Source organism: Lycorma delicatula, chromosome 12, assembly GCF_047948215.1.
Source record: "Lycorma delicatula isolate Av1 chromosome 12, ASM4794821v1, whole genome shotgun sequence".
NCBI lineage: Eukaryota > Metazoa > Arthropoda > Insecta > Hemiptera > Fulgoridae > Lycorma > Lycorma delicatula.
Window position 1 is genome coordinate 32,224,880 of NC_134466.1, and position 72,089 is coordinate 32,296,968.

Consider the following 72,089-nt stretch of genomic DNA (forward strand, 5'->3'; position numbering starts at 1 on the left):
TGCCGATTTTGGCGGGCAGTTATGTTAAGTTTTAATATCATGTTTTCTTCTTATTTAAAATATTGTAATGGCAGCCTTGATTGTTGTAATTCTTTTTCTCAACGCTAAAGTTCAGCTGATTCGATTCTAGACTCAGTACACAAGATGATATGTAGTCGGACGGTAACATACAATGCATTAAGCAATTCAATAAATTAATGCATTAAGCATTAATTTACATTAATTCTATTTAATATACTTCAAATACTCAAAATATTATATGTATTATTAATATTCAATGTGTTATTACTAAACTGAAATCAAATTACAACAAACAAGACTATCAGATATATCTAATCAAAAATGTATTCTACAAATGAATAAATACTACGTAAACTCAATATGGATTCGTCTACTTATTCAAACTTCAACTAATTCAAAAGATATTATTAAATACATAATCGTTGATTGATTGAAGAATTTCCTACCAATTTTTATAGAATCGATTAAACGTTCTGAGGAAACTCCATTTACCGTTTCACCTACCAGCTGTTTGAAAATTTATTAATAGTATCCATAATTTAATGATATAATTCATCCAAAATCAGGCCCGATTATTCTTTTAAAATGAACAAACTTGCTAATGAATCTAAAAATGTTAGGATTGAAGATATTTATTATAAAGAAATCCATATACAAAAGGTTTTGTTTAGTTTCTTTTTATTTTCTTACTACTTTCCCGCTGAATATAACTATAGTAGCTACGAGGATATTAAAACGGAAAGTAGCAATTTTCTAGTGAAGGGATTTATAGAGGGTAAAACTTTTAAGAGGCACTTAAAGGTTTGAATTAAGGAAGGATGAACATTTGGAGAAAACAGGAAAAAGAGAGGATATGAATGTCTGGTAAGAAATTTATGAAAATCAATAACGGTCTTCACAGTAACAATATCCCAGCCAATACCGGTGTACGAGAGGTAACCTGATTGAGGGTGTCGCTATTCAACATAGGACAAGTTAAATATGGATTACAACATCAAATATGAAAATGAGTATGTATATAAAACAAGTAAAACCATTACAGAACATTTTTTTTTTCATTTTTAAAAAAATATATTTTAATTTTTTTCAATTTAATTTAGGTTATGTAAATTCGGCGTTCAAAAATATGAATCATTTAAACTGATTGTTTTTTAAATTAAAATTTTTTTAATTATACGTGTTTACGAATGTGCAACACATTACTACAAAGAATAGTTATTTATTTGTAAAAGAAATAATAATTAAAATATTCACCTATATCAAACCACGCAACAAAATTCTTATCTGACTCAGCATAATATTTCAAGTTACGAGAAAGAAATTTATTTTGTTTCTCTCATTCTTCGTAATAACTTACTGTTAAAAGATCTTTTATTTTTTTTCATTTTTGGTTTGGAGGAGGGAAACTGTGCTGCCAGGCGCCCAGCGGCCCGTACCGCTGGGTGTATGGGGTTTCCCGCGTAAGGCGAGGACCCTCAAAAACGTTACCACTCACACCGGGTGGTAGCGGAACCACCTAGTGAAGTATTCCGGTTCGGGTATTCCGGATGTGATCCTTCCGCAAGTACTTCCGGCATCCCCCCGGGGGGACCCCACTTCGGAAATATACACTACCCTATTCTCTTCCTTCTTCTTGTAATTTCATGGAAAGAACTCTTTTGAGTTTTAAACATCTGAGAAAAGTATGTTCCACGTTGTCCTCGTCGTCACAGTAGTGACATAGTTTTGAGCCACGCCTGCCATTGGCATGGAGATAGAACTCTAACAATCCATGACCCGTAAGCCATTAGACCGCCCAAAAGTCCACCTTTCCATGTTTCATCTCCATCCAGGTCTTGATCCGCGGAATCAACCTGAACGTTCGGACAATCTCTTTTCCCATTTCTAGATCAATTCTCTCCTGGAAACCGCCGCGTTTCTACCCTCATATCTTTCTAGACTTTCAGCCACCAGCAGTTCTACAGGAGATATTCCGGTTATCACCAGCACCGGCTCCAGCAACACTATTTTGTACGCCTGTGCCACACTGAGATTTTATACATACGAAAGTCCGGCCCTGGAATGGAAATTAAGGTGGAGGAGGATCAGGTCAAGGCCGGTGAGTTTAAGCAGATCCTGACATTAACGCTGAAGAAGGGCACAGTGCAGACTAGATCTAGAATGGTGGTCCTCCAGGTGCGTGACCTGGAGTCTGACATCAATAAGCAGGATGTTCTACGAGGACTTAATGAGGCAGCTGGACAGGATCTACCTGACAGCGTACAAATTTGTTTGAGGGGGTTGTGGAGAGACTAAGGTGCTACATGCAGACTGCTGGCCTCAGTGGCTACACCAGTTATTTCTGGAGGGAGAGTGAGATTTGGCCTCGTGTCGTACAGAGTTGATCTCATCAACCTCCACCAGAGAAGCTTCAAATGTTTCGAGTCTGGACATATGGCTAGAGCATGCAAAGGTGTAGACAGAACAACAGCCTGTTTTAATTGTGGGAACAAGGGCCACCGTGCTGCAGACTGCAAGCATGTGTCCAAATGTATGAAGCGTCTGAGATCCTGACCCGGGACATGTTATGGAGAATATAAATCTGTAGCTTGTAAATGAAGTGATTACTGCTGAGGATAAAGCTAAATGTCTGGTTGTCAAGTTATAACGGGTATGCAATAAGACGCTTCCCTGTAAGTACAGCAGAAGGGGCTATCCACCAGTTTACTGTTGGACAGCGGATAGTTCATGAAAAAGGAAGGTGTGTATAACTGCTAGACAAGTGGCGATGCGCACATATTTGGACTTTGCTAGGCCAGTATATATGGACTTTTATAAGGTCAAGAAAAGGGAGTTAGCATGCATGATTAGTGATTCCAAAAGACGCTGTTGGAGGAAATTAATTGACGAGATTGAAATAGATCCCTGGGGAAGACTGTACAGCCTGCTAGTCAGGAACCATCTCAAATCCAGGGCCTTGGTTACTTGGGACCCTGGTGAGGTTGCTGATATCATTGAGGAAATATTCCCTGTAGGAGAAGCTAATTTGCCGGAGCTGGAGGGAAATGAGTGGTCTGTGGCATTTTTTTGTATGGCAGAATCACTTGCAGTGGTGAAGCATATGCCCATGGATAAGGCGCTGGGCCTGGATCTGGTGCCTAACCAGGTGGTGGCCCAGGCATATCGCGAGACTTTTCTGAGTGTATTTAATACATGTTTACAAGAGGATGTGTTTTCTAAGAGGTGGAGGCAGCTGCACCTTGTCCTGATTCCTAAGCCGAGCAGGGACTTGACACTTCCAGCCTCGTAGAGGCCCTTATCAAATACAGATGCCACTGGTAAGATATTAGAGAGGTTACTCCAACCTTTTGTGTGGTGCAGTGAAGGAGGAGGGAGGACTGCATGACATGCAGTCCTCCAGTTGTGATGCAAACCCGCAATTAAGTATTTAGGCATATGGGCACTCATGTCCTTGAGGCATGCAGTCAAGCAGATAAGGTAGTCCATCTCTTTGCAGGCATCCTGCAAAACTGTCGGGGGCCTTGGCCGCAGAGGAGAAGGCTCTTGACTGAGATTGCCTATGCTGCGATTCTTTACAGGGCGGATAGGCGTCTGCTATGAAATATCATAAGTATAGAACGATTCTTGAGTTGCTATGTAGGAGATGCAGTCTGCAGATGGTATTTGCTTATAGAACTACATCCAGGAGAAGCACTCGAGGTCAGCACAGGTTTTGGCCGATGACTCTTGTGGTTGCATTACGGGCCAGAATGCCTGAGTCTGGTGGCTTGACCTCTGCAGATAAGAAGATGGGGAAGGCAGCAATTCAGGAGGACCCTGAGGACATGGCAAGAGAGGTGGGAACAGGGGACAAAGGGCAGGTGGACCCACAGGATAATTTGTAACATTAGCATATGAACTGTGAGACCCCAAACTCACTTATGGATTCCAGGCTAACCAAAGAAGAGCTCTGGCTTGCTGTGGTTAATATTGCTTAGTCCATACGGAGAAGCTGGATGGAGGAAGAAGCAAATAAGCATACAGGTGCCTGAGAGCTCTGGTGGGGAGGGCAGGACTGCAGGTGAGTGTCCAGGGAGCTCCTGAATCTGTGGGGGTCGCCTGGATGTGGTGAACCTGTGGTCACTCTGATGTCCAGTGCAGGAAGGTAAGCTCCCCCTTTCTGAAGTAATGCCACACAGCAGTTTCTAGAAAGGAGAAGGACTATCAGATATGGAAGTTTAGTTGGTAGGGCGCAAGCACATATACACACTCAAGAACATCTTGTGGAACCTGTTAGCGAGTCCTAACACTTTGTACGTAAATGGTATTCCTCCCCTTTATTTTAAAAAGAAAGAAAAAAGCCACAGACTGTAGTAAACAAAATGGAGGTGTAATTTGTAGTGATGAACACACCTTAATTTCAGTAGGGTTGGCATGCCAATACATGCAGTATGTTTAGTTTAGTGAAGAGGGCAATATGAAATTACCTTATTCCTCACTATACTTAGTAAATTTTATGCGTTGGTAATTGCTTTCTCAGTTTACGGGAGTAACTTGTATATCTTGAAAGGTTATCCACAAGCCATTCAGTTAGGATAACTATAAGATAATATTAGTTTGATGATAAGATGTTTCTCACCTTTTTAATATGTGTGCATGAACATACTATTAAAAAAAAGCAAACTGTTGTTAATTAACTTTTAAAGGGGTTTGGAAGAAAAAAGATTAAAGTATTTTGGGAGATAGTAATTTAATACTTAATTTAAAGTAAATTGTTAAAAAATGAAGTAGGCATATATATATATATATATATATATATATATATATATATATATATTTAAATAAAAACAATAATAGCCTGATGTTAGGAATGAATAAATATACTGTAAATGAATTTTTAGATGTTTATCATGATGTAAAGTAAATAAACACCATCTTTCGGGAATATAATTGGATATTTTTCATAGGTTATAATTTTTTATTAAGTGCCTGGGCAGTAAATTAAACAGGGAGCTTTTTGTATTAAGAAATAAAACAGATTTTGGTATAATCTACTGTTTAAACTATGTACTATTCTTTTATATCATCATGTACATAGTATTCAACCATTTTCTTGAGATCATACGAAAAAATTAAAAAAGAAATACTCTGATTTCAAAAAATTGTGCTTGCTGATCATAACAAGTATTTTTTAGTAGTATTATAAACCTATAGAAATTTGTGGTATTTTACATTTCTCTTTTAGTATATTTTTGAATATGTTTTGCATATATTGGAAGAGAATCTTATCCTTCATAAAAAAAGAAAAGAGTATAGTGTAAAAGTTGAAGCACAGGTTCAAGGTCATCTGTCACCTTTGGGAGAGGTGTAGTATGTGTGAACCCCTGTGCAAGGCTAGAGGGATGATATGAGATGAGGAATTTGTAAAAGACTAGAACAGTTATTATAAGAACAAAAAATTTAAAAAATATTTTGTTAAGTTTATTAATTTTTTTTTAACCAATTTATTCGAGTAGTTCTTACACATGATAAATAATAAATAACATTTTAGAGCAGGATTACCATATCAATCATCCATTTATTGCGTGCTTTTAACCACAATGTACCTATGGCTTATGTTTTATGATGAGTTATTTGTTTTAACATTTCTAAAGCACCATAAGGATTGTCTTTTGGTACCTGAAAACATAAAATAAATATAAATTTATAAATCACTCAACAATTAGGTCTAATGATGCATAAAAATGCAGTGTATATATTTGCATATATACGTTCGCGTGCGCGCGCGCACTCACATACACACACACACAAAGTGTCCAATTTGCATTAGCCAGTTGTAGAGCAGAAAGGGGACAATGACCTTGACATATATTGGTTACATATGATGGATTATTTTGCTGCCATTGCAGCCAGTCATTACTTAGCAGCTAAGAAAATAAAACATTTAAGTAGTACTTTTGTGTTATTATTGCCATTCAAAGTGACTACACAGTTGAAGAGAGAATCTGCATTAAATGTTATCATAAATTTGATTTATTATTATTTTTAATCACTTTAGTATACAATGACATATTTTGATGTGATGCAATATGCATACTTAACATACAGTATTATTAATTAATATTCTGTCACTAACCATATGTCCAGCCCTGTTTATCCAATAGAAAGTAAATTTATCATAAGCTTTTATAAAACCTTCTTGTTTACTTTCTACTTTTAATGCAGGTCGAGCAGCCATTTTCCACTTTTCAGCTCCTGGCCAGTGTAACCGTTGAACCCAGTTCAAAGTACCTAAATTAGAAATATCAAAATGTTTGTAATTTGTAATTATAATTAGATCCAAAATTTCCTTTTGTAGACATTACATTATCTCAATTCTCTGGGTTAGACAATTACAATAATTAGAACAAAGAGTAATTAAGATTTACCATTATTTTAATTAATACTCATTATGTAAAAAATAATTCATTAAAGAAGAATGAATAAAGAAGATGTGATATGTACAATTTCCAGGTGAAATACTGTGCAAAGTAATGTCCTTTCATTCCTGTAAGACAAATAATAAAAAAATAATTTTGAAGTCCAAATCAGGTTCCTGTATTTCAAACTTAATGTTTTTCAATATGTATTACATTAAATTAGTACAGTTGACTTCTTCAGGATCATACAATAAGTGAGAACATCTCATGACTTAACATATAATAAAATATATCGCGTCAACTATAAAGTCTTGTTAGCTACACACAATTTACATTCATATTACTTACAATATAGTTCACTTGTTCATGTGGTAAGGGTATAGGAAGACATGGAATTCAATACTATCTTATTAATATGTTTATTTGAGCCCTTATTAAAATTAACTAATTGAGATATACTATAAGATTTATAACTGTATTAATGCATATAAGTGACAAAATAATGTATAACATACTGGTGTAGGGATGTGGCAAACTCATTGCCACAAATAAGGACAGAAGAGTGGGTAAGAGTCAGGACACCTATTGTTCTTGGGGGTGAGAAATTGCTCCAAGAGGCAGATGAACCACAGAAGGCCAAGGAAAACCACTGCATTAAAGATCCAGTGACTATTTAAAGGACATCATGACAGAGCAAATAAAATTATGTTTGAATAGCAAATAAATAAAAAATTGATATACAAACATCAAAAACAAATAGCTAGAAAGTGGTGGTTTTGTTTGATTTCCTTTTGTATCAATCAATTTTAGTGATAAATAATTTTGTAACTACACAGCTGTATTGCAAAGATAAATTGAATTTATATTTATATAGAGAGCCAGCATATTTAACCATTTTTAACTGTACACAATAATAAAAGCTTTATTTATTGTCTACTGTATGATTTCACTTCATTTTGATGTTTTTTTTTATGTTATAATGAAAGTTATAATTGAGTATTTCAATTATATGCATCTATTCTACATTTCATCTGAAAAAATAGCTGCTACAAAAACATTCATATAACAGGTTGAAAACAAGTCAGTAAAAATTGAGTAATATTAAATGTGTTTTTCGGAGGCTGAGGCATCATAATGTTGTGTTTTTAGCCAAAAATTCACAATCAAGCAGTGAAGTGTGAGCAGGTGCATTATTCTGGTGTAGTTGCAATGAATTGTTTTGCCACAAATCAGCAAAGAACTTTGATTGGGACAAGTGTAACAAGACAATAAAAAATGATTATGACAATTAGACATATACAGCTTGAGAAATTAGAAAATTTTGTGTATTTTCTTATTAAACCTTGTATGAAAAATATTTAATTTTTTCAATTAACATATTTAGAAATTAAATGAAATGTTGTGTTTACTTACCTGGTGTATTTACGATTAAATCAAGTTGTCCGCTGTAAACTACAACTTGGAGATTTGTTTCATTTAATACTCTCTCAACTGTTAAAAAAAAAGAAAATTGAATTAGTTGATTTAAAATTGTTGCTAAACAATTCTAATTTTTTTTTTGTTGCTAAAAATGCTAATTTTAGGAGCATAAGTATTTTGGATCTTTTTTTATTAATATGCAGTGTTTTATATCTCAGAATGTATATATAGCTTTTAATTTCCATTGTTAGAATTTGTATTGAAATTTTAGCATTGAATTCTTTGAATTATAACACCAAAAGATAACAATACAACTGCCAGCTAATTTACTCTATTAGCTAATAATTTTTTTAATTAATTTCTTTCTTTCAGACCATCTATGGACCACATGAAAACAATTTTTCTTCAGGACATTCTCAACATTCTTCTTCTCTTCTCAACATTCTTTGCTATCTTTCATCCTCAAAAAAATACTTCATTCAAATTCTCATTGCTTTCCTTTTCTCCTCTGAGTAGCCCACTTCTCCCCTTCTACTTACTGTCCTGAAGATCTTCAGATTTTTTGATTGATTCTCTGAATCTGTTTATTTTTCAACGTCCATGTCTTCAATATTCTTAATATTTCTCTCTATCCACTATTTTTTTCTTTTATTGTTATAAAAGTAGTTGAAGATAATTTTAGTTAGCCATCCTCCACCTATTTGGTAAAGTGTCTGAAGTAGTTTGGCCTCCTTCTTCTTCTCAATGCATTTTTTACTTTAACCACTCCTAATTTCATACAGTCTTCTATGGATCTCAATCTGTAGAGCCCCCTTTCATTCAGTTTTGGTCCCAGAATTGTTCTTAGTATTCTCTTCCCCACATTCTTAATCCTTCGATTACATCCATTCAATCCAGAGAGTGGCATTTTATTTCATACAATATTTCTTGGTCTACTGTACAATAAGGTCTTATTTTTGCCAACAAAATGAATTTTTTGTTGGTTTTAAAACTGTTTAGTGCTAGCTCCATTCTCCATTTCTTGTTCGGTGATGACTCTTTTTCTTGGTCAATTGGTTGGATTCATTCTTCCAAGTACACAGTTTTTTCAAAGAATACATTAGGCTAATTTTCTCAGCAACTTCTTTTAGTATCTCTATTTGGGTTTTGGCATCCTTAATTTTTTCTGCAAAAATGTCTATATCATCTGTGAATGCAAAACTAAGAACTTCTATGTTATTATTATTATTATTTGTACAAGTAAATATTCGTACATGAAATAGATCAATTTTATACTTTTTATTTCTTTATTACATGATTAATTCATCACATACATATTATAGATTATCAATGCATATAATCATTTCCACAACATTATACTTTTCCCTTCAACTCTTTTCTCCATTGTTGGATAAATTTCTCCAGGGCCAGTTGAATAAAAGTGGTGAAACTCCATTACCTTGTCTAACCCCTGTTCCAATATTGAAAGGATCTGACAATTCTTCCAATAACTTATCTTTTGAATATGTTTTTGTCGGAGTATCCTTATTTAAGTTTAGTGCTTTCCTACATATTTTTACTTCTAATATTTTAACGAGATATTCTCGATCGATTTTAATTTTTACTATTTCAACTAATTTTTACTTCTTACACCCTGATGTTTCCACAAAACCTGGAACATTTTGGAGAGTAACACCCGTGAAACTGAATGTATAATAAAAGGTAAAATTCCAACAAGAATAATGATCTTTTCCCAAAGGTTATCAAAGTTGAGGGATGGATACTGTTTCTTTTTATGCTATACATTTTTTAAAGATTAATGACCATAGCAACAAGAATAAATACAAGATAAAATAAAAACACAACAAGACAAGAAAAGAATACAAACCAAAACAAAACAAGAATAAATAAAAGATTAAATACCAACAACAAGAATAATGTTCAACAAACCTTTCCCAAAGGTTATCAAAATTATGAAGGGTGGGCACTGTTTGTATTCTATGCTACACTTTTTTTTAAAGATTAATGACCATAGCAGCCAAAGAAATTTGTTAAATGGATTACAAAAAATTACATACCATAGTTTGTGACCGGTTTCATGAAATCTTCTCTCAGATAATCAAATACATATGAACTTTGTGAACCCCATTCAACAGATGATGGTATTAACAACTTAAAAGTGTTCTTTATTTGATCCATTAAACTCCTCAATCCTTGTGAAGATTTATGTAGAAATAATCTCTTTCCATTATTATTTTGATTTTTTATATCTATAAATAAATTTTAAATGGATCTATCAAATAGCATCCAATATACTGTTTCTATTACATTTTTTTATCATTAATACTGAAATTTTCATGATTTTGTCATAGTTTTGTGGAGAGGGAGGAATGTTGTACAAGATGGCTGTCATAATCTGATTGATGGACTGAATAATGCTGTGGCTTCAAATCTGATTTCTCCTTTTTGATTACATAACAATAAATATATTAAGTTTTATTAATATATCAACAGTATAAAAATCATAAATAGAAAACATTCAGAAAACTTAAAAAAAATATCTAAAATATACACTTAAATTGTTAAACATTCATATCAGTTGATGTAGGGCGATTTAATATAAGTACAAATAAAAACTTAAGTTAATAAATATAAAAAAATAACGATTAATAAATTACAATTTGGACTGCGCTAGATGGGTCAGGAATAAGTGGATCAGTAGACTCCGTTGACATTCTACCAAACTGCCAGCCACAATTTTCTTGGAACCTGATTTATATCCATTGTTGGTATTAATGTAGTAACCAATCTACATCTGTAGTTAGTTAGTTCTTAGATAGCATCACTGAAATGCTAAATTGAAATAAGAAAATAGATATAAAAAATGAATGAATAAATGGACTGACTAATTTAAGAATAAATTAACCTTGCTCATGTTATAATTATATGCTTAAAATTAATTATAAATATAATCTAATCCAACTTAACCTACGCTTACTTTGCTCACTAACCTTGACTAGCGAGCATAGGTTACTGAAATTGTAATTTCAGTATTAATAAAATAAAAATAATTCCATTTATTCTTAAATAAGTCGATTTATTCATTATTTTTTGTACTTATTTTCTTATTTCAATGTGATTCAGTAGTGCCACTAACTGTAGAGGTAGATTGCCTACTATGGTAATACCCCATTGTTTATACATTATAAAAATTCAAGAAGCCATTGAATTTACATGCTGGATCAACAAAATCATTTTGCCATCAATACAAAAATTGTGAAATATTCAAAAATGAAAAAGAAAAAATAACAATCTGTTTAGACAATTGATAGCTGCTAGCCAAGTCCTGACCGAATTCAGACAGCAACTTAATAACCAAATAATCTTTTTACACAATTGACAGCTGGTAACCAAGTCCTGATCATATTCAGACAGAAAATTAATAACCAATCAGATTTCAGAACAAGCAAGACAGGATTCCAGTCAGACCAGGCAAGTTTTAAAAAGAGCAAGTCAAGATTCAGTAGTGTTGTCACATCAGTTGGCTGATAGTTAACATAACAAAATAATATGGTGTATTTACTGTTAATTTTCAAACTGAATAAGGATGCAAGCAGTTACATTGTGGAGTTCACTCGATGCCAATGTAGTTCATTTACCAAAAACTATAAGGAAATTGCAGGAGAAAAATTCAAATACCACTGAATTGTACAATTACATTCCAAACAGTGTGAATGTTTAGGACTAACTGAAATCATTTCTAAAAGAGAGTTAAGAGATAATAATATGGCCAGAAGTAGTACAAAACTCATAGTTAATGATCAGTTAGTCAGTTTCATGCAACAAGTAATTTACGAAACTTAGAAATTACATATCAAACATGTTTTATCAAATAAATTTTACCTTTTAACATTTTACATATCAAATAAATTTTCATTTATGTAATTTAATGACATTAAAAGTAAAATATAAATTATTAAAAATTAATTTCATTTTCAACTACTAATTTGTATAAAACAAATTCTTATCTTTTCTTTATGATACCAAGTTTTTCTCATGGCACCACAGAACCCTATGTCGCCGAATGGCTTCTACGACATGTGGCACTTACTAACCTTACGGTAGCCCTGAAAAGGGCTGTTTTTGTCATTGATTGGCTTTGACAGCTCGTTGTAATTACACTAATCGTATGGTAGTCCTGAAAATGGCTGTTGTCGTCAAATGGCTTCGACAGCTAGTTGTAGATACTAACCTTATAGTATCTTATGGTCCAGGTGGTGGTCAACAATGAATTAAAAATTCACTCTGGTGCACGTTCTTTTATTGGAGCCTAAGAGTGGTGGGGCTGCAGTGCTGCTATGGTGGAAGAACTGCGCGGTCATCTGTATGGCAGGAGTGGTGCTTGTACCAGTGCATAGATATACTGTGCTCCAGCTAATATCTGAGCTGCTACCATTGTCACCCGCCGATATTAAATTAAGCATATGTGGTAACAATATGTAAAATTTCTAATTTTTTATTATTACTTTCGTGTTCAGTGTTTACATTTTCAATTATTTCTAAATTATTTTCCAAATTAGTTTTATTATGCTTGTTAATTAATTATTAAATGGTCCGCTACATTTGAGAAATCTATTGTTTTTTATTTTTAAATGACCTGAAATGTTCATTAAATCTATTTTTAAATGACCTATTTGATTTTTCAATATATATTTTTTCATAATTATTGCATTTTATTTTATAAATACCAGAAGAATCGCATATCTTTTTACTATTTCATTATTATAACATTTTAAATATTTTATTATATAACTATCAGGTTTATAAGCAGGTTTAATATTTTTTTATCATTATAAGCATTAATTAAGTTTAGATTTAATGAACATTTCAGGTCATTTAAAAATAAAACAATAGGATTCTCAAATGCAGCAGACCATTTAATAATTAACGACATAATATAACTAGTTTGGAAAATAATTTAGAAACAATTGCAAAATTAAACATTGAACACATAAGTAATAATAAAAAATTAGAAATTTTAGAAAGATTTTATACATATAAACATAAATTCATCCTAATGAATATGCAGACAGAATCTGATGGGGACATTTTTATAAGTATTATTTAAGTTGGTAACAAATTGATAAGAAATTTTAAATAAATCAGATAATCAGTACAGTACTGTATTAGCATATTGTCAACATGTTAAGGAAATTTTAAATATTATGTTTTAAATTTAAAAAAAGAAAAATCATATATATAACAATTATATAAAGAAACAATGTCATCTTCTTTGTTCTCAATAACTGCAAAAATTACTGAACCAATCAAAAAATTTTAACAGTAGCTTACCTATGACTAAGAATTTTACCACAATTCTTACATCACCAATCGCACTAATATATATAAATCATAGATTAAAATATCTATAAATAAATAAACAAGAACTTATTTAGTAAATTTAATTGTCATTGTTTACACCGATTGTCAATGTCTATGTCTAATCTATGTCAATGTCTATGTCATTTTCTAATCTAGAGGTAACCTATGACAACTCATCCTCACATTTGTAAAGTAGCACTGTAAATTTTTATTTCCTGAACTAAGAAATTCTATCACAGTAAGCCATAAACATAACTGGCTTAGATTCGATTTTCAATTGGGTATTAATATTTTTCATAATGCCTTGGTCAGAGAGGTCACAGATAGGAAGAACTTCTAGGATTACTAGAATTCATGATCATAGATAACATGAGTCTACACCAAAGCATTCTCAAAGACTTTAAGAGCAACATACACTCTCAGCTCAAAATTGAGTTTAATTGTGCAGAAATATCCGAGGTCTAAAATCAGCTTTTGATTATTACCTTGAAATTGAAAAATATTCAAATAGGTAACATGATTACAAAATGTAAACATTTACAATTCAAAATGGAATGACGCAACTCCTGGACTTTGCTGTGCCAGGGGCAAAGTAGCTCTTGAATAACTTCAATACTCCCCTGATTTAATTAAAAATTTGATTTTGGGAACACATTCTTCAGCTATACATTTGGTTTTATAATCACTAACTACAGCAATTTTTAAAAATAATTGACTCACACCTAAGATTGCTAAATGTTTTTCAGATAAATTAACCGACATTATTTTGGAAAGTAAACAAAAAACAATACAAGAATATATGTACGATCACAACTTAGAAGAAAATTAAAATCACTGTGACTAACAGTAATATGGATAAGAAAACTAAAACAGAACACCTTATTTTGTATAGAAAACAAATGTTATTAACATTTACTTGAAAATTATTCTATCATTATTATTGTAGCATATTTGCAGAATCATCAAAGTATGGTGCAAGCCATGATTGATGAATAAGAGCATTTGATAGCTCCAAGCTGGAATTTTGATGCTACACAACTATTAGGAAACATAATTTTAAAAGTTGCACTAATATCTTTACATGAACTTAAAGATATGTTTTATACAACACTTAGAACTTATTTTGTACAACACTGAGAACCCACATAATCTACACCTTAGAAACATCATCTTTGCAGCAAAAAGAAGTAATTGTGTTGTCATTTTGTTTTAAATGAAGTCAAGAATTCAAGTGCATTGTTTGCTGCTGAAATGATATTACTCTAATCAGAAGATCCAGGCAAAGTACACACAGATGTATCGCAACCACTGTTGTTGGGTAAAGTTAAAAAATAAAAAAACACAGCTAGTATTTGCCAAAAGAAATTGGACTTTAATGAGAACAACTTGATATAAGTTAATTATTATAACCTTAAAAACTACTTAATACATCAGCTGAAATCAGCGTCTGAACAATGATAGTTAACTGAAAAAATACATGAGTACACGCTTCTAAATACAGATTGTTACAATATACGTTTTTGACAAAGCCTGAAGGATAACATGAAACACCTTAGTTTTAATTATAACTTTAGAAAAATATAACATCAATAAACATAGTATGCCTGAAAACTATTGCATTACTGACAAATGCTGTAATATTGAAAAATTAGCAATGAACAAATGTCATAAACTTAGAAAAATAAATTAAAGTAAATCTTGATTGGCATTGGCCTTTCCTGATTTATGAACCACAAACTTAACGTTAAATAATGTAAAAATGTAATTCTAGTTTGACGTAGAAAAATACACAATAATATTACAGTACAAAAGAGTTAATTACAATATAATCACACTGAACTTAATTGAGCACATGAAATGGGTTGCAGCTGAACAATGACAGCCTTCTGTAAGTGACCTGTCGTGACTGTACTAAAGTGAAATTGAAACTTGAACGGCATAGGTAGGATGAACTGAATGTTCCACAAATTTGAATGATAACATAAAGGGTTTAACGTAATGAGTAATGAAAAACTGAACTTGCCTGTAGCACACAAATATTTGCCAGAGATGAACTCGTAACAGCAAGTACAGAAGAATACCTATGTAGTCCTGGGCGTAGTCCGCACGGTGAATCAGGAATACAGCGGCGTGATGTGGTTTAGTGGTAGAATGAGGCGTGGAATCTCAAATGTGTAGTGATGAGTTTGAAATTCTGCTTGAGCGTGAATGTTACCACAGAGTTTGCAGGAGAGTATTGCCCTAGGCGACTGCAGTGGTGAGATGTTGGAGGTACTCTGCCGAAAAGATAGCGAAAAAAGGCGGGGGTAACCAGATCCAGGTAGTGGACAGGAGAGTGTGTGTGTGTATATTAGTAAGGGGACGAAAAAATAACGGTTGTATGAAAAGGGTAGTCAGAAATAACTCGATAGAATAATAGGCGCGGTCGCTAAGGATGACGGTGGGAGGGTCGAACACAAGAACAATAATAAAAACAGATGGGCTTTACAGACCCAGCAATACGAAACCAAGTGGAATTCAAACATTCCTTGTAACAAAACAACGGGACCTACCCTAGCTTGGAATTCGTAGAAAATAACGGAAAACTTTATGCCAGAATGGCGTAAACAACTGTTCTCACAACTGTTGACCAAAATTTTAGTCTGCTGAGTACCACTGGGAAGTAAAAATGTTTTCAGTGAAGGCTGAGAAATCCTTATTTTAATTATTTCATTATGCTGCTTTCCTTTATTGTGTGAAGTCATATTGTTCATATTGCCAGTCCAAAATGTTTTTACACACATCACAAAAAGCATGATACACATCTCTATTTCTTCTCTGCTGACTGAATTATGGGTGTAATTTAACATCTAATCAATGGTTAATAAACAGTCTTTTTAGATGCCATTTAAAAGCAATTAATTACCTAAAATACAAAAAAAAAATATCCTGTGTGGGGAGTTGGCGGTTACCTCCATCGGGCGCATCCTATAGGAATCAGGGATGCTCACTGGCTGTATAAGATTTGGGCTGGGGGTTTTGGCAAAATAAAATAGTCACCATGAAACAAAAACTGCCCCTGCCTGGGACAGTACCCCCTGAGTAGGTTTTAAGGGAGTAGAAGAGCGTTCCCACCCATCAACCTGGGTAGTACTTCCCACCATACTTGTGTGGTGAACAGGTTTCCTACACCTTTTTCCGATCTTCCTTCTTACTCTTTTGAAATAGGTTTCCAATGGTCAATGGCTTTGATGGTGGTTGGGGAGAAATTTTCTACTGCAAGGAAGGGGGAAGAGCCTAGGAGGTGGAACTCCAAATTTTAATCCCAGAGCAAGTTCAGAGGCTTTAAGATGACAACCCCTATCACTGGACTACCCTACAAGACATTGGTAGCGCCTTTAGGGGAACTAAGAATTACTTGCTAAATAAACAAAATAAACCGGACAGGATTATGGATAAACACAAATCTGGCACTGGAAAGAATAAAGGTTGTGGATTAAAGGACTTATTTTGGGGATGTGGAATGTTAGAGGTTTGAATAATAACAAAGAAGTGGGATTGGCTCATCAATTGAGGGAATGCAAGGTGAACATTGCAATTATGACAGAAACAAAGAAGAAGCTCAAGGGCATAAAGGATCTGGAAGGTTATACATTGATGTATAGTGACATTGAGCAAGGGAAAAGAGCTTGCTGTGGTGTTGCAGTGCTTGTGGATACAAAGTGGAAGAAACATATTCGAAGTTATATCTTTATTAATGAAAGGATAATCACGGTACGCTTAAAAATAGATCAAGGTTACCTGACAGTAATTAGTGTATATGCGCCTGAAGAGGGGAAGATGGAGGAAATTGAAGAATTTTTATGAACACCTCAAAATTCAAGTAAATAAATATAATTCAGACTTTTTGATAACAGTGGGAGACCTGAATGCTAGAGTAGGTAACCAACCAGTTCCAAATGTCTCCGGATGTTTTGGTGAGTCTTGCCTGAATGAAAATGGAAAACAATTAAGAGATTTTACAACATACAATGAGCTGAAGATCACTAATACATTTTTTTTGAGAAGAAGATATTCATAAGTAAACATGGTGCACAAGGGGCTATAGGTCCTTAATTGATTATGTCATTGCCAATAAGAAAATACCTCCACAGGTATGTGACACTAGGGTATATAGAGGAAGTGATATTAATAGTTTTTTTTTTGTTTGTGGGCGAAAAACGCCTGGGTGTTATCATCGCCCGGAATTTTATTAATAAAAGGGTAAAATAACTTCAAAACAATAAAGTTTATAAGGTGTAAATGTAATATTAATCATATAATTAAAATTTATTAAAACAAGCCAAGAAGGCAAAATAAAACTCAAAACTAATACTACAGACGAAGTCATTAAAATATAAAAGTTAAAATAATAGAATAAAGAACTATATAAAACTTACCCAATTCTGATAGGTTGTGCAAAAGGTCCCCTCCCCGGACAGTAAAATTAAATACATAGAACCAAAAAAATAAAAATTGAAAGTAAAGGTTAAAATTATTAAAAAACTCTTCTAACAGAAAAAGATATATGATAATATTAAATTTTTTGCAGTAACCTTGTACTATGCAAAAACAGAAACATCCGGTCAAAAATTCCGTTATTGTTGCACAAGATATCATGGATGTTTCTAGGTAGATTAAACTGACGACACAACGCCGCATAACATATGCAGTCCACGAGAATGTGGTGTACAGTCATGTGACAGTTGAATCGTGTGCATAGGGGTGGAGCCTCTCCTGACATTAGGTATTCGTGTGTGATCCTCATATGTTCTAACCATAACTGGCAGAGGACCACTTCCTCATGACGAGATTTTCTGCAAGAGGAGCCCCATGGCAACACTGAATCTTTAATCCGTCGGAGTTTATTATCGACGGTAGCCACCCAGTCACTTTGCCACCTTGCTCTCAGCGATTGTTTTATAAGACTGATAAAATCAAAGATAGTAACTCGGGTGGTGAAAGGAGGCTGGAGGCTGAATACACGCTTCTTTGGCAGCAGAATCTGCTCTTTCATTACCTAGAATCCCTACGTGGCTCGGGATCCTGCAAAAACTTACCTCTGTGTTGCGTTTATCTAACTCAGCGATTGTATCATAAATGTCAATGATGACAGGATGTTTGGAATAAAAGTTTTCTAACGCCTGGAGAGCACTGCAAATAAGAATGCTCCTATATTTAGGCCTAATGATGTTTAGAGCCCTATTTATAGCCTGTAGTTCTGCGGTGAACACACTGGGTAGGCCAAACATATAAGTCTTTTCATTGATAACAAAAGCACAACCAACAGTACCGTCTTGTTTCGACCCATCAGTGTATATCATCGCATCTGGGTTCGACTTTGTGAGAAGAAACTGAAACATCTGCCGGAAAACAGTAGGTGGTGTTGATCGTTTATCGTATGTTGTAAGGTCAAATGTAAAATTTATAAGGTTTTTGTCCACGGAGGATGGACATGATGGAAAGAACGAGGAAGTGTCAACATTTATACGCTGCAGCAGACATCGTGTATGGACACCCACAGGCGCAGTACAACGTGGACGGTCCTCATACTTCCTTAAATTAGGATTCTTAAGAACTGGGTCAAAAGCTGGGTGATTTGGCTATCCTTTGAGACGGCAAAATAAGATAACAAAAGCTGGTCTCGTCTATCCCAAAGTGATGGCTCGCCACTGTTTACAAGTAAGCTTGCGATAGGGCTTGATCTAAACGCACCTGTGGCAAGCCGAAGAAAAGCATGATGTACACCAAGAAAAGCATGATTAGAGAAGGGTTCTGTAGCCGAGAAAAGACTAAACATTTCGTTTTGTCGGGTGAAAATGTGAAACCAGTAGTTCTTGACCAAGCCTCAAGGCGAAATATAGTGTTCTGTATCAGTCGCTCTGCAGTGGGTGTAGAGCGGCTCACAATGTAAATAGAGAAAACAAATAGAGAACAAGAGACAAGAGCCTGTACACAATTGGTAATGCTGTTTATGGCCACAGAAAACAAGGTGGCATTTAATACACTACCTTGAGGTACTCCATTTTCCGAGACGACACTGTCTGAAAGTGAAACGTCTACACAAACAGGTGTTGGTGGTTCAGAAAGGCGTTTTGTATGGCTGTCTCCATTGACACTAAATGGTCAATGGAAGATCTCCCTTATCGGAAACCACACTGTTCCGAAGAAAGAAAGCCATGTTTCTCCAAGTACCATGCAAGCCTGCAGTTTACCATTCCCTCCATTATTTTACACAACACGCTTGTTAAAGAAATAGGGTGGTAGCTTGAGGGATCGGTTTTGTCTTTACCAGGCCTTAGTACTGGTATAATAAATGCTTCTGACCAGCTGGGCAGAAAGACTTGTTTGGAGAATAAACCATAGTAAATATTCAAAAGATGTTGTAGTGCTGAGTTAGGAAGGTGTGAAAGCATACAAAGGCGAATGTTGTCTGGTCCAGGGGAACTGCACGTGAGTTCTTAAGTGCGTGCAACAATTCTTTAAGTAAGAATGGAGTGTTCAATTCACCAACCGAAACACCAATATTTAACGCCAATATTTCCATCTGTGCTTTGTACCTCTGAAAGTCGTTACTATATGATGAAGTGAGAGACACCAAGCGGAAAGATTTTGCTGAAGTATTAATAGTGATCATTACTTGATTGTTTCTGAGATAGAGTTATTGGCAAGGTGGAGGAGAAGATTTGCAGTGAGGAGAGAGAGATATGCCAGATGAGATCTTTGAAGTGTATTTGCTCCATTAAGAAAGTATTCATTTTATGTATCAGCAAAGGTTGACACAACTGCTTGCCGAAATCCCAAAAATGAATGATGTAGATGAAGAACGGAAAAATTTATTGAATGAAGTAAGAGAGATAGCCTGTGAAACAGTAGGGAAAACAAAAAAATTTAGATTTAAGAAGGGTGCGAAGTTGTGAGATGACGAGATACAAGAGGCAACAGGAGATAAAAGGAAGGCATATAAAGCTATGATACAGAATCCTTCAGACAGCACATGAGAACAGTAGAATTAAAAGAACTTATGCTAAAATCATAGTGAGGAGAGCTCATCAGAAATCGTGGGAAAAGTTTATATCTATGGTGGGGAAGGATATACATGGCAGACAAACAATTGGTTATAAACTCATGAAACATCTAAATAGCTCAGAGCAAAACACAGCATCACTGGATATTGTAGGTAAGAAAGAATGGATAGAACATCACAAAGACTTGTGGTTCAAGAGATCTATAAGATATCTCAGAACCTACTGAAAAAAGATTTGAAATTGATTTGACAAAAATGAAAGAATTGGAAAATGTTTTGAAAACAACAAAAAAAAAAAGGAGTAGGAGTAGATGGTATTAACTTTGAGCTCTTGAAGTGTGGAGGCACATTATTTAAGCTGCGCCTCTTACACTTAATATGTGTTGGATGTGTTAAAAATCCCTAAGAAGTGAAGATAGCCAAAGTGATATCCCTTTTTAAGAAAGGGAATAGACGTTTGGTGAAGAGTTACAGAGAGATAAGTTTGTTATGCACCTACTATAAGTTATATAGCAGTATTGTCAACCATTGACTGCTAAATATTTTGGAGGTAGTTTTAATGGAGGACCAGGTGGGTTTTCGAAGAGGCCAGTCATGTATGGAAGGTGTTTTCTCTATTCAACAGATCATTGCAAAAAGAGCAGAGTTTAATTTGGATGCACATCTCAGCTTTGTAGACTATGAGAAGGTCTTCGTCAGAGTACTCAGAGGAAAATTATGGTACATCATGGTGAAAAGAGGGATTCCACAAGATTTAATAAATGCGATTAAAAGTATGTATGCAAAGACATCAATAGTGATGGGAGGATGACTGAGGAGGTTGTGATAAATAGAGGTGTACGGTAGAGTTGTCCCCTTTCTTCCTCTCAGTTTAATATGTACATATATATTATATATATATATGGTTGAAATGTGTAGAGAATGAAAGAGTGCAGTAAGCCAAGGAATACAAATAAACCCTGATGTATCCATCAATAACATCTTATTTGCAGATAATCCTTCAAAGAATGGAAGATGATTTACAGAGGACTGTGTTCTATCTGAATGGTTTAAGCTCTCAATATAATATGAAGATATCCCTGACAAAGACTTCTGGGAACGTTTCCGGTTAGATAAAAAATCATTCTAGGAGATAAGATTCTTGAACAGGTGTCTCATTTTAATTACGTAGGCTGTGATATTACTTATGAGAACAACAGAGATTGTGATAAGAAGATCTCTAGATTTCAAGCCATTTGTGAAACTATAAGGAGAACAGTGCACAGGAAGATGCTGAATGAGACTCGAATGAAGTTTTATAAAGTGATGGCTGTTCCTGCTCTGTTGTATGGCTCTGAGGGTTGGATCTTATCAGACAGCTCAGTAAAATTCAGGTAGGGGAAATGAGATACCTGTGTTTGGAAAAGGGGTGCACCAGACAAGATCATTTTAGGAACAAGGATATCAGAAGAGAGTTAAATGTTCTACCCTTGTGTGACACAATAGTAGAGAACAGGGAGAGGTGGAAGGACCATGTTAATAGGTTGGTAGACAGAAGGTTCCCTAAGGAAATAATACACTATCGACCAAAAGACAAAAGAAGTGTGGGACGGCCAAGAAAGTGCTGGTAACCCTTTGAAACCACAAGTGAATTGTGATGGAAGAAGAAGAAAACAAAACATTCATGATGGTTTGAGAGAAATTTCAAGAAAATAGTTAACAAACTTTAAATTTTTCAATGGTAACTTTTTGTTAAAATTTCATCAGTGAAAAAATTAACTGCAATTTTGAATATTCCTCCTCCTTTAATATAAAAGAATAATTTGGGAATGTAAGCAAGAACAGGACGTGTTAATGGCTGCTTGAAGCACATAGTTGCAATGTGCTGGGTGATGTGGTTGCCACTTAGTGATGCTGGGAAAGTATAACAAATCTATTTTGGCATTTGTTAAAAAATACTTTATTAATAACTAACAAAATCTTGATTCAGAAACAAACATGCAATTTTCTGAAATTTTTTGCAACTTTTCCTGACTAAATTCATATTTCCTTATTTTCCCTGCCTATGGGAACCATCTATAAATACTGTATTTTTATTATATAAATACTGTAGATAAAACATAATTGTGAGTTAACGAAATAAAGAGAGCTGAATTTCATTACAAAAACCAAATTTTTTATAAATATTTTTTTTTTTACTTATATTCTAATATAATTAATAATTTATTAAAAAAAAATATAATAAATAAAATTATAATTAAATAATTAAAATTATAATAATTTTATTAGCTGTTATATACCAATAACATATTTTTACAATAGAATTTTGTTAAGATTGTAATTTGTATTATTATAGAATGTTGTCAACTTACATTCAGTTTTGAAAATATGTAAAAAAAAAATTAATACGAGATGACCTTAATTTATCAATGAGAAATTAGTAGTAATGGAAATTTTAAAGTAACATCTTACTAGATGCTTCTTGAGTTACACTGCATGAATATTGCTGTACAAATGAGGAATGGCACTACAATTACAATATAAAGGAAATATCACACATTTCTTTATATAATGTTACTTAATGTTTTGTAAAAAATTATTTTAGAGGTAAGCAATTCCTTTAAATTTAAATTTTACCATTTGATAAAGTTGCATCATCATGATCATTTCCATAAAATATATTGAAAAAATCAACACCAGATATCATATTAACAGCAAATTCTAGATGACTCCATGTACTTGTTGCTTCAGACCATTGATCTGATTCAACTTCAGATTTTAATACTTCTGCTACATTGTTAATTGTATTATATCCTTCTATATCAATTTCACCCTAAAACAAAAAAACAAAAGAATAAAAAATTGCAATTATTTAACATACTTGGCATTTATAGACCTAGAGAAGGCATTTGATAAGGTAGACTGGAATAAAATGTTTGGCATTTTAAAAAAATTAGGGTTCAAATACAGAGATAGAAGAACGATTGCTAACATTTACAGGAACCAAACAGCAACAGTGATAATTGAAGAACATAAGAAAGAAGCCGTAATAAGAAAGGAAGTTGGACAAGGATGTTCCCTATGCCTGTTACTTTTTAATCTTTACATAGAACTAGCAGTTAATGATGTTAAAGAACAATTTAGATCCGGAGTAACAGTACAAGGTGAAAAGATAAAGATGCTATGATTTGCTGATGATATAGTAATTCTAGCTGAAAGTTAAAAGGATTTACAAGGAACAATGAACAGCATGGATGAAGTCCTATTCAAGAACTACTGCATGAAAATAAACAAGAACAAAACGAAAGTAATGAAATGTAGTAGAAATAACAAAGATGGACCACTGAATGTGAAAATAAAAAGAGAAAGATTATGGAGGTAGAAGAATTTTGTTATTTGGGAAGTAGAATTACTAAAGATGGACGAAGCAGGAGCGACATAAAATGCCAAATTGCACTGGCGAAACGAACTTTCAGTCAGAAATATAATTTGTTTACATCAAATATTAATTTAAATGTCAGGAAAAGATTTTTGAAAGTATATGTTTGGAGCGTCGCTTTATATGGAAGTGAAACTTGGACGATTGGAGTTCCCGAGAAGAAAAGATTAGAAGCTTTTGAAATGTGGTACTATAGGAGAATGTTAAAAATCAGATGGATGGATAAAGTGACAAATGAAGAGGTGTTGTGGAAAATCGATGAAGAAAGAAGCATTTGTAAAAATATGGTTAAAAGAAGAGACAGACTTATAGAATCCTGGAACAGTCGCTTTAATATTAGAGGGACAGGTAGAATGAAAAAATTGTGCAGGCAGGCAACGTTTGGAATATGTAAAACAAATTGTAAGGGATGTAGGATTTAGGGGGTATACCGAAATGTAACGACTAGCACTAGATAGGGAATCTTGGGAAGCTGCATCAAAGCAGTCAAATGACTGAAGATAAAAAAAAATAACATATCACTTATTCACTTATAATATATGTTAAAAATATTTTTAAACCAATTAAATTTAATTAAATATTTTTAAATTAGATTAACTTACACTTTAAAATCTTATATAAATAAATTTTTAAAACTTTTATATAAATTAAATTTTTTTAAAAATTATAATGAAAACCAGGGATAAAAACATAAAATATTAAATAATTGTTTAAAATTATAAAGAATAATCAATTAAGTTTTAATTATAATTTTACAGTCTAATTTTAAAAAAGATAAAAGTTAAATAATTAAAACTTTCAAAAATTAAAAAAACATAAACAAAGCAAAATCACGTGCTAGCCATTTCATTGAATTTACTCTTATCATATTGAAGATCAATTACTCATCACTATCATCAAAGCAGACAGTGATACTATCTACTACAGCCTTTATAATACAGTTATCCTATTCTGAAGGTTGGAAGGTTGATTATATATTTTTTTTTTACATCCCAAGACAACTGGCTCCCACCATTTAGACATTACTCGGTTGCCTCAAGGTGCCGTGGCAGCAGTCTCTGCCCATCCTATCTTACTCCTACCAAAGGGTTTTCCCAACAGGGGTCCATCAAGCCTCGTAGGTACACGCCGACCTCCTCGTCCAGACAACCGATGTGCCCCCGCTGGAGGGCTGCCCTCCCCGGCACTAACCTACACACTCCAGACATGTCTTATGCGATCCTTTGCAATATGTGCCCCCTGCACATACTTTGAGTGTCCCCATTTCATCATCAGGGAACTCCGACCCACCCACTCTTGCATGTGAGCAAGCCAAAGCACCCTAGACATAGAGGCTGCCTCCTTGGCCCTGAACATTGCCATGGTTCGTATCCCCGATATACGCATAATGTTACTGTTCCATATGGTGCGATCCTTATTCCGAGTATGATGGCACATTTCCCCTACCAAGCCATACAAAAACAATACAATAGTACACTATTGTAATACTAAACATAATAATATTAACATTATAATGCGGCACAATAATACTTAATAATAAACATTACGACACTACACACATGAAAATGTAATTATTATTACCTAAGATGTCCAGGCCGTGCACCCACCAAGTCCATATTAAATACAATGCAACAATGCCTTTTGTCTTAATATGGTATGCGCCAGGTTGACCACCTCTTACCAGCCTTCCTTCCTCTTTACCATGTGCCCAGTGTGATATTAACCAACAGTCTGTTTCTCTCAGCTTCCCACCTGTCGCACTCGAAACAAGTATGCTTCTACAGTATCGTCATCGGTGCAGTATCTGCAGATCGCTGATGTCCTGCATTTGAATTTCTTCAGGTAGCTGCCAAAGTCACTATGGCCACACAGTAATTGGGTAAGACAGAAATCAAATTCACCATGTCTCCACCCCACCCAATTCTTCACTGCCATAATGAGACAGCGAGTCTAGCTTCCCTTCTCACTTGCCTCCCATCTCATTTGCTAGCTGGCCATGATCTTATCTCTCGCCTCTACCTTCGGCATCCCACCAAAGCGGAGACCCCTCTCTTCTGCCAGCAGATCTATTGGTAGAGTACTCTCAATTACACAAATCGCATCATAGGAGACCATCCTGTACGCACATGTAGTGTGCAGGGGCAGCCTATGAATAGACTCCAGCAGTGTCCTGTATTTGTGAATCTTTATTCCTCTGATCCACACAGGGGAAGCATATAGCATCTTTTATGTCACTGTGGTCCCTATTACTTTCCTCCTTTTCTTGCTTGGCCTCATCATATTAGCCATTAGTCTTGAAACAGCTGTCAATAGTCTCTCCGCCCCAGACCCCTAGGTATTTTGCTTTCTTAAATTGCTTATTTGCGGAGCCATTTATGCTAAAGCACCTTCGCAAAGCGGCCTCCTTCCCATAAAGACAAGGGCTTCCGACTTCTTTGGAGCTATCTCCAGACCCCAGGAAGATATCCAGTCATATACCATCTAAAGCACCATTTACACAATTTCGATACATTATAACACTGCACTGTTAACAAACTTACGATAGCTATAAGACTGAACAAAATTAATTCATTCCTAAATCCAGTGCTTAATACAAACAACACAGATGTGTTTTTAGCTACATGTTTTCACCTGCACAGACATGATTAATCTTGTCCATGAAGGCTCATTCTTCAGTATTAGATAAGATGTCATAAGATGTGACTATGATTTGATTTAATTATTTGTCTAGTATTGTTTATTTATAGCTTATAAATTATGTTAACAAAGTTAAACAATAAAAAATGAGCTCAAAATACAATATAACAGCTTAAAATGCTAATTACACGTTGAAAAATGAAAAAATCCTTCAATTAAAATTTGAAAAATTTTATAAATAGTGGGTGATAGAAAGATTCTGATTTCATATCTGGTTTCAGCATCAAAAAACAGATTAAAAACATGTGTTGCATGTTAGGAAACAATAATTATGTTTATCAGTGTTATCAGTAGAAGATATTCTTTTTAAAAATGTGTTGCCTACCTCTTCATTTGTTTATATTATAAATAATTAAAGTGGATTTTAATCTCATTTATTCGTTACTATATAATTAAATGTGTATTCTAGGATATTAATTTTATTAAGGTTTTATTACCACAGTTTTCCTTGATCCATCCATTCAAATGTTGAGAAAATGCCCTTTTCTTACCTGTGGAATAACATATTTAGCCATTTCTGATATGATCCATATAATCTATTATTATGTATTTATTGATCAGAATGAAACATTTATTTATTTCTTCCATGATCTGATCTAACTGGATACAGTATTGAACAAGGTAAAGTGTCATGACAAAACCTATGTTTAATAAACCTTCTCCCACAAATCACCAAGTTAAATAACATTGAGTGAAATGATTATAACATGCAGTTTAATAGCAAGTCTATATTATTTATTATAATGCAAAAAATACTTTTTGAGATATTTTCAAACTATTAAAATAATATATTTTAATATTATACTGACAAAGTTAAGTAAATATGCTGCCAAAGTAAGGCAAGAATCCACAGGTGAGATCCATGAATCACCTAATGCAATACCTTTAAAGTTGATTTTTAAGTTATGATTTTTAATTTCCTGCAACAAACATACTTAGCAAATACATATGATTGGACATAAGTAAAGTACTATTACATTTTATTTATTTACATACAAGTAACTAACTAGCCGTTCTTATTACAATAAAACTAGTTTTGCAAGAAGTACTACTTATCTGTGCGCAGACCTGATTACATATAAATTGAAATTTCAAATTAAAACTTACATATATTTAACTTGCAACTTAAAACTAAATGTTCACAATCATATCTCTGTTAATAATTGTTTGTTTACATAATTTACAATTTTTGTAGGTATCTTAAATTTACATTTTATCATGTATATAATTTTTTTTTAATTTGGTTAATAGTTTTCATTTTTTGCATTCAAATTCTAAAGAGTTTCTGGTAGTTCATTATAAAACATTATAGCACTGAATAGATGCCCTTTTTGCCTATGTTTAAGTTACTTTTGGCAATACTAGTGATTTTTGTCTTGATTTACTGTTTGAATTTTTATACTTTTTTTTAAATTTTTTATTAATAACCAATAAAACAATCAAGGCATCTGTTCCCCATGCTGGGGTAGGCATATGAACAACTATATGCCTGGGTGGAAAGCAACAGGAAACTACCACCTTATACTATTTCCCAGGAATACACGTGATGGTCCTCAATGTTAAAGAATCTGTAGTTAAAGCTTGGAATGTTTTGACATTACTTAAAGCAGGAAATCTAGAGAATCCAAAAAGAGAAATGAAAAAAATAGTTTGGATGGGTTTTAGTTTGGCTGGGTTTGAGTGAGGTGAGGCGTGATGGAAGGGGGGAGGAGTTACAGAGTGGAGGGTACAAAATCTTTTATTCAGGTGGAGAAAGGAGTGGTGAATATGGAGTGGGAATTTTGCTGATCCCAAAGATGAGAGACAGTGTAGAAAGAGTAAGATATGTTGATGAAATAATACTGTTGTGATTGAAGGGCAAAGGAAAGATCTAGTGATAATACAACAATATATGCCAACAAGTCAACATCAAGATGAGGAGATTGAAGAATGCTATAATAAGATTCACGAACTGATAGATGGTGAAAGAAGAGGAGCTTGCATTATAGTGATGGGAGATTGGAATGCAATGGTAGGGGAAGGATCAGAGGGAAATGTTGTGGGAGACTGGGTTAGGTATAACAAATGCAAGAGGGACAATACTGGTGGATTTCTGTAAGGAGAACTCTTTGGTAATTGGTAATACACAAGAGACACTGTGCAAGCCCACAAGCCCACAAGAGACGCTGATACACATGGACACCAAGAATAAATTGAGAAAGGTAATAGATAGACTACTTTATGATAGAAAACAGGTGTAGAAATTGTTAAAAAAATTCAAAAGCATATCCAGGTGCTGAATCTATATCTATAGATTCGGACCATAATCTTATGGTGGGAGAGTTAGGATGAAGATGAGAGAGTGAACAAAGGAAAAAGAGGAGAGAGATTAAATAGGGAGGTACTGAAAGATGGAGACAAGAGGGAAAGGCTAAAGGAGAATTATTTGGTAAATAGGGAGAGAAGGGAAGAGGACACAGATCCTAACACAAGATGGATATATATGAAGGAGGATCTAATAAATGCAATCAAAGATTCTAGGGGTAAAAAGCAGACTAGGAGGATAAAGAAAGAATGTGTTACAGAGGTGATGGTGGATAAAATGGATGAGAGAAGAAAATGGAAGAATGTCAGAACAGGAGAGAGTAAGAAGGTGTACAGGAAACTAAATAATGAATTAAGAAGAGAGACGGAATTAGCCCCATCCCACTTCAAAAAAAAGAAAAAAAAGGTTCGTTAATTCATATTTTCATGAAAAAAAAATGTTCAAAATTTCACAATCTTCTAATTTCAAATCCAACAAATTACTGCCTAGGCTTTCCTTTCGGCCATCCTTTCTTGCGAACTTCCTTGAAAGTTCGCAGAAAGTTCTGTCTCAACTTCCGATGAAAGTGTGTCTAAGGCTTCGGACATGGCATCGTCTTCTCTTTCTGACGCCAATGACGTTCGCCGGCTTATATCACGTGACGAAAGCTTCAATGGTGCTGTGAGCATCGTTGCAATTGAATCTAAACTCGCAAGCGATGCACTTTCGGCGGCTGATGAACTTGATTCAATATCTAAGGATGTGCTTGGGCCGGCTAATACAGATGCTCTCGCCACAGTTGTTCTCTGAGCTTTTGGGGCCTCTGTACGTACAGTTTTATTATCGTCTGAGTCTGGTCCTTTTTATCGAAAAAGTAACTATCGAGTTACTTGCACCTCCATTTTGGTTGACGTAGATTTTTCCTGTTGTCACAGTATCCTTAGCTATATGACTCGTCATCGGAGTGATCTTTTGATCGTTGTCAGATAAATCAAGACTTTTCTTCATTACGTCTATTGATGGAATTATAATCGAAGATTTTGCCGGTTTATTAAACTGCGCTGGTACGGGTCTTATGTCAGTGACGTCAGTCCGGGAATGTGCCTTCTCATGTTTACTTTGTTGTTTCTGATGAGTCGACTCGATCTTGGAATCAATGATTCTTTCTATCATTATCGCAAGACTTGGTGCAATCGTATTAAGCAACTGCTCCACGTTGATTTTAGATGTGGGGGGAGTAGCAGCTGCTTCTGCGTATGTAGTCGATGGTCTAGGTGTACGTAGATTGACAATCTTCTTCGCTTCAGGGTAGCTGAGTTTTTGAAGCGTTTTAACTTCCTGAATGGCTGTTTCTGATTTGTATACTGGGCAGTTCCTAGATCGACAGTTATGGTGACCTTTACAATTAATGCATACTGGAGGGTCTTTACATGGATCACCCTCATGTATCTTCATTCCACATATGCATATTTCCTGCGCTTCACATACAGCTGCTGTGTGTCCGAATCGTTGACACTTAAAACATCTCATCGGCTGCGGAATGAATGCTCGTACATCAAGATGATGGATGCCAGCTTGCACCTTTTCAGGAAGTTTCGGCCTATTGAATGTCAAAACATGCGAGGCCGAAGGAAGAATCTCACCATTTCGTCTCATAGTAAGTCTGCGACAATGTGTCACTCCCTGACTAGACATTTCCTGCACTATTTCTTCTTCAGTGCAGTTAAGAAGATCACGACAAACAACAACTCCTCTGGATGTATTAAGTGTACTATGCGGTTGGACAGTAACCGCAAATTCACAGATCTTCTTCAACGCCTGGACTTTCTGGCTTTGCATGTCGTTGATAGTTTCGACATGTAATCCATTAAACGCCTTACGGATTTCCTTGACAGGACCACCAGCGCAATTTGTAATCTCTCTAGCAATTAAGAATGGACTTACCTTTTGGAAGTTTCCATTCTCCTTTGTAATAATTAAAAATCTTGGCTTAGGTACGCTATAGCCAAATAAACTTTTCTTTAATTCTTTACTGATTCTATCAACATCTTTCTTTATCTTATCAGATTCCTTACTTTTTTCCTCTTCACTTGTGGCGAATCGGAGGTTTCAAAACGAGGGTGTTTACGTGCACCTCTGCCACGTTAGTTTGTTCAAGAATATTCATGAACATATATCCCTTCTGTAGCAAGGCTAGCCGCCGGGGTACACCCCGCCATCGCAAGAGGCATGTGGACAACGGAAGGGTCTCCGTTACACCTGCAATAACATTGACCCTGGCCGCCACATCGCCAGCTCTAAGTTTGGTTTGTGTCCACTTCCTAATCAATAAATTGTTCATATCCTGTAGGTAGCGGAAAAATCCAATCCGTCTGTTGACCTGAAGATGGAGACAGGTCAATAAAGTAATACATCCGAGGAATTTACTCGGCGCCCCGTTAGCCAGCTATATCTATTGTACATAAGTACAGCTGTTACCGCCCTGGACGTGGAACGTAGATGTTGTGTTCCGGACGTGGGGATTACCTACCTCAGGGCATTATTATTATTATTATTTTGAGGTTTTTAAGGGCATCGACTACTTTGGTCATTAGCCCCATCCCACTCCAAAAAAAATAAAAAAGGGTTCAATATTTCACATTTTCATGTGTCAAAAAATGATCAAAATTTTACATTTTCTTATAACTTCTGATCCAACAAATTACTTTCTAGGCTTTCCTTTCGGCCATCCTTTCTTGCACCGTTTTTCCATTCTGCGAACGGCCTCAACTTCCGATGACAGTGTGTCTGATGCCTCGGACATGGCATCGTCTTCTCTTTCTGATGCCAATGACGTTCGCCGGCTTACATCAGGTGATGAAAGGTTCATTGGTGCTGTTAACATCGTTGCTATTGAATCTAGACTAGCAAGCGATGCACTTTCCGCGGCTGATGAGCTGGATTCTATCTCTACAGCAGTGCTGGGTCCAGCTGAAATAGATGCTCTCACCGCAGCTGAACTTTGCGCTTTTGGAGGCTCTATTGGTACAGGTTTTATATTCTCTACGTCTGGTGGTTTCTCAATAATAACTTGCACTTCCATTTCCGTAGATTCAGATTTTCTTGTCACAATTTCTTTAAGCTTGTGACTAGACGACGGAGTGATCTGTTTTTCTTTGCTAGATAAGTCAAGATTTTTTATTGTTACTTCAGTTGGTGGCTTAATAATCGCAGGTTTAGTTGGTGTTTTAAACTGCGCTGGTGCGTCTCTCATGTCAACGGCGTCAGACGGAGAGTGAGCCTTCTCATGTTTAGTTTGATCCATCCGATGAGTCGACTCAATCTTTGAATCTATGATTCTTTCAATCATCGTCGCAAGACTTGGAGCCATCGTGTTAAACAACTGCTCCACGTTAATTTTAGATGTGGAAGGGGCAGCCGCTGCTTCTGAGTAAGAAGTCGATGGTCGTGGTGTACGCTGAATAACAATTTTCTTCGCCTCAGGATAACTGACCTTCTGAAGCGTTTTAACTTCCTGAATTGCTGTTTCTAATTTATATCTAGGGCAGTTTCTTGAACGACAATTGTGATGCCCTTTACAGTTAACGCAGTTTGGAGGGTTTTTACATGGGTCCCCCTCATGTGTTTTCTCTCCACATATACATATTTCCTGCGCTTCACATCCAGCTGCTGTGTGTCCGAATCGTTGACACTTAAAACATCTCATCGGCTGCGGAATGAATGCTCGTACAACAAGCTGATGGATGCCAGCTCGCACCTTTTCAGGAAGTTTCGGCCTATTAAATGTTAAAACATGCGAGGCCGAAGGTTTCACCGTTTCTTCGCATGGTTAGTCTACGACACTGAGTCACTCCCTGACTCGACATTTCTTGTACAATTTCTTCTTCTGTACAATTTAGAAGATCGCGACAAACAACAACTCCTCTGGATGAGTTAAGTGTGGTATGCGGTTGGACAGAAACCGCAAATTCATCGATCTTCTTCTGGCTTTGCACGTCGTTGATAGTTTCGACGTGCAATCCATTAAAAGTCTTTCGGATTTCTTTAACGGGACCACCAGCACAATTTGTAATCTCTTTAGCGATTAAGAATGGACTAACTTTTTGGAAGTTTCCATTCTCGTTTGTAATAATTAAAAATCTTGGCTTAGGTACGCTATAGCCAAATAAACTTTTCTTTAAGTCTTTACTGATTCTATCAGCATCTTTCTTTATCTTATCAGAATCCTTACTTTTTCCTCTTCGCTTGTGGCGAATCGGAGGTTTCTTAACGAGGGTGTTTACGTGCACCCTCCGCCACGTTAGTTTGTTCAAGAATATTCATGAACATATATCCCTTCTGTAGCAAGGCTAGCCGCCGGGGTACACCCCCACTACAGGGCTACTAACCTTGGAGGGGGAAGGGTCTCCGTTACACCTGCAATAACATTGACCCTGGCCGTCACATCGCCAGCTCTAAGAGTGGTATGAGTCCATTTCCAAAATCGTTTATTATTCCATTTCCTGCAGGTAGCCGAAAAATCCAGTCCGTTTAGTGACCTGAAGTTGGAAACAGGTCAAACTGAAAAAAGCATAACCGAGGAATTTACTCGGAACCCCGTTAGCCAGCTATATGTAATGTACGTAAGTACAGCTGTTGCCGCCCTGGACGTGGAACATAGATGTGTTCCGGATGTGGGGATTATCTACCTCAGGGCATTATTATTAGTAATAATAATAAAACATAAGTTTCGTGTAGAATGAGTGGTTTTTTAAATGTTTGTTTTGTATCTTTCCATATTAAGAGTACTTGCACAGTCCTACACAAACAATGTTCTGTTACACTTTAACCAAAAACCAGAAAAGGTAACTGCAAACGACTTTTTTTATTTCATTTTTGCAGGGTTTTGTTCAGTGCTATGGATTTGGTTTTTTATTTTAGTCAATGTTTCATATATGTTTTTTAATTTTACTACAATTACTCGGTTTTTCCTGTGCCTCAAAAGAAAATTATTTAAAAAATGATGTAATGTGTTATTTGAAAATCAGTTTTCATAGTGTTAAAAAGATCAATTTCTTTAAAATATTAAAAAGAATTTTTCAAATATTTTTTCTGGTTGTCGAAAAAAGTGTACCTAAAGAGTAAAAAAAATTATAATACAAGATTTTTGAGAAATCAAATTTAAAGATGGGACTGGGGACTCACCTGAGAATCAACAAAGTGTCAGTGCTTATCAGCACTTCAAGATGGGTTGACAGGGTTCTCCTGCACGGTGTTCTAGTTTTTCTGCTGAAGACTCTGTTTAAATTTCTTTTGTATCTCTCTTAGCCTTCCTGATGTGAGTTTCATCAAAATGTTTGGAAACTTTGACACAGTTCTTCACAAGATTTAATTAACCCTTCCTTTACAAACATTAAACATTTTGTCATATTCCCAGCATTGTAGGTGCTCACAGCCTCATAATGCCAAATTCCAGAATATATATTGAAAAATAAAATATTTACGTAACAGTGTTTGTTGACAAAACAGATCTCTTAACTATTTAAAGTGAGCAAAGTTAACATCAACTATAGTAATAGCACCATGATGGAAGGACTGAAATACAACCTTAAAAAAATAATCTATAAGCATATTACCAAATATTTAGAAAAACAGTTGAAAATATTTTATTTTATTTTTATGTTTTAAAAACTCCTATTAACTTTACATAATCTTGATTTTACATAGTACTTAGAAGATAATTTGATACCTTTTTGGTTGTACACATTACTGCCATTGTTTAACAAAAATATTACAATCATGAATATTATTGTATGTGTAATACATATCAAAGTTTGTAATTAAAAATAAAATAAATTGAATCTTTTAAGTAAGAATCTAAATAATAGTGTCATTAATGAGTGTAACAGAATGAGTATTAATAATACGAATAATATCAAACAATACCATAATTTCTTCACATTCATCAACAAATTTACCCTTAACTTTGAACATACCAAAGATTACAGTGCCTCAAACTCACTGGTCACCAAAGTAGACAAAAAAAAAACACCTTTAAAATCATTATCAATCACAACTGACACATTTATTCACAACATCTAGTTACTTCATTCAACATATACAGCTTTTTCAGACATTATGTACACCAATATCAGTTGAAAACTCAGATGGAGAACTTAACTCAATACAGATTAATGCCTTACTGAAATATTTGTAATGCAAGTTTTATTAAAGAAAAAAGAAAAAACTCACTTATTACACTGAAAAATGATCAATATTTTCTTATATTTTTTTCAAAATCATGAACAAAAGATTGTACAACATTAATAAAGAATATAAAAATCCAAAAGTATATAATTAAATTGTAGTATTTAATTGGTAAAACTATATTCACATTCACCCACATACACAATGTATACAAATAGAATAACACACCCTAAATTAATTTTGAAAATTAAATATCTGAGTAAAAATAACTTTTACCTGATAAAGATCATATGCAAATTCTATTGCCATCTTTCCACCATAAGATTCTGCAAATATATAAAGTGGTGTTTCTGAAAATTTTTTTAATTTTTTGTAAAATTCTTTAGTAAATGTTACTAAATCAACAGCAATTTCATGATTGGTTTTAACATACAATGATTCATTTTCAACATAACTGAATCCACTACCAACTGGATTGTCAATATATAATACATTTACATGTTTAGTCTGTAAAAAATAAGAAAAAAATATGTTTTATTTATTAATATCTGGTTGCATAAAACATAACACAGACACATTGTGTCAGCAGTTCTCTGTAGAGATTCCAAGGCACCTACACGCAGTTAAGTGTACAAATATAAAAATAATACAAAAGAAATAATAATACAAGAATTAAAAATGCAAAAAAAATAAATAAAATCAAAAAAATACAAAAATGTATAAACTAATTAATACTAATATATATTAATTCATGTAACTATACAGAATTTTTTTGCTTAATAATTTGCATCTTATTTTAATATTCTATTTACTCTTTTATTTCATTAAATGTTTTGATTTACAATCATCTTCAAGCAATTTCTTTTATTCTTCACAAATTTTTCATGGTACCTATTTCCATCTGTATCTTATAACTCTAAAATTCAGTTAGTACATCATGAAGATAAAGATACCGAACGAAAACAATCTGGCATGTTAGTTGCGACTGCAGAAGATGATGTAAGAAGTTCTCCTTCATGAATAAGTCCGAGGATTTAATGTTTCTGAGATCCGCAAATTGCACAATCTTCTCCTACTCAGTAGACGTGGAAGTTGTGCATGAGATAGTGTCTATGTAATTCCTCCATGACTTTCTCGTAGCGTCTTTGCATAGATGAGGACATACCGCTCTAACTTTACGATACAAATTCAGAAGATGTACATTTGTAGGTCTGTGGGTAAAATTACACAGTGCCTGCCATCTTTTTCCAATCGCGTTTTGGCAATCATTCTACTAGGAAGGTCTTGGATTTCCTGATGTTGGTTGAATGTATCTGCTAGCATTCTCAAGTACCAGGGAGGTAAAAGAGGTAAGTTGATCAAGGGCATCAGCACTATCGTCATACTTGATGGGAAGGCTTTATGATAACTGTTCCAATTTGCTATTTCAACAATCCATCTCCGTGGTATTTTGTTCACCACGCGGTCGGCACCAAAACCAATAATAATTGGTTCATGGTCACTGCCGTAAAAGCCGTCAGAAACAGACCAATTAAGATGAGGGAGTAAACTCGGCGAGCATAAGGAGAGGTCGATGTTGGGCACTGTACCAGACGATAAGGATATGAATGTGTATGATCCATCATTCAGCAGACAAAGGTCTAAGTCCTGCCTCATTCTGTTTATGTTATTTCCCCGAGGGAAACAGGTTGCTAAACCCCATGAAATATGGTTGACATTAAAGTCCCCTATTATTAATGCTGGGAATAAAATTTAGACAAGAAGATTTTGTGTATCTAGCGCATTAAACACGAGTTCGGTTAGAGATATAAATTGCAGATTTGCAATTTGAAAAGGACAGAGATTTTGATGAAGACCACAGGAATTAGGGTAGTTAGTGATATCATTGTAGCTGATACCCCGTCACGTTTGAAGATAGCAAACCCACCACTTTCTCTCCTGTTTACAAGACAGTTGTATCTCTCAGAGAAATAGTAGGTATGTTTCTTGGAAAAACATCATTAAAGGTGCTTACGTGTAAATTAATACTCTTAACATCTTCAATACGGAACCAAAGACCTCGAACGTTCCACTGGATAATGTTCATAAATTACTTATCAATTACTAACCAGTTTTCCTTTTTTGATTTTATAACATTTAGGAAGTTTTTTGCATTTTCGGACACTTTGTCTGCCACCATATCCTCTTAGAGAGCTCGAGCTGGTGGTAAGGATTTGGAAGCCTAAGAGGATGAAGATACCCAGGGGGTTGGTCTAGTGGTGAACGCTGATAAAATCAGCTGATTTGGAAGTCGAGAGTTCCAGCGTTCAAGTCCTAGTAAAGGCAGTTACTTTTATACAGTTTTGAGTACTAGTTCGTGAATACCGATGTTCTTTGGTGGTTGGGTTTCAATTAGCCATACATCTCAGGAATGGTCGAACTGAGACTGTACAAGACTACACTCATCAAATATATCATCCTCATTCATCCTCTGAAGTAATACCTGAACAGTAATTCCAGAGGCTAAACAGGAAAAAGAAAGAAAGTAGGACAGAGATGCCTTACCAGGCGTTGATGTTTTCATAGATACCTTCACAGAGATCAAGGTATTTTGCTGCGTAGTTGGTGCAGCAAGAACCTTATGTGGTGGTGTACCAAATGAAGTAGTTTTAGGTAAACCACTATTAATCTTTCTAACAGAATTTACCTTCTTGCCAGTGCTCAGTGCTGTAATTGCAGTCGTGAGGAACTTCACTTAGTCTAATAAAGCTTCTACCAATTTGGTAAGTTCTTTGTAAGATTGGCATTCATTCATTTTCTTTTTGTAAATTATCAGAAGAGATAGCCTGATCAAAACTTACACCAGGTGTACAGGATTCCTCATGCTGAGGGATTTTCTGTATTCCTGACGATCAACAGGAAAGGAAACTTTCTGTTCAGTACAGATCTTCAAAATAGCTTTCTCAGAATTAATTTAATAACAATTAAATTATAAGTACCAAAATATAATTATGAATTACTCTTCACTTCATAACTAACAGAAAGGCTAATATTGATGTAACAATAAGATAACAATAGAAAATTGTACAATTCATACATTTCATTTTATGCAAGTATTTTTCACTTTTACTTTTTAAGAAACTACCCTACACTTTTTAAATGAATCAAGTAGTGTCATTTTCACTCCTGTTCACATATAACTTACCGAACAGCTTCTTATTTTCAATCACTGTACAAAGTGGAATACTTGTAATGCACTCTTCACTCGTTTGTTACCAAACACTTACTCTGAATACTCCTGCACACCGTGATCGCTTTTATCGCAAACTTAACTGGACTCGAACTTGTAACTATCCTTCGTAACGAAAAGATAGCAGGAGATTTATGAATCCCTAGTAATCGCAGACTCTGGACCACAGTCCCTTGCTACTGGGTCTTTCTTATTACTAGGTCGGTATTTTTTTATCTTTTGAAGGTTATACATTAGTTTTGTTTATTGGATTTACTGGCATTTCTCCCGTCACCCCTCCCCTATTTGGTCGCCCTAAAGCATGAAACCGAATGTCCATGCCTCGAAGGACTACTGTACCTTGAAACAGTTTAAGCGAACTAGTTCTAAATAACTTCTGGTGGAGCTAGCCTAATTGCATAAACAGTATAAGTACTGTCTACTACATCAGTTGCTTTTGTATCCAGCCGTTCACACGTCGTCTATTTTCTAAATGAGTATAATAATGAAATCTTATAATAAAATATCTTCTTATAATAAAATATATGAGCATCATAAATTAAAAATCTATTTCATCTATTTAATTAAATAAGGACAGCAATTCACTGCCGCCCTAGGTCGCTGTATCCCAGCAAGTACCTCTCCATCCTTTATAGCTGTTTGGATCTATAGATCAATGGTTGATCATTGCTCAAGGATAGCTTCCTCCAGCAATGCGGTTCCAGTCCTTCATTAAGCAAATTATTGATGATGCTGGTTGAACAATGCAACTGAATCAAGGAAGTCCCACATGGTCCCACAGTGAGGCTCATGCCAGTCTGACTCGCCACTTATGAGTGTCCAATTTTCCCCTTGACCTCTAAGTTAGAGTGGCCTGAGCTCTGGCTACCCCAAGAGTAGGGCAGTTGTACATCATATGTACGTTCGACTGGACCTCCCCGCAGACAAACAGCTCATCAGTTACCAGGCGGAATTGACTTTAATTACCACTGGTTAGATTCTTTTACCGGAATCTAGATTGATACATCTTCCTCACAATCTCTTTTTTCCAACTGGGATTCGAAACCAGTACTTCCGGATGAAAAGATGAGATGCTACCAATCTGCCACAAATACAATTATTTAATTTTACCCTTAAAAGTAATAATAATAATGATAATAATTACCCAAGCTGATTCTCGTTCTGTAAGGTTTTTAAAAAGTGTTCCTAATTCCTCAAAGTTACCATAACCAGTTGATGAAGCACCAGGACCACCTTGTAGCCATATAACAAGTGGATGCTCTGTAGCTTCACTTTCTTTTACAGCATTGATGTAATATAACCAGTAGAACATGTGTGCACCTTTTCTTACTTCAACATATCCATATTCTTGTGATCCTGGCCCAAATCCTTTCTTACCAGTGACAAAAACTATAAAATTATAACGTAATATTATAATAGAATATCATTTATTTATCTATTTAGACTGATTAAAAATTAATTAACTGATTAAACTGACTGATTAAACTGTAATTTGTAATCTGTTCTAAATCGAACAAAGACTGCTAGCTACTGTCTGTTCCTATGTAGTTAATGAAAGAGAACATTAGCTAGAAATGAGACTCTGCCAAGAGTCAGATCAGCTTAGCTTTGTTATATCTATTACTAAATGAATAAAAAGTACTGGTCCACCATTTACATGGAACAGTCAAGGGAAATCATGAGGAAAAACTTGATTAGAGCAACATCCTGAAATATAGAATAAATAAAAAAGAGAATCCACTAAAATCCTTAATACAAAAAATAAATGTAATAATGTGAATAAACAACAATAATAAATGAAACAAAAAAAGTTAAGGTTATATGATGGCAATAAATGAAGAAAATCAATGTCTTCTCAAGGAAAAGCATTCTGTAAACTGAAGGAGTGAATTTAAGTAAAATCCCAAATCCCACTTAACTGAACGATTGAACTGATATGTAAACACCAAAGTTAAAAATGTTGGGATTTTTTTATAGATCAATGGAATTAAAAATACCAATAAAGAAATATGAATTTAATTGAGATTATTTAAGTGACCCTATGACCCACGGATCAGACACTGACCACTAAGGATTTTTAAATGACGCGATAATTTTTAAAAACTTATTTTTTATGTCATAAAAGAGAGAACAGACAATTGAGAATATTAAAATATTTGAATGAAGAAACAATAGTTATGAAAAATTTTCAAATATAGACTGGTTAAACGATTTAATGTTCTTATGTGACATCACTCAGCATTTCAATGAACTGAATAAAACATTTCAGGGAAATGGACAAATAGTATTAATGATGTTTGAAAATATTAAAATATTTATGATGAAACTTGACATCTTCACCAAAGATTTGGAAATGAACATGAAATATTTATCCTCAATTACAAAAACACTTTCAAAACACATTAATTTTTGAAAATACGCTTGCCATTGAAGAAAATGCAATTAAAAATTATTTAATCATTAACAGGAAATAAAACAAGCTTTTTAGGAGAGATTTAATCAATTTTAAAGTTTGAAAATACATTCCACTCTATTTTATATCTATACAAAATGGAATTCAAAACAATGAAGCAATTAAGCAAATTTATGTGGCTAAGTATCCATGATTTAGAAATGGAATTAGCTAACTTTCAAAGCAGCTAAGTGTACAAAAATAAATTTGTAAACTTGATTTCTGAAGTGGAAAGAACAATTTCTGAATGTAGTGCAAATAATAATGATCCCATGCTAAAAACTGTAACTATTATATTAAACATATGAGATTCTTTACCAAACAATTTTATATCAATGAAGAAACTTGCTAATGTTCTTTTGGCGATGTTTGGGCCAACATATTCATGTGAAAAATTGTTTTCCTCAATTAATTTTGAAAAATCTACCAACAGAAATAAATTTAGAAATGAATTGACTGCAAAATGCATTTAACTTATGAATACGGGATATGAACCTAATATTAAGAAACTATCTGAAAATAAGCAACAATAGATTTCGCATTAAATATACATTTATCAACTGTATTATACATACACATATCTGTAATTACATTTATTAATAAAGAATATTTCATAATATATATATGCTTTTCTTTATTCTTTGTTTATTAAAATACTCAGTGCAGAGACACCACTCAGCATGGTGTCACCTGGTGTGGTAATTCATGATCACCCCATTGATATCAATTTTTTGACATCGACCTTTATTTTTTACTTTTCAACTGCAAAAGTAAAAGTTTTAAAACATAAACCATTTTAGAAGATTTTAAAAGTGAGGATCAAGAAAAGGCTCAACTGCCAAGTTTTTCTGTTAACAAATTTTCAGTGTTTCAAATTATTGGTAGGCTTTTTACCACACCTTCCCCACTTTCCAAGTGACGCCGCTGACTTAGTGACCCATGGGCTAGTATTAAATAAAATAATGAACAAAATTTGACCCACTAATCAAAAGGTTCACAATCACTAGTCTAGATCATCAGTGTCATTTATATTAACCAACCATACATATTTTACATGTCTTTTAGGTAAACACAGCAATGATGTTCAGTACTTCTATTGTTATCATAACTTAATGAAGCTTCTCATTCATTCTACCAAAGACTTACTGGATTTAGAAACATTTATTATTTGCTGTGAATGGCTTTGTAGAAGAACTCATAACTTGGCTTAGAAAGACTTTCTTCAGAGATGTCTTGGTTATATTTAAATGCATATGCTAAGCACTAAACACATACTTTCTAACATGCATTTTAATGTATTTCATCAGGTCAAACAACACTAGATAAAAGTTTAATGTTATATGACATATTTAAGAAACCAGTTTTTTCTTCAGCAAATCTTTTAATCCCTTTGTGTATGCAGACCATATATGACCTTGCAGTTTTCCTTTAAAGTTTAGTTTAAGTAATTAATGTTATTGTTGTTTCAACAAGTAAAAGTGACGTGGTCATCCTGCAATTCAACATCAAGTGAAACGCTCTGTGAGTTCTTGAACAAGAGCAATTAATCTCAAAAGATACTGGTTTATCCCTCTTACCAAACACAACTCTTCTAGTAGATGTCTGAAGATGGTACAATATGATATGGAACCATCCTAGCATTTTATGGAAATCCTAGCATTTTGCAGGATTAGTGTAATAGCATCATCGAGCCAATAGAGATTGGTTCTACTCATTCAAATCATCAAATGGAATTTTTAATTAATGGAGGTATTTCCATATTTTATAAAAAATAGCACAAAATACTGTCATTTCAGATTTTTTAATAAAGTTCTGCAACACCCTAACATAGAATCCTAATGATTTTTATCCATATAGTTGACAGCAAAAAATGCTTTGTTTGATTACTGATTTACCTGATAATTAATTTCACTGATTAATTGATTTTTACTTGTAATTTGACTTTAATGAAAAATTTGAATTTATATTAACAAAATGTTTTAAAAATTAACATTATAATATTTACATTGTTTTTTGCAAACATTTTTAAAGATTAACACTAATGTTTTCCAATCTGGTTCAATTTATGTTTTACAGATACTAGTTATTTTTCTTGAGTTATGAGGCCACAAATTAGGGTGGTATAATCTTTATTGTATTTGAATTGTGTCTGTTTGTTATTTAACATATTTTTTTGTGTTTTAGTATGGCTATTTTATAATATTTGAGTCTGTTAAAAAGTGTTCTTTGGGGCTAATGTGTTTATAATATCAAAGTTAACTTATGTGTTACAAATAAAAAAAAATCACCTAATAACATTAAATAACAAATTTGTTCATTTACAAAATGAATCTGATAGATTTTTTTTTGTCTTCAGTCATTTGACTGGATTGATGCAGCTCTCCAAGATTCCCTATCTAGTGCTAGTTGTTTCATTTCAGTATATCCCTTACATCCTGTATTCCTAACAATTTGTTTTATATATTCCAAACGTTGACTGCCTGCACAATTTTTCACATCTACCTGTCCCTCCAATATCAAAGCAATTATTCCAGGATGCCTTTAGATGTGGCCTATAAGTTTGTCTCTTCTTTTAACTATATTTTTCCAAATGCTTCTTTCTTCATCAATTTGCCACAACACCTCTTCATTTGTCACTTTATCCACTCATCTGATTTTTAACATTCTCCTACAGCACTGCATTTCAAAAGTTTCTAATCTTTTCTTCTCAGGTACTCTGATCATTCAAGTTTCACTTCCATATAAAGCGACGCTGCAAACATATACTTTCAAAAATCTTTTCCTGGCATTTAAATTAATTTCTGATGTGAACAAATTATATTTCTGATTGAAAGCTTGTTTTGCCTGTGCTATTCAGCATTTTATATCACTCCTGTTTCATCCATCTTTAGTAATTCTACTTCCCAAACAACAAAATTATTCTACCTGCATAGTCTTTTCTCATCCTACTCATATTTTTATATTCAGTGGTCCATCCACTTTATTTCTACTACATTTCATTACTTTTGTTTTGTTCTTGTTTATTTTTATGTGGTAGTTGTTGCATAGGACTTCATCTAATGGATGACATCCTACTTGTTACTTCTAATTCCTTTTTGCTATTGGCTAGAATTACTATATCATGAGTAAATCGTATCATCTTTATCTTTTCACCTTCATCTGTTACTCTGGACCTAAATTGTTCTTTAACCTCATTAACTGCTAGTTCTATGTAATGATTAAAAAGTAATAGGGATACATATTTTTTTATTACAGCTTCTTTCTATGCTCTTTAATTATTACTCTTGCATTTTGATTCCTGTAAATGTTAGCAATTCTTCTGTCTCTATACTTGAACCCTAATATTTTTAAAATGCTTAATATTTTATTCCAGTCTATGATATCAAATGCCTTTTCTCAGTCTATAAAAGCCATCTATTTCGGTTTATTTGTCTTTAATCTTCCTTCTACTGTTAATCTGATTGCTAAAATTGCTTCCATAGTCCCTAAACTTCTCCTGAAACCAAATTTGACTTCTCTAACACTTCCATATTCCTCTCTATTCTTCTGTACAGAATTCTAACTAAAATTTTTGGTGCACGATTAGTTAAGCTAATTGTTCTGTATTCTACACATTTATCTGCTTCTGCTTTCTTTGGTTATCATGACAATAACCCTCTTTTTGAAGTCTGACAGAACTTGCCCTTTTTCGTAAATATTACATACCAGTTTGTATAATCTATTCATTGCCTCTTCACCTGCTCTGTGCAGTAATTCTGCAGGTATCCTGTCTATCTTAGGAGCCTTTCTGCTATTCAAATCCTTTAATGCTGTATTAGATTCAGATCTCAGTATTGTATCTCCCTTTTCATCCTTTTCAACTTCCTCTGCTTCCTCTATAACACGAGTTTCCAATTCATTTCCTCCATATAACTCTTTAATATATTCCACCCACCTATCAACCTTTTCTTTCAAGTTATAAATCAGAATACCATCTTTAGTTAACACGTTATTAGATTTTAACTTATCTACCACAAAATTCTCCTTAGCTTTTTTGTATGCTTCATCTATTTTACCAATGATCATTTCTCTTTCCACGTCTAACACTTTTCTTTAATCCACTCTTCCTTCGATAGTTTCTACTTCCTGTTTATAGTATTTCTTAATTGATAGTTCTTTTTACTTTCTTCATCACTAGTATTCTTATATTTTCTACTCTCATCCATCAGCTGCAATATATCTTCTGTTATCCAAGATTTTCTACTAGTTCTCTTTGTTCTGCCTAGGTTTGCTTCTGCTGATTTAAGAAATTCTTAAACATTCTCCCATTCTTCTTCTATATTTATCTTTTTTACTCAGTCCTCTTGCAAAGTTCTCCTCAAAAATTTTCTTTACCTCCTCTTCCTCAAGCTTCTCTAAATTCCGTTGATTAACACCTTTTCTTCAGGTTTTTAAACCCCAATCTACATTTCATTATCAATAAATTATGGTTGCTATCAATGTCTGCTCCTGGATATGCTTCGCAGTTGACGAGTTGTTTTCTAAATGTTTGTTTAACCACGATATAATTTATCTGATACTTTGCAGTATCACCTGGAATTTCCATTTCATTTTAGTCCCTTCTTTCATTTCTTTTGCCCAGTCTGTATTCATCCACAATATTACCTTTTTGGCCTTTTCCAATGTCCAACTGTTATTAAATTTTCATCCATTTTTATGTATTTAATTGCTTTATCAATTTTTTTGTATACACATTCTACCTCATCATCATCATTATGGGCAGTTGTAGGCATATAGATGTTAACAATCGTTGGCATAGATTTTGATTTTAACCTGATTACAATGATTCTATCGTTAAACTTTTTGAGATACTCTACTCTCTGCCCTATCTTCTTGTTCATTGGGAAACCTACTTCTGCCTGTCCTTTAGGTGACACTGAGTTAATTATTCTACAATCACCTGACCAAAAATCGTTTTCCTCTTGCAACCAAACCTCATTAATTCCTACTACATTTAACTTAACCATTTTCCTCTTTAAATTTGCCAACCAAACAATCTTTTTCAAACTTCTAACATTCCTCGGTCTGTCTTGTAGAATGTTATTTTTTACTTTACTTGTTACCTCATTCGTAATTGTCCCTATCCTGGAAATCCAAACGGAGCACTATTTTACTTCCAGAAAATTTTACCAAGGAAAGCACCTCCATCTTTGCATGAAAATACAGAGAGCTACATTTTCTTCAAAAAAAATATAGCTGTAGTTTTCAATTGCTTTAAGCTGCGCAGTATTCAGAAGACTGAGTGATGTTGATATGGTTGTTTAAGTATTCCTGACGTACGCCCTTAACAACTACTGAAAGAGCAGCTGCCCATTTTCAGGAATCATTTTTTAGTTAGGTTCTCAAACAGATATCACTCTGATATGGTTGCACCTTTGATCCATCTATTTTGTATCACATAGCACTTTAACCCCTTTACCATAGGTAATGTCTCATGATTCATAGAGGAATAACATAAATGTCTTTAATGTGATGGTTTTCTCCTGCCTTCCACATCCTATGTCGTTGATCTTTTGTGTTCATCCGCCTTTACGAATGTTTTCCCATTCCAAAGACAAGTGGCTGCCCTGCCTTCTATCGCTCCTCCACTCTCCATAAAGGCTGTTGGCATTTGTAGATGGGGATCTGCTTACCCAGGTGCTGCTCAGTCCCAGCTTTTGTTAGCTACTTACACATACTACCATACGCAGTATGTGTAATCATTGCCCACTCTCTACCCCAGGGAGGTGAAAGTTCAGAATTTCCCTTCCTTTAAATCAGGACCACAAGGCAATTCCTAATTTCTCCAGTACTTTAGAGATGGTACTTCTTTATAGCTCATAGATATAAATTACAAACAACCAACAATGACTATATCTTGATACTCTACATATAAAATGTATCACGAAGTTCTCATAACCTATTCTTCTCGTCAAAATAATGGAAAAAGTTCATATAAATATATGTTCTAAACTGCTTCTTTTGCAAGTTAAGGCTAATGAAAAATTTTTACTTGGATTTTAGCTATCCCAATGAAATAAGTTCTTACTGAAATCTTTAGGACATTAATTAAGAACAGATGTAATAATCTCTTAAGGTTTTTGACTTGAAAAATGGATAATATGTCCCAGAACCGTATCTACAGTATTTTTTGAGAAATCTGGGTGAAAACAAATAAATTGGGGTAAAAAACCCTGTTTTATATGTTTGACTTACAATAACTTTGTTAAACGGGTAATAAACACATAAAACTTATTACAAAACTTTTTTCTTTTTTTTCTATTTATCCTTCAGAACCACCGTAAGGTATAGCTTCAGAGGATGATATGTTCAGATGTAAATGAAGTGTAGTTTTGTACAATCATAAGTCTACCAATCCTGAGATGTGTAGTTAGTTGAAACCCAACTACCAAATAACACCAGTATCCACGATCTAGTATTCAAATCTGAATATAAGTCACTTCTTTACTAGGATTTGAACCTTAGAACTATTGACTTTCAAAGCAGCTGATAGCGATGAGGAGTTCATCACTAGACCAACACAGTGGGTTAAAGATGCCAACAGCACGCGGTATTCCCAAGCGGTTGGTCACCATCCAAGTACTAACTGTGCCAGACGTTGCTTAACTTTGGTGATCAGACGAGAACCGGTGTGTTCAACATGGTATGGTCGTTGACATAATAAAACTTAGCAGACCATAGCAATTTATAATAAATGTTCAAAAAAGAGTCTGCCATTTTCAACACATTTCTTAGCATGCTTCTGTACTACTTTTATTTTACTTCTTTTTAGGTCTTCAAGTCTTTCCTTAGGTTAATCAGCCGCATCCATTAAGTGGGCATTTAGTTCCTCAGGAGAATGTATTTTTGTTATGTATACAAATTTTTTATCAATCCCCAGAAGCAAAAATCTAAAGGCGCAGATTAGGCGATCTTGGTGGCCAGGAATGTGGACCTCCATGATCGAACCTTTTCTCAGGGAAATGATGATTTAAATGAGTGTAAACGGCACAAGAGAAGTGGGAAGCCCATCCTTCAGCTGGAAGTATACTTTGCATCTCAACACTAAAGAAATATCTTCAAGTAGCTGTGCCAATTCTTTTTAAAGAAAGTGCAAGTAAACATCAGCATTTAAGCGGCCAGGTCATATGAATGGTTCAAACAGTTGACAGTGAAAAAGGCTGCATCATACATTGACGCTAAATCAGTGTTGAAAATTGTCTTCCACCATTTTTATTAATAATATAAGTAAGTTTATAAAAGTTAAAGTAATTATCAATAAACTAGAAGTTATTATTGTTTTATAGTTACTAGGTTTTTTCTTTTTTTTTGACCTATGAGGCCAGATATTTAGGGTGGCATAGCCCTTACTGTATTTGAACTGTCTGTTATTTAATATATTGTTATTGTATGACAATGTGATTATAAGTTCTATGCAAAAGTCAGGAAAGCTTAGTAACTTTATTGTTAGCTTTCTTCTTTTCTTTTATATAATTAAACAGATAGTGTTAAAGAATTAGAATCCTTAAAGAAGTTTTCAACAGGTGAACACAGAAAAATGAAGTTTATCAACTTTTTCTATCTCAAAACGATTTATTTTTCAGTAAGGGACAACTTGAGATATATTTAAGATAACTTTTGAAAAAAATTAAATTTTCATTGTACTGGTAGGATTGTCATTGCTCAAAGTTTTTTATATCAAGATTTGTTTTCAATGCCCTTTAAAATTATTTATCTAAACCCTTTCCTTCCCATTTCAAATTTTTGAGTTAATGGGGATTTTCTTGATGGTTGGGGTTGTCGTTGTCTAATAATAAAAAAATGATCATTTTGAAATGGAAGCATTTTATAAGTATCATTTTTCTACGTTAAACTATGAAAACATTATTTAAATGTTCCCATACTTTATTACGGTAATACATACTACATACTTATAACTGTTTAATTGTTATAAAATTTATATTTTAATGGGTTTATACAAATTTCTTTCTAGAAACAAGTAAACTTACTTGTACTGACACAGAAGAAAGTTAAAATACAAAAAACACTTTTGTACATTATGTTCAGTAGAAATTTTCACTACAAATGAAAGAATATCAATAATACTTAAAACTTTATTGATATGGAAGTTTACAGACAACTTAATCAATTTTAAGATAGCACTATTAAAAAAGATAAATAATGCTTTGATTTCTGTAATTTACGTGTGACAAATGTATAAAGATTTATTTTATGATGATGTGTGACAAATTTATGTGTGACTAATAATACATTAACATTTATCTTATGATGCAAGTAGATTTTTAAATATTAAAATAACTTTGATTTTTTATTAAAGTTGAATAGTTCAACAGAATTAAAATTTTACCGGTAAATCCTTTTTAATTTATTTTATTATCCGAGTAGTTTTGGATTTAGGCAAATTTTTATTATTTTTTTAACAAATAATTCTCAAATATTTACTGTTTTTCTTCATTTAATAAATAAGTAAGTTTATAAAAGTGAAAGTAATTAATTATCAATAAACTGCAAGAAAGGGTAGATTTTAAGTTCTATAATGTCAGGAAAGTTTAGTAACATTACTGTTAGTTTTCTATTTTTATTTTATATAATTTTACATGTTAACAAAGTATGGGACTCCTTAAATAACTTTTCAACAGTTGAACAAAGAAAAATGAAATTTATAAAATGTTTTTCTACCTCAAAACAATCTAGTTTTCTGTATGAGACAACTACTGTACTTGAGATATACTATAAGCGACTTTTGAAACTGGTTGTTTGAAAGTAATTAAATCGTCACTATTCTGGTTAGGATTATCATAGCCAGAAGTTTTTTAGATACTTTCTGATTACATGGAGGCCACCTGTTTTCAGAAGGAAGATGATTTAAAAAAAACTCAAACATCTGGTTAGATTATATATATATATATATTTTTTTTTTTTTTCGTTAAACACCCCCAACATCCCCGGCCTCCGCCGTTAGGCTATGCGCAGGAATATCGGAGTGTCGTGGCAGTCGACTGCCCCCCTGTCTGCCTTTTCTTTGGCGTCCCATCGGGGTCCTCTCAGTTTCATCAAGATGCAGTAGCCCTCCCTTCTGGACGACCACTACATCCCTCCACTGAGAGGCTACCCTTCCCGTCCCTACACTAGGTTGCCGGCTACGCCTTGCGCGAAGCCGGGAAACCGCCGCGTCCCCCCTCTCATACCTGAGGGTCCCAAATGCATCATCGGAGCACCCCAATTGACCTTCATTCTTGCATATGAAGGAGCCAAAGCGTCCTCTGCATCCAGGCTGCCTCCCTGGCCCTACACGGCGACCACGATTCGCCCCCTACACATTTTTACACAAGTAATAAAACACACTCACACCACCACTTAGCCGCCATCAGTTAAGCCTAGTAACACAGCCATACAAAATACATAATTAATAAAAGTCTATTCTTCCCATCCGTCTCATTCTTCGGCTTCGTCACCGCTGGTCGTGGCCTTCCTACACACGGTCGCAGTGATCGTGTATGCCATCCCGTCAGCAATATAAACACAAAAACATAAACAAAAGAAATGAAATACACACTACAATAAAATAAAATTCGGTAAACACAGTAACTTCCCGCTGCTGCGGCAGCTCTCGTCGCAGTCAGCCACCACTATCACGTTGGCTCCGATTGCACTCCTCAACCGGCAGGAAAACACAAAACAACTTAATAAAATGAAATAAAATAAGATAAAATAAAACACAATCAGGACAATAGCGAAGAACCCTCCCTTCAGTTGCAGCCCATCACGTTGGTGTCTGAACTTATTCCTCCTTCCGCAATCCGCGGGCACGTTCGCCGTGAGTGCCCTCGTAGCCGTTAGCAGGAACGGAAACACAATCAATAAAATAAAATAATTCTACAATCATACAACACAAGGAAAATACATAATAAATGAAACCCACACTTCATGTTGTCTCTTCGGCGATGTCACCTCTAGCCGTGGCCCTCCTGCACACGGTCGAAGCGATCGTGCTTGTCATCCAGAGCCGTAGAGTACCAACCACAGTGACAATGGAGACAATGAATTCGCAATACAGTACAATACAACAAAAAAATAAAAAATATAATAGAAGAAACACACAGTATACTTGCTAGGGACATTGCTGCTTACCCGCGCCTAGAAGTCTTCTCCCCACTCTCTTCCATGTACCTCCTTCGTCTTCAGGATGCTAGCCACCATGCTCTGTACCGCCTCCCATTCTCTCTTCCCTTTCAGCATGTGAGCTACAGTTGTTTCTGGAGTGAGGCCATCTGTGCCATGCCTACGCCGGACCACAGCCCACCTTTCGCACTCGTAAAAGGTGTGCTCCGGCGTGTCATCCTGGCCGCAGTAGACACGTACATCCAGTAGATAAACTATCAAGTTTATCTAAATGGGATAAACTTGATAGTTTATCTACTGGATGGTGAGGTAAATAACACATATTTGATTTCTTAATTAGCAAATCATCGGGATTGAGTAGTAACAAGTGACCTAAATCTAAATATTCCTGTATGAAAGCGGAATGGTCCTTTTTAAGGTTGGAATTGTTGCTTAGCTTTCTTTCCAAAGATAAAAATCTATTTTTAGCGTTTACAAAGGAATCATCTAGTTGAATGTTATTGTCTTTGTGTGGTAATGACATGACAAATTTGCCGATTGTTTCGAGTAGTATTGTTTTGAAAATGTTTTTTACAAGTTGAGATTTCATTTTCTGAAGCATGTATTAATTTCTTCGTCTTTCCAAAATTGTTCAAGTATGTTTGATAGATTTTTATGGTCGTTCCGTGCAAGAAAATATGCGACATTATTGTTGCCTTTAATGTTATTAAGAAGGCAACCACTAATTATACCCTAATTTAGTTTCCTTTAAAATAGGATATCTGAGACTATGAATGAATTTCTCAGGAAGGATAAAACACAAGTAGAAATTGAGCTTCAATCAGTAAGTTAATATTATTTGCTATATTGAATTTGGGATCTGCTAAAAATATATTATGAGGAAGATTAAGATTAGAAGTGTTAAATGTAGTTGACGGAAGGCATTAAGATATATCAGATAAAACAGCACATTTCACCTTGGATGAAAAGTTCTTATGTTGAGAGTATAATGAAGTGTTACACTGTATTTGGATTGAGATAATGAGTTATTTATGCCTGAAATGGATAGATTATTTTTATTAAGTTTATGACCTAATTTCTGGGAAAATTTATACGTGCAAAAATTTACCTGGCTACCAGAATCTAATAAGATTCTACATGAATGATGATTAAGGATATATAATCATCATTCATGTAGAATTTGCGAAGGAGGTCCCTACAACTGTTAGCAACAAAATACAAAGTTTTAGAAGAAAGGTTTTGGAATTTTTTGCAGAATGTGTTTGGATTGAGATATTTTGAAGGATTTGAGATTAGTTGGAAACCATTATTTCAGACCCACACCTGTCTTTAAGTGCTGACCAGATATTTTAATCAGTTTTTTAGTAAACTTGATTTTTAAGTTCTGTATTGCTCAAAACCAAGTTATTAAAATATTACATGATTTCAACATGCAGGAATTAAGTGGAAAAACTACTTTCTCAAGCCCAGCATTCAATATTATGCAAGGAAAAAGACAGGTTCTTTTCGAGTTTATGGATAATAGTAGATTACATTAATGTAATTTTCATTTATTGGAAAGTCATCCTTTGATTTTGAACCTGATATTGTCTAACTGTCATGTAATTGTGGCAAAGAAACAGACCATCTTGTTTTACCCAGTATCCTCAAGATGGCCTTAGAGTGAGCAGAAAAGGCTGTATTTACAAATTTTAATGGGTAAGCTTATTATTCTAGAGGAGATTACCTGGGTTAATGCTGTTAAAGAAATGGGTTGGGGTATGGTCTACACTTCCTCAAATATTAGTGATGCTGCCAGTGCCTTTTCAGGTATGCAAGCAATTTATTAAAATTATAAAACAACAAGTTAGCTGTTTACTATGATGAATTTGCTTTATTAAAGAATAAGGTTAAGGATCATCTGAGGAGAGATGCCTTTGGGACAGATAGAAAAATAGAGAATGAATTGAAAATAAAGCTTGCAAACCTTTATGAATGATTTTTGTAGAATACCGCCAGTTAAGATCCAGGACACGATTATAATAGATGCAGAAGAACTTCTGAAGAATTTGGAAAGCATAGCAGCTTAAGTGCAAAAGTTAGGCTATAATTTAGTCTCAGTGTTGCTAGGATCAGTTGTATTTCATGTGCCCAGAGAGTTTGTTGTAACAATTAAGTTTTTCAAACACTATTTTAGTGCACTTCTCTTCTGTTAGATAGGACTTCTCTGCTTCTTCTTTTAGATCAGGTATTTTCATGAAAACTGAGGATAACTAATAGGAGTGAGAGAAGACTATCCAATTAAAAAAAAACAAATTAAAAAAACAACAAATTATTATTAAACATTTTGTTAAATAAAAATGTCAACTTACTTTTTAATGGTTGAAGAACATGAAATTAAGAAGAAAATGTTTAAGTACCAGTAACAATGACTTTTTATAAATAACAATTACGTCTGAATTTTCCAATATTAATTATTACTTTTGTAGCAGTTTCATTTATTTGTTAAACAAATAATGTAAAAGTTAAAAATAACTTTTTAACTGGTATTAGAATCAATAATGAAAACTGTTTAAAAAGTGAAATGGAACTAATGAAAAAGTTCCTCAAAAAGATAATTCTGAACACACATGAAATAAAGGAATAAAAAACATTGCAGTGTTTATCTTGACATTTTAAAGAATATATATACACTCGTATATCCAATGTCCCTCACAAAGCAAATTATGTCTGTGATTAGCTATAGCCATTTTATTTGCCATTGACTAGTCTGAAATTTTCCATCACATAACAAGTAAAAAAATAATCCATAAAATATCAGCCCGTTGAATACAAAAGGTCAACTTTTCACATGAAAAAAAATTGATGTTGTGGGTAATAAAATAAGATAGAATAGGAAAAATATGATTACTTAAACTAGACAACTGATACTGTTAAAGAGACATAAATGACTATGTGAAATGAGATATTGCTTCTACTCAACCTTTTTTAACTACTCACTCTGTACATTAGTTGTAGTGTTTCGGTCAAATGAATTTTCTGATTTTATGAAATAGGAGTATTTCATATGGTTAATAATTAAAAAAACGCACTTACCAACAATTCTTTTATTTATGCATTCAAGCACTTTTGGAATAGAATACCAACATCAGGAACTTAAAAAATGTGCATTATATTCTGATAAAACTAAAACTTTATTGTCATGTAAAAGTTTTTATGTAACGTAATAAAATATAACTGTGATCGTTATGTGTTTAAAATTATGTTGACTTAAGGCCCTGTCATTATGAATGTCTCCACCATTATTACAGGACGTTAAGTAGACATAATTTTAAACACATGTCAACCACTGTTATATTTTATTACATTACATAAACAGTTTTACATTACAATGAAGTTTTAGTTTTATCAAGAATATAATGTACATTTTTTTAAGTTCCTGCTGATGGAATTCTATTCTGAAAGCTCTTGAACGCATATATAAAAGAATTGTTGGTAAGTGGGTTTTTTAATTATTAATTGTATAATCATACCAATGGGCCATGTTTCATAAGGTCCTTGCTCTTAGGTAAAGTGATTTTTTCTATAAAACTTTTTATCTCAAAATGGCAGTAAGTACAATCCTAGCCTATTTAATATGAAATATGCTTAGCAACTGATCTAATCAAATTTGTATACTCATCTTCAGTCTAGAGATTCATACAAAATTGAATCTGTAATGGTTAGCCACTTTTTTCTTCTTTTTATATGCTGCAATTTTAGAATTCATATACTAATAACACACATACTAACTTATGAAACAATGCACATATATCATTTTGCAGGGAGACCTAATTCTAAAGATCAAATAATTCCCTGAAGTATTCAAGTCCGTGTAAAAATAGCTGGCTTTACTAAGACTTGAACGCTGTAACTCTCGACTTCCAAATCAGCTGATTTGGGAAGACGCGTTAACCACTAGACCAACCCGGTTGTTAACAATATCTAGCCGAACCTATATACTCCCCCACTTTGTGAGGGGGGGGAGTTTAAGTAAATGGTATTTATTTGCAACACTGTAAAAAAAAAGTAGTGAGTTAAAGAGGAAACACAAAAAGCTAGAGAAAGATGGTGGTTGAAATGAGAATACAATGATATTGAGGATTTAAAAAAAAAAGAGCAGTATAGTATGATGTATAGGAATGGTGAACAGCATTACCTGGGATAAATGGAAAGGAAGTGATAAGATGAGAGAAATTAAGGATAAGGAGGGGAAATTCCTTATTCAGGAGAAAGAAGTAAAAGAAAGATGGAAGATTTATATATGTCAAGAGAAACCTGAAGACCTAAATGTAGAAAAGTAATGGGAGGTAGTCAAGAAGATAAAAGACTATCAATTATAAAATATGAAGTACAGAAAGCAGTTAAAGAAATGAAGAATAAAAAATTGACTATTAAATGGACTTCATAGAATTTTATAAATGCTTAAAGGAAAAGAGTGAAAGAAATAATTGGACTACATAATAGTATATATAGTACAGGAGAATGACCTGAAGATGTGAAAATTGTAATGATATCAATTCATAAAATTGATATCACTAGTATCAGAAAATGTACAAAATGAACAATAAGTTTAACAGCCCCAACAACTAAAATATTGTTAAGAGTTTGAAACTGTAGTTTGATAAAAGTAATGGAAGCAAATGCAAAGGAGGAACAGTTTGGATTCAGAAAAGAGAAAGGCACTAGAGTTGCCATCAAGCTGGTTGGAAAGAGATATTTAGGGAGGGAGGAGATATTTAAAGGAATGTGTGTTTCATAAATTTAAAGAAGGTATTTGTTAGAGATGATAGAAAATTATGGAAATTCTTAAAGAGAAAAAAGTTGAATGAAAAGATAGAAAGTTAAGTATAATGAATTATATATGAAAAAAAAACAGCAGTAATTAAAGTAAATAAGAATATGCCTGCCTGGGTGTCTAGGTCATAATGTTAGACAAGGATGCTACCTTTCACCGACACTGATCAAAATTTGCACTGAAGATAAGACAAGGAATATATTAGAAGAAAGAGAAGGAATTAGTATAGGACAAAAAATAAGATTCATAAGTTTTGTTGATGATACAGTAAGTCTAGCTGATAGAACACACCTGCTTTAAAGTTTATTAACAGCCCTGGAGAAAGGAATGCAAATTATAGAATGAAAAGAAGTATAAGAAAAATTCAACAAACAGAATTTTATGGTAAGGACAAGTGCAGGAAGTATTGAAAAAGTAAAAAAATGACAGATATTTGGAAACTATGTGACAGTGAATGGGAAGAGAGCAATGAAGATAAAAGGAAGGATAACGATTGCAAAGGAAACCTTCAGTAAGAAGAGTAAATTACTATGAAGTAACAATTTGGACTTAAGGAATAGCTTAATCAAATGAAATGTATGGGTATCTTGTTGAACGGAAGTGAAATACGGACAAAGAGAGAAAAGAGGAACAATGAGGGAGAAGAACTGGATAGAGACTTTTGAGATGTCGATTTGGAAAAAAGTAAGATGAACAGTTTAATTGAGTAGTGAAGAAGTAATGAACAGAATTAAAGTAGAAAGAGCATTTATCTGGGAAATAACAACAAAAAAACTGGTTAGGACATGTAGTCAGAGGAAGTGGAATCTTGGCAACTTCATTTGAAGGATCAGTAGAAGAAGAAAGGAAGTGATGAAGAAGAAGGGTGAAATTAATAGATGAGGTGAAGATTGGACACTATAAGGAGATGAAAGAGATAAGATTTGGGACAGAAGTGGATGGAGTCAGCCATAGCATAAAGGACCTGCTGCCAGGTAGAACACAAGATGAAGATGTTTTTTTAAAAATTAATTTAATTTTCATTTACTGATTCACATTTGTTGTTGAGTTCTATTTATTAAATTTAGTTTAAAATGAATAAGATCTACTTTCAGAAAATTACTAGTTATCAAGAGGAGGGATTCAATATTATCAGTCATAATGAAAAGAGGGATAAAAACAATAGTGTAAATGAATGATGAAGATTGAATAAGAGGAAAAGTAGACTGAGGAAGTGCTGGATGTGTTGGTTTTAGTCTATGCTAAAAAGAACTGAGTGATAATGAGACAATGTTTTGACTTTTAAGAATATTACTCCTGTATGAACATATGAAAAGTTTTATTTGCAAATAAAAGAATTAGCAAAGGTAGAGGAATAGCTAAACTGTTTTATAGTTCAGTTTGCTGCCAAAATCCTGAAGTTGAGCAAGTTGTTTCTTCAGGGACCTTGTATCTCTTCTAGAGTGGCTGTTTAGTTTTTAAGCAAAACATCTATTCATTGTTCTGAGGGAACAGATGACATATTAAATTGTTTAAAAAGAAACGTTAAGCAGAAGTTCACATGCATCACCTGAAGAACAAACAACTACATAGAAAATTTTTTTTTGCACTTTTTCATTCATTTGGTAGAATCATGACAAACGTTTCCTACACCTACTCCTTTTTCTTTGATTCATGCTTTTATTATAGCATTTCACAATTAATGCAATGTCAGAACAAAACACTGGAATATATATATATATATTCATATAATCTGTTAATTACATCAATTATTTAATATTATTTATTATTTTCTGTAAATAATTCTTTAAAGTTTTTTAGGAAAAGTTTAAATCTTGTTTAAGATATGTACTCTTTTCTCTTCATTCACAAATTAAATGTCTGGTTATTTATTATTTTTTATTTATTTTTGTTTTGTTGATATGTGAGAATATTTATTGAAATAATCAATATCCAGGTTGAGATATTTAATTAACAAGAAGAAGGCTTTTCTTTTTATTTTTCATATGTATTAAAGATACTGAACTCAACATACATCTGGTTTAGGATTACTTAAAGGTGTGAAGTTAATCTCATTCAAAACTATAATAATTCATATTGTTAAACAGGGGTGCATTTGCAGATTTTCCAGTACCAGAACATTTGATTTTGTATTGTAACAGACCGCAAGAATATGATTAATAATAATAATCATATGTTGATAATCAGCAAAAGTTATCTTTATCTTGGAACATATTTAATTTTTTTTCAATTTTAAGTTGATTTTTAGCAACTTATTTTGTTGCCATTTGATTATGGGTATTGAAAAGCAAGGATAATTTTTGTGCAGCCTGATTTTATAATTTACAGCAATACTCTTCAAGTATATGGTGAATTCTATAACATTTAAGAAAGCGATAACACCTTTCATTAAGAAATATGATAAAAATGAATGCTTAATCTTAAAATTAAACATTGCTCAGATTTTAAGTTAAAACAAATTTTAATGCAAAAGGACAATTTTTTATTTCTCCCAAAAAGCAGTACCATAATGGCATTTCAGCACTAGAGCACCCTATTGTTAAGATTCAATGTTCAACAAAGTTATCTCTAAACGAATTTTTTTATTTCATTTTTCTTGTACAACATGACAACAAATTTAAATTAATAAAGATTATAAAGGACTCATTTTTGAATAAATGAAAATTATTCTGCCACAGGACCTTTCAAGAACAATTATCCCATCTCAGAGGAGTCTCTTATTATTAAGTAAATTGCAGCCATCTTAAAAATAATAGAACCAGACTATATAATCAAATAACTAGACAGTTACAGAATTTACACCGTCACATTTCTAATACTCATGGATGACTATTCATGGCGTATAATGATTATACATTATATGCATGATAAATTAAAAACAAAACCAGGCAAAAAGTAAGCATATTATGTAAAAACATGGCAAAATAATACCCATAAGTATGCAGAAATATTAGTGATGTATTTTACACATTTCAGTTATTCAAATTAACATTTTCAATAAAAGAACTTAGACTTTTGGTCAAAGACCTACACATAATCTTATAATAATGTAACGTACACTAAACTCATCCTTGTCATGGGAATTATGATGTAGAAAACCAGCTCAACACCCAGAACTACATGTGACACAAGTACAAGCAAAATTTGTGTTCATTACAAACAGATATGATTTCACATACAAAATAAGTTAAAAATTACCAGTAACTGAAACAAGTAAATTCAAATAAAGAGATATGACAACAAGCATTGTGTTAGTCTAAGTAAAAGTTGACAAAAGAAAATTCAATAATAATTAAATATAATGAAATAGTAGATGACACCAATTACAATGTAAATTAAAAAAAAAAAACAACATAATTGATCTAAAAACCAATCCTATACAAACATTCTGAACAGAAATAAAACATTTAATAAATTAACTCAAAATCCATGATTTATAATACAAGCAAACATTCCTCATTCAAAACATCTTCATTAAAAGCACAATTGAAAATGACATAAATCGGACACACAAAATAGATTTAACATCATTATACTACACCAACTATACTGCACTAAACTATACTATACTTCAATATTATAACATATTATCTTTTTTTATTGTCTTCAGTCATCTGACTGGTTTGATGCAGCTCTCCAAGATTCATTATCTATCTAGTGCCAGTCATTTAATTTCAGTATACTCCCTACATTATACATCCCTAACAATTTTTTTATATATTCCAAACATTGCCTGCCTGTTCAACTTTTACCAACTACCTGCCCATTAATTTCACTTCCGTAAAAAGCTATGCTCCAAACATACACATTCAAAGACGTTTTCCTGATGTTTAAATTAATTTTTAATGCAAGAAAATTATATTTCTGACTGAAAGCTCATTTAACCTGTACTATTCAGCATTTTATATCATTCCTGCTTCATCCATCTTTAGTAATTCTACTTCCCAAACAACAAAATTCTTCTACCTGCATAGTCTTTTCTCATCCTACTCATATTTTTATATTCAGTGATCCATCTACTTTATTTCTACTACATTTCATTACTTTTGTTTTGTTCTTGTTTATTTTCATGTGATAGTTGTTACATAGGACTTCATCTAATGGATGACACCCTACTTGTTTCTTCTAATTTTTTTTTAGCGCCAGCTAGAATTACTACATCATCAGTAAATCGTATCTTTATCTTTTCACCTTGAACTGTTACTCCGGATTTAAATTGTTCTTTAACCTCATTAACTGCTAGTTCTAAGTAAAGATTAAAAAGTAACAGGGATAGGGAACATCCTTGTCTGACTCCTTTTTTTATTAATGCTTCTTTCTTATGCTCTTCAATTATCACTGTTGCATTTTGCTTCCTTAAATATTAGCAATTATTCTTCTATCTCTATACTTGAACCCTAAATTTTTTAAATACTGAACATTTTGTTCCAGTCTATGTTATCAAATGACTTTTCTAAGTCTATAAATGCCATCTATTTTGGTTTATTTTTCTTTAATCTTCCTTCTACTATTAATATGAGAGCTAAACTTGCTTCCTTAGTCCCTACACCTTTCCTCAAACCAAATTGGTCTTCTCTTAACATTTCTTCCACTCTCCTCTCAATTCTTCTGTACAGAATTCTAGTTAAAATTTTTGATGCATGATTAGTTAAGCTAATTATTCTGTATTCTTCATATTTATATGCTCCTGTTTTCTTTGGTATCATGACAGTAGGTCTCTTTTTGAAGTCTGACGGAACTTGCCCTTTTTTGTTAATTTTACTCACGAGTTTGTATAATCTATCTGTCACTTCCTCACCTGCACTGCACAGTAAATCTGCCAGTATCCTGTCTATCCCAGGAGCCTTTCTGTAATTCAAATCTTTTAATGCCCTATTAAATTCAGATATCAGTATTGTACCTCCCTTTTCATGCTCTTTGACTTCCTCTTTTCCTCTATAAAAATCAGTTTTTGATTCATTTCCTCCATATAACTCTTCAATATATTCCACCCAGCTGTCAACCTTTTCTTTTGTATTATAAATCCAATATTAAATTTTAAATTATGTACTACAAAATTCTTCCTGAACTTTCCTGTATGCTTCTATTTTACCACTGATCATTTCTCTTTTCACTTCTGAACACTTTTCTTTAATCAACTCTTCCTTTGCTAATTTGCACATTTGCACTACCTGTTTATAGTATTTCTTAACGTTCGATAGTTTCTTTTACCTTCATCACTAGCATTTTTATACTTTCTACGTGCATCCATCAGCTGCAGTAAATCCTCTGATATCCAAGGTTTTCTACCTGTTCTGCATAACTTCAGTTCTACAGATTTAAGAATTTCCTTTTAAACATTCTCCCATCCTTCGTCAATATTTTCTACCTTATCTTTTTTACTCAGACCTCTTGCAATGTCATCCTTAAAAATCTTCTTTACCTCCTCTTCCTCGAGTTTCTCTAAATTCCACCAATTCATCTGACACTTTTTCTTCAGGTTTTGAAACCCTAATCTTCATTGCATTATTACTAAATTATGGTCAATGTCTACTCCTGGATATGCTCTGCAGTTAACGAGTTGATTTCTAAATCTTTGTTTAACTATGATATAATCTATCTGATACCTTGCAGTATCGCCTGGCTTTTTCCATGTGTATATTCTACTATTATGATTTTTAGACTGGGTGTTGGCAGTTACCAAATTATACTTCATGCAAAATTCAAGAAGTTGATTCCTTCTTTCATTCCTTTTACCCAACCCGTATTCACCCACAATATTTTCTTCCTTGCCTTTTCCGATGCTTGCATTCCAATCTACAACTATCATTAAATTTTCATCCCCTTTTATATCTTTAATTGCTTCATCAATTTCATCGTATACATACTCTACCTCATCATCATCATCATCATTATGGGCACTTGTAGGCATATAGATGTTAACAATCGTTGTCAGCTTCCTGATTACAATGATTCTATTTCTAAGCTTTTTGAAATACTGTACTCTCTCCCTTATCTTCTTATTCATTACAAAACCTACTCCTCCCTGCCCTCTATTTGACGCTGCATTTATTATTCTAAAATCACCTGACTAAAAGTTGTTTTCCTCTACCCAATGAACCTCGCTAATCTCTACTACATCTACATTTAACCTACCCATTTCCCTGTTTAAATTTTCTAATCAAACAACCTTTTTCAAACTTCTAATATTCCTCGCTCCGACTCATAGAATGTTTTTTTTTTTAATTTTCTGGTGATACCCATTCTTAGTATTCCCTACCCAGAGATCCGAACAGGGGATTAGTTTACCTCCAGAAAATTTTACCATGGAAGGCTCCTCCATCTTTGTTACCTGAAAATGCAGTGAGCTACATTTTCTTAGAAAAAAACAGCTGTAGTTTTCCATTCAGTTGCGCAGTACTCAGAAGATTGAGTAATGTTGATATGGCCGTTTAAGTCCTCCTGACCTATGCCCTTAAAAACTACTGAAAGAGCTGCTGCCCTCTTTCAAGAATCATTCCTTAGTCTGGCTCTCAACAGATACCTCTCCGATAATTTTGCACCTTCGGTCCAGCTACTCTGTTTCACTGAGCGTTCAAGCTCCCTCACCATCGATAAGGTCTCATGATTCATAGAAGAAGATATTATGTTAAAAATATAAATAGGTTTTAAATTGATTATGTTGCATCATATTCAAAAGTAACAAAAATTTTATTTACTTTACATCAAAATACTTCACTTTATATAAACTTACATTTTTCACGTAAATATATGCTCAAATAATTTTCAACAATGTTTTCTGAATTGTAAATTATTTTGTAGTTTTTTTTTTAATATTTAGCACCTTCAATTATTTACCTTATTTATGTGTTTATGTTTTAAATCATTAATATATGGACTTTTAATCACATCTGTTTTTTACCTTATAAAAATTTTATTTATACTAGAAGCTACCTCGTTTAGATTGTAAAGTATCTGTAACCTTAAAATAAACCTTATTGTAGTTAATTTACAAACTGTCCAACATATAAATAAAATCATATCTTTAAAACATAGCAAAGCAGAATATAATTAATTCACTTTCTATCACAAATACTGTGATCAAATCATGCTTACTAATGGGTTCATTCATTTCTGATCTAGCTGAAATATGTTTATAACTTTTCAAAAAAAAAATTTAGGTATTACTCAATTAAAAACATATAAACAAAATAGAACACTGATATTGGTAATTTCAGACATCATACACCTGTATAAAGGAAGCATAAGACAATCCTCACTAACATTAACAAAGTTAATCCAAATTTACAATCCACTGCAGAATATAAACATAAAATATCACTTAACTTCCTTTTTATCAAAGAATATGTCTGCCCAAAAAATATCAAGTGCCCATGAGTGACCCAGTTTGTATTGGGTATGAAGAAACTTTCTGCTCATTGGTGCTGTGTTGATCAACTGTTGATCAAAAACACACTCCACTGTATAACCCTCAAGAATGTTTAGACTTGTATATATGTGATTCTGCTGAGTTTCTTCAACGTTTTATAACAGTATATGAAACATAGGTGCACTGTAAAACACCAGAGTCAAGTGTGGATCAGGTGAAAGTGTGCCAAAGAAAACAAAAATGGTTCAAGTTGCAGAAAAAGTCATGGCAATGGATTTTTGGGATTTTCTTGATGTGGTGTTTATAGATTGCCTGGCAAAAGGCAGGATTATCATTGCAGAGTATTATGCTTCACTACTGGACTGATTGAAGGGTGCTATTTTGCTTAACATCTACATCTGTACATAAAGAAAGTATTCTTTCTCTACTATAATGCACCTGCACATACATATAATGTGGCTGTACAAAACTCCAAGATCTTTACTTCAACTCAGGATGTGCCATATTTGACTCTCAGTAATTACTTTCTTATCCCAATTCTGAAGAAAGGGCTTGCTGGATGAAGATTCACTTTAAATGATGAGATCAAAGCTGTGATAAAAGCTTATTTTGTAGAAATAGACAAATTGCATTATATTGTAATATATATTATATAAATAATATAATATATATTATATTATATTATATTTAAAGTGTTTAAAGTCGTTGGTTTAAATGCATTCAATTGCAAGGAAATTTTGAAAAATAAAAAAATAAGTTGCTGAGAAATTTAGTGTTTTGTGTATCAGGCCGAGAATGTTATGAACGGCCCTCATATTTTTATCAAACACTGTATTTAAAAGTGCATTTTTAAAATTTATTCTTCTAGAAATAACAGACTCATTTTAATTAAAATCATGTAACTTTTTTATGATACATAACATCAATATGTAATATGTGGAAAATTCCAAACCTAATCAGGGATTCAAACCGAGAAACTTCTGAATGAAAAGCAGAAATGATATTGCTAAGTCACACAAGGTAGATATAAAATCTGGCAGTTACATGAGTTTTCTGGCTCTTAATAATAAAAATTAAAAGTTAGAATAAAAAAACAAAACAAAGAATATATATTTTTTAGAGGTGAGGAATAAATTTTAAAAAAATTTGTCTTCAAATATTCATATGAAGGGTTAAACTTAACAAATTTGTTTAAGTAAAGTTTTCTGTAAATTTAACCCCCTTCAGTAAAGACTAAAAGTAAAAAAAAAATAGAATTTTCAAAAATCTTTACTGCATTTTAAGTGCAGGATCTATAATTTAAAAAAATTTAGACATTTCTTGATAGCTCTATATACGTGAAATTTTTGAAAAAATATGTAAACCGAAGGTAAATAGAACAAAAGAATAAAAACCAAATATTTCATTTTTAAGAGGTGGGATTGATTTAAAAGAAAAATTAGATTATTTATATGTACATTGTAAGTAACAAATTTGCTTTACTTTATTTATTTCCGAATGTTTCCAGATATCCAATACACAACTTTCTGGATTCGAGGCTCGTAGGCAGCATCGTCCCTTGTTCATGACGTGTGAGTGAGGAGTAGTCATATACAGACTTAGGCCGACCACATCTGAGACGTGTGGTTAATTGAAACCAAATCATCAAAGAACACCGGTATCACGATCTAGAATTAAAATCCGCAAAAAAGCAACTACTTTTGTTAGGATTCGAATCTGAGAACTCTCGACTTCGAAATCAGTTGATTTACGACGATGATTTTTACCTCAAAATTAATCCGGCTGGTTGTTTTATTAAAGATTTCTCTAAAATGCGTCTGAAGAAATCGAAATCGCTTTTTGCATTATATTCCCAAAGAATTTTGAAAAAAATTAATATGGTCAATGCCTAATATATAGAGATATTTCAAATTTGAAGAATTCGGTCAATCCTGAGATATAAGGCCAAAAGTAGTGCGACACACATACGTATATAGGTATGTACATACATGTTTTGTTGATCTAGATAAACTAGCTGGACATAAAAATAAAATTTGCAGATAACCCGATACCGTAAGTTTGACTTAACTAATCAAATTATTAATAAACTTATTGTTAATAAACTAACAATAATGTGGTTTCTTTCTTTTACATCCTGCAAGTTTCATTAATCTTGAGATTTAAAATTTTGTTTCCATTATAAACAATTCACTGCTTACTGTTTAACATAAATTGAAATTATAATTTAAATAATAGAGACTAGGGTAAAACATTCCATTCTCCCCCTATTATATGTATATTTATTATATGATGTGAATGTACCTCGAATATTTATTATTGCAATGTAATATATTATAACAGCATATAAGAATTATCTATACCTGTAAAGCAACTTGTCCTGACTGACTGATTCCGAATGCCCAGCAACAGCTATTGAAGATAAAAAATTTGTATACACGTTCCTACCATGTAAACGAACTAAGAAAGAATTTTTTTGAAATTCCGAGTTTAAAGGGGTAAAATAGAGTAACAATAAAATTTACTGTTTTTTAATCTCTCTGTAAAAAAAGATGATATCAACTTGAGTTTTTTTTTGTGTAGTCTTCATGTGAACATTTAAAAACTATTTTTTTAATTTTTCGAAACTCAACCTTAAAATGGGTGCAGAAAGTTAAACACATTTTGAACAATAATAGCAAAATTCCCCATTTACGACTATACTAAGCGATATATTCATTAGATTTGGACTTGCAAATACTCTTCAGATAAATTTCTGTAAACCATTTTCGGGTTCTTTCGAATATCGATATTTTTAAGGGATGCAACCGTGTATGACGCGGAGGCTCAACCAACACAGCCCCTGCTACTGTTATTAATGTACGATGCGACTGGCATAACTGCCTCCGGTTACTAAGGCTAAGAACCAAGCAAATTAAATGTTTAAACGTACAAAGGACGGATAACCAGCTATAACTACTATTTTTAAGATGGAGGCCGACAATTTTGAAACTCGCATTCTTCAGATCATTCAAAACTTCGGGCCCGGTCAACTGTTCTTCAGAACAAGTTGTTGTTCTGAAGAAATTACAATACGTTGATTGTTTTTTTAAATTGACCAGGCTTTAATTTTTATTTATCAGTATTATTATCATAAACTTGACGATAATGAAGCACAATTGGGATCTTGGCTAGACGGGAAGGACGAGCGAAGTGAGCCCTGATCGGCTATTTATAATTTAATACGATCTAGGCCTACTTCTATCTAGAGAAATACGGTCGTTGTAGGGCGGCTGGCTAAGTATAACTTTCACTCATTTGAAATTTGTTTGTATGTCAGCAACCTCGACCTAGCGATAGAAGGTCAAGGAAAACTATGGTACAATACCAGCTTAGCTCTTAAATATGATATTGAAATCTACTAAGAACTGCCGTCTAGTTTTGTTTTAATTGTTATTATTAATTTTTCCAACACTTGATCAAAATAACGGTTTTTAGTCAACTATCAAATGAAATACTTTATCTGTTAATGTACACATATGATAACATAAATAGCGTCGTCCTTGTGCGCGCATCACACAAAAACTACTGGACCAATTTTAATTTTAATAAGTTTAATAAAACTTTTCATATTTGTACCTTAGAGGATAAGTCATTTTCTCCAATTAGAATTATCACTGTATTCCGAGGGAGATATTCATTTTCTTTTTTCTTCAATAATTTGACTAGTTTTATGCAGCTCTCCAAGGTTCCCTATCTAGTTTTAGTAATTTCATTTCGGTATACCCCCTACATGCTACATCACTAACAATTTGTATTACATATTCCAAACGTTGCCTGCCTGCTCAATTTTTTTCTTCTACCTGACCCTCTAATATTAAAGCGACTATTCCAGGATTCCTTAAAATGTGGCCTATAAGTCTGTCTCTTCTTTTAACTATATTTTTCCAAATGCTCTTTTCTTCATCGATTTGTCGCAACACCTCTTCATTTATCACTTTATCCACCCATCTGATTTTTAACATTCTCCTATAGCACCGCATTTCAAAAGCTTCTAATCTTTTCTTCTCAGGTACTCCGATCGCTCATGTTTCACTTCCATTTAAAGCAACGCTCCAAACATATACTTTCAAAAATCTTTTCCTGACATTTAAATTAATTTTTGATGTAAACAAATTATATTTCTGACTGAAAGCTTGTTTCGCCTGTGCTATTCGGCATTTTATATCACTACTTCTTCGTCTATCTTTAGTAATTCTACTTCCCAAATAACTTCTACCTCCATAATCTTTTCTATTCGTATTTTCACATTCAGTGGTCATCTTCATTATTTCTACTACATTTCATTGCTCTCGTTTTGTTCTTGTTTATTTTCATGCGGTAGTTCTTGCGTATGACCTCATCCATGCCGTTCATTCTTTCTTCTAAATCCTTTTTATTTTCAGCTAGTATCACTATATCATCAGCAAATCGTAGAATCTTTATCTTTTCACCTTCTACTGTTACTCCTGATCTAAAATGTTCTTTAACATCATTAATTGCTAGTTCTATGTTATGATTAAAAAGTAACGGGGGTAGGGTACATTCTTATCAGACTCCCTTTCTTATTACTGCTTCTTTCTTATGTCCTTCGATTATTACTGTAAAATTTTTTTTTCTGATTTAAAATTATTTTTTATTTTATTTTAATTGTTTATTTTTTATAAACCGATTTAAAAACGGAGATTATGACACATAAATTTTATTTTTTTTAAGTTTGTTCACGCATAGCTTTTTTCTATTAATCCGATTCAAATAAATTTTATTGCAATTGAGCAGATTCTTTTTGCGGTGGTACCATGATGTTGACAAATATTTTTAGGTAAAAATTGGTCTGAAATATGAAAAAAAAAGAAGATTTTTTCGCCATCTGATGAAATGTTGTACTTACTGGTGTAATAAGTGCACAACCACCTTCATCTTTAATTTTTATTTTTTTTTTATTATTTTTTTTTTCCCTACATCACTGGGCCGGACTTTATTAACACAGATCGAACTTTATTAACATAGCTTTTGTTAACTCAACCCTTTCCATTTATTCCCTCGTAGGGCAGGCCATTTGAATTTCTTAGTCCCATAGCTCCGTTAACTAAACCATAAGAACTCTTAAATACTCTGCTAATTGTACATTTTTTAACAGGCCACCACAGATATTGACAGTTACCGGAAAACATTTTACCATATGTTGCAGCTTTTTATGATTCATCAATAGGGTTAATAATATAAACTTATTTGTTTTTGGTATCTTGTCAGTCATACTAGGATTATATTGATCAACTAATTTAATAGCTAGGAATATTCTTACAGCATTTTCATTTTCAAATTCATCTGTTAAAATAAAATTTTGAAATTGCTAAAAAACGTTTTTTTTTTTTTTCGGTATTCTCATACTCAAATGGAAGTATTCGAGTAAAATTAATTTTTAAAAAAATAATCCCTGAGAGGTGATAATAAATTAAAAAATACAATTTTTTTTAATTTTTTTAAAAATACAAAGATACAGTCGTAATTCTAAATAATCAAAGTTGTAATTTTCTAGGAAGGGGACGAAAATATTTTCCTTTTTTATCAAGAAATGCTACAGAATAAGAAGATTTTTAAAAAAATTAAATGCAGTGAGAAACTTGCGAGATGGATTTAAATTTAAAATTGAAATAAATTATATATACATTTTTTTTTTAAATTAAAGTAATGTACCCTGTTACCATAGAACAGTGGAGTGGGATAAGCAAAAAAAAAAAAATTTGTAGGGGTTGAAGGCCTATTGATGTAGAAAATGTAGATGCAAAACTCCCATGAGCTCTTTTTCTGAAGTAAGATATAGCTAAAAAAAGGAAAATATATAGTCATTTTTTGGGGAAAGGACAAATATTTTTTAAAAATTTGATAATTTGTGATCTCATCCAAAAAATAAAAACGTAAATTTTTGTAAGAAAAATATTTTCCTCAAGTTCCACAGTAACGATTTGAAATTTTTATTTCTGCCAAAACACCTCCACTTATCTTTCCAATTTTTGCAAAAATTAAAAAAATTATTTCCCCCGAAAGTAGTAGCTATTTACCAAGATCGAAAAAAATCACAGGGTCCACAGTTATAAAACCAGAACAGGTCAATATACAAACCTATATACGCACAAACGTCCGTCTGACAAAAACAGAATTTTCGGACTTGAGAGATTAGAACAACAAATTTTTTTCGCAGATTATTTACAATTTTTTTAAATTATTTATTTTTTATTAAAAATTTGATTTTAAATCTCCTTAAGCTACAGAACAGAAGCAGAAAAAGTTTATTCCTCATTATACATATTTAGCTCTCGCCAAGGTTCTAAGCCTTAGCCTCTAAGCAAGTAGCGAGTGGTACCAATATACAAAAGGAAGAAAGACAGCGACGCAGTGTGTGAATGCTAGCCAAAGTGTGTACAGTCGGTAAGTTATTATGTTATCTAGATTATTTATTAAACTATAGTTAATTAGTTGGAGCAGTGAACTAATACAGTCCGAAAAGAAACAGTCCAGAATAATGTAGCTATCAGAGGTAGCGTCAAGAGACGGAAGGTGAGGGGGTGAGAGACAGCCGTCATTGGAGTCGCCCGTGCTTGCACGGGTGGGTGGCGGCGATGAAGCTGAGGGACTCTTAAGCCCCCTTCCTTATCACTCCCGGAGATGTGATATACTTAACGGTAAAACCGGCCCCGGGTGGAGAGGAAAGGTGAAACCAGAGTTTTAGTCGGCAGGGTGCGGGCACCCATAGGCTTTTATAACAACATCTAGCCGAACCCGCGCGAGTCCAACACACCACCACCATGTTTGGGGGGGGGGAGGGGGAGTACGTAAATGGTATTTCTCAACAACATCGATAACAAAAAAAAAGAACAAAATTCTAAACCTTATTGACAAGTCCCATTCAATACAGTACAAATGCCTTAACAATGAAGAATAAAAATACAGAACAAAACAAATTATTAATTACATCAAATATTTCAAAATATAAAACACATATAACAAAATATTAAACTTTTCTTGCTTTAAGGTTAACAAATATTTATAGTTTCAGAGGCTAGCCATCGAAATACTTCTTTCATAAAAAATTATAATTTGTCGTATCTTTTATTTGTTTTGGTAACATATATAAACTGGGAACGACGACTTTCTACCGTATAAATTATTATATTTACAAACAATAAATAATTCTTTATACCTAATTTTTCAATTTTAATTTACTATCTGAAGTAACTCCTAAATGTTTAAATCCTTTACATTTTTCAAAATTTTACGATCACATCCGTTACTATTCATAGTAAAATTACAATCATGAGCTTTGATAATCGGAAGCTACGGATTAGTAAGCTTGTGACCGGTTCAGAAGTGAAGCACAACCATTTTATCTTTATTTAGACAGCGTTGTCCTTAATGTCCATTTCAAAAAAGAATTAAAATATTCCTTAAGACGTGATTCAGCAGTTTCAAATAACTTATGAGCAGCCGTGAATCCGTCTTCAAAACTTAAAACATGACCATTTTAATTTTTTTTTTGACCAATCTACATAGTTTCCCATTATAGCTACAGCCGGGGAAGTATAAAGAAAATAAAACTGTAGAAAATTTAATTCTGAGAACATTAATATAAAGCCAATAAAAATAAATATGAACACAAATCAGGACCGAAATATTTCGATACCCATAATTAGAAATAAAAGAGTTTCCAGACCTTTTTTACAAGAAAACTTTTGTTTATCCTACTATGAATCAGAGGAACACTCGTAAACTTTCCTGTACTGGAACGTTTGACTTTGTATTATTAGACCGCAACAATATGGTCCCAGTTACAGGCGGCTGGTTAAATAAAATTTTATGAAAAATGTACGTTCATTTCGATATTTAAAAAAAAAGCAGAACTTATAATTTGCATGTAAAATATTCAACTTTTTTTTAATTAGATTATTAGCGATTTATTTTGTCGCCGTTTGCTTACGGATATCCAAAAACTATGAATATTTGTTGGGCGGTCTGATTTTGTTAATTACGTTTTAATTTTTATCAGCTTAAAACAAATTTTTTATAAAAGAATTTGTTATTTCCCCAAAAAACAGTACCGGAAAGGCGTTCTATCCCCTGGTATTAATATTTCAAATCAACTCCTAAAGTATTGCCTTGCAACTTTGAATCAAACTGTATAATTAACGTAACGTCTGTAAATAATTGCCTAGATGCGTTTCATTTTCATAATAGCTTTTAATTCAATAGAAAGCTGAACCAAAATAACTTTATAGCTTTATTATTTAGTCTGAGAATGTTTTATTATTTGTTCATTTGTTACATTTTACGTGAATCACTCTGTATGTAGATTTTACTAAAAATAATTTTACGTGTATATGTGTAACTCCACTCATATATATATATATATATATATGGGGCCACCACTGCCACGCTGTAGTGGGGACCCAACTGCCGCTGAGGGGAAGCCCAGTCTGACTTCAAAAAATAAGCCGCAAATTCCCGACTTCGCCGGAGACCAGCTTCAGAACCCAACAACTCTTCTCAGAGCTAACGCAAAAGGTCCTTTTCAGAGCCACCATAAGGTTATGAATTACGTGCCGTTGAAGCCATTCGGCGACAAAATAAATTATACTCTTATATCTATCTCATACTATGTTTTTTAAATTATTATGGTGTAAACACCAACAAAATGAAAACAAAAGCGAATAATCAGATGTTTCACCAAATCTGATGTGGACATCACACGACTTACTTTTACGCCTATTAAATTACATATTCACATGTTTTTAAAATGAAAAGTACATAGAATTTTATTTCAATAATAACTTTTGATATTTTTTCATATTTTTTTTTATTGTTACAATTAAATTATTATTTATTTAAAAAAATTGTACATCATAGATTGATAATTATTAATAAATTAATATATTTAAACTTAAAAAAAATAAAATAAAAAAAGGGAGATGAAAACTGATTCGAACCGATGTGTCTTCCCCTTATAAGATCCAAATATTTCATTAATTAAAGTTCTATTTGACTATAACTTTGGAACCAATGAAAATAAGTACCACTTATGATATATCGTTGAAAAGCTCTCAATGAGAACTTATTACTGCAGTTAAGAAAAAGGGTTTCACTATTTTAAACATCCGTGGATTTGTTGGTTTTAGTTGTTCTTACGTCGTATGAAAAACTAAATATTTGTGCTTATGTATTTT

The 72,089-nt window shown here is 33.2% G+C and overlaps 1 protein-coding gene and 1 pseudogene across 5 annotated transcripts; both read right to left on the reverse strand.

Moving 5' to 3' along the window:
* Positions 1-5,465: 5,465 nt before the first annotated feature.
* Positions 5,466-48,659, reverse strand: LOC142332907 (retinoid-inducible serine carboxypeptidase-like). 5 transcript variants are annotated; one of them, XM_075379605.1, is made up of 10 exons: positions 48,538-48,659; positions 39,203-39,447; positions 35,106-35,336; positions 27,169-27,279; positions 22,861-23,056; positions 17,618-17,647; positions 9,896-10,087; positions 7,833-7,910; positions 6,137-6,291; positions 5,466-5,679 (listed from the first exon to the last, which is right to left on the reverse strand). In XM_075379605.1, exons 1-10 carry the CDS (start codon positions 48,584-48,586, stop codon positions 5,614-5,616), a joined length of 1,353 nt encoding a protein of 450 aa, XP_075235720.1. In that variant the 5' UTR covers positions 48,587-48,659; the 3' UTR covers positions 5,466-5,613. The 5 variants fall into 5 exon arrangements, with proteins under 5 accessions (XP_075235720.1, XP_075235722.1, XP_075235721.1 ...); XM_075379607.1 differs by lacking the exon at positions 27,169-27,279; XM_075379606.1 differs by lacking the exon at positions 17,618-17,647.
* Positions 47,085-47,206, reverse strand: LOC142333532 (5S ribosomal RNA; annotated as a pseudogene).
* Positions 48,660-72,089: the final 23,430 nt, after the last annotated feature.

Coding starts and splice junctions, on each gene's coding strand:
- LOC142332907 (XM_075379605.1), bottom strand. CDS start 48,586: ATGTACAAAAGTGTTTTTTGTATTTTAACTTTCTTCTGTGTCAGTACA. Junction 39,448..48,537: donor TTTCTTCTGTGTCAGTACAA/GTAAGTTTACTT, acceptor ATAATTTTATAG/TTTTTGTCACTGGTAAGAAA. Junction 7,911..9,895: donor GAAACCGGTCACAAACTATG/GTATGTAATTTT, acceptor TTTTTTTAACAG/TTGAGAGAGTATTAAATGAA.